Source organism: Dipteris shenzhenensis, chromosome 3, assembly GCF_047967505.1.
Source record: "Dipteris shenzhenensis isolate YYH24624 ecotype China chromosome 3, Dip_SZ_1.0, whole genome shotgun sequence".
Classification (NCBI taxonomy): Eukaryota; Viridiplantae; Streptophyta; class Polypodiopsida; order Gleicheniales; family Dipteridaceae; genus Dipteris; species Dipteris shenzhenensis.
In genome coordinates, this window is record NC_141598.1 from 35140138 (window position 1) to 35212226 (window position 72089).

The following is a 72089-nucleotide window of genomic DNA, read 5'->3' on the forward strand; positions in this document are numbered from 1 at the left end:
GCCAATGGGGTCAAGAGGTAAACTTTTGCATGAAAATCCATAGTGCAAGTTATAACATCATGGATCCTGTGGATCAAAAAATTGAAATTTTGAAGTTTCAATTCGTCAAAACACTAATTAGGGTTTTAAAGGATACAAACTTGGTTTTATCCCTTTTAATATATTTTTGGAGGAGTGGAGTCATGGAATAGGAACCACAAGATCCAAATTGGTACAAAAAATATGCCTCTAGATCCCTCATCCATTATGACGCATTTAGAGCCTACTTTTTGCAGAACGTAGCCTCTAGACATAGGGACTAAAGGCAATGTTTTGCATGAAAATTCATTGTGCATGTTATTGCATCATCATGGATCATGTGGATAAAAATTGTAAAAAAAATTGAGCAAAATTTTGAATGCATTCAAACCATTAGGCTTTAATGGATGCAGGCTTGGTTTTATCTTTTTTGATATATTTTGAGGAGTGGAGTTGTGGAAATGATGATCAAAGTTTGTGTAAAAAAGAGGCCTCTAGACACTTCATACCATTACGGTGTGTTCGGAGGCCACCTAGTTGTAAAAAAGTGGCCTGCAATGCATCGTAACAGGCGAGGAGCTTGGAGGCAAATTTCCTACATGAAATTTCACAATGTGTTATTGCATCATCATGAATCCTATGGATCAAAATAAACTAAAAACTTGAACAAAAGTTTGAATGCATCAAAACCCTTACTAGGCTTTTAATGGATGTAGACATGGTTTTACTTTTCTCTTTCTATTTTTAGCAATGAAGTTATGGAGGTGAGAGGAACCATATCATTGAAACACATGCAAAAAATAGTCCTCTAAACCACTCATCTAATTTATGGTATGTCTAGAGGTCATTTTGTAAAACATGGCCTCCAAAAGCACCTCAAATGAATTAGTGATCTAGAGGCTTTTTTTCTTCACAATTTTGACCATCATATTTTTGGTGAACCAAAAGTAGTTAAAATATTTTAAGTCATTTGAATGCCTAAAAGTCCTAATCAGGGTCTAATGCATTCAAACATAGATGACTTGGAAAAGCCCTAGTTAGAGTTTTTATCCATTTTAATATATCTAGTAAAATTGGCGATTCCAAAATATTCTTTAGATTTATGAAAATTTCTCACATCAAGTTGGAGGGAGACAATATTCTAAGACAAGCATGTCCTCACTTGAACATTACATTGGGAAGATTTCTTCTTATGTCATAGGATTCCATCTACATATATCTACAACTAGAAAATTGGATATAATGAAGTTGAGGGCATTAATCCAACTATTAAAGGTGAAGACATATGAACCTAGTGAAATGGAGATTTTCTTATGTCTTTTCTCATACACATGAGCTAGATTTCTCCATTCAATATTGCATGAAAGAAACAGTGCTTATTAAAACAAAGAATACTAACCCTTAGATTCTTAGGCTAGGAAAGGAAGATGGATGACATACTCACAAGAAGCATAGGCTAGGGTGGTGTGTACCAAAAGATGTTGCATCATTTGGGATATCTTCCTACAATTTGTACAATAAGCTTTTAAATAAATAAAATTCATTTTTATTACCTTCCTATGTTGAGATTAATTTGATATGAGATGGATGCCTTTGTATAGCAAGTTTACAATAACTAACTTCAATGCATACAAAGTTCAATAATAAAAATTGGAAGAAAATATAGATTTTCATAGAAAGTGCGAGAAAAAAAGAAAGCATATTTGAATTTCAAGACACAAAGTACTTGACATTGAGATTCCACAAGATAATGTTTACAACTAGGCACATGTACATGCCAAAACAAAAAACCTAAACATCTAATGTCTTTTTATCTATAACAGCATCCTTACCTCTTTTAAAGATAATCCTTATTTTCATGTCTTTTCTATCAATGGTCACTTGCTTTTGGTAGACGGCTGCAATGCATTTGCTTCCACACAAATAGGCTTACATCATTTATAATGTGAAATAGGTAGATGGCATGCTACAGGCTCACCCCTCATTTAGAGAGGATATCCACACTATGCCATTATGGCACAATAGATTCTAAGCAGCATTCATTTTTGGAATGAAATGCCTACTCAAGCATCAAAGAGAATTTCAAGAGATGTCATTTGTTGGATCACTAGACATGTGGCATGCTTTTCACCATATGTGATTAATCGGTCATATGACCTATTGTATTGGCTTTTGTTATAGCTCCCATAGGTAATATTAGGCCTTGATGGATGTTGAAACAATCATCATCATCATCATCATCATCTCTCTCTCTCTCTCTCTCTCTCTCTCTCTCTCTCTCTCTCTCTCTCTCTCTCTCACACACACACACACACACACACATGCACACACACAACTTTTGCTCCCTTGCCTTTTCTTGTAAATCAATCACTTCTTTGCTCAAATATACAACTTAAAGCTAGAATATACGAATTATAAACTCAAATACCAAAGAAAAATGTATATCTTCTTCTATAGGTGCATCAGTCCTTTGATGCTTGAAGTTTTTATCTACTCAGGCCCGTGATCAAGTGATGATCGGTCATACAAGCATAGAACATGTTGGCGGGGACATTTTCAAGAGCAACGTACCATCTGGAGATGCCATTTTCATGATGGTAAGCCATATATATTTGTTAATACACTGGATGCCTTGGACACAATATATTAGCCATCTGAAAGAAGTAAGAAATTTTGGTGGCATGACAGAGGGTTCTACATGGCTTTGACGATGAAGCATTATGCAATGTCCAAAAAACATTATGCAATTTGCAAAATACATGTCAATGCAAGATCTCAAGGAATGCACGTACATTATGCAATTTGCAAAATACATGATGCAAGATCCCAAGGAATGGCACATTCCTTGGTTTTATATTTTTTGGAGAGAGACTCTGCCAACTCTCCCCCCGCATGAACATGTAGTTACACGAACACGTGGTTATATATAATGTGAAATTTGTGCCCAAATGATCATGTTTTCACATGATTATATGGTTATATACAAGACATGAACAATGTCATCTAATTATACATAACAATAAAACAAATATTTGTCATGCGAATAAGAAAGCATTTTCAATTGTGCTTCGTTTCTTATATACCTTCATGACATATCTTTTTACATTTGCAATGTACTCGAACATCAACTCATCATTCACTTTCACAATCTAATAGCTGCCTACTCAGATCTACTTTGGAATTCTGATGCACAAATGATAGCGCATCTTTAGGACTCCGTTCACTATTGTGCTCCTTTGTGCTTTATATTTTGTCTTATCAATCAATCCATTTGTGCTAGAAACTTAGGAGGCCTGCAATAGAGAGCTTTGATGGGTTGAGCTCATTGATTTTTGCATTGTTGTAAGTGGCAACATATGCCATCGTTAGCGAGAGGAGGAGTTGAAGAAGAAGTAGGAAATAAAGACGTTGTTATCTTGTGTCTATTTGAGTTATTGAAGTTATGTTTTTTTCATGTATTGTAGCTTCTATTGCATTGAATCTTAGCCTTGAGTGCTATTTGCTTTTGGCACCAGCTACAATTGTTGTAGACATTGTTGTTGCGCTAAGATTGATGTAGCTTTTGCTTGTAGGCTACAACTATCTGTGTTGCTTTTGGGTGTCGGCATTGCGCTGGTCATCTGCTTTGTGTCTTCATCTGCTTGGAGTAGTTGCATTGTTGCTTTTGTGTTGTTAAAGTCTGGTTTGCCATTGACTAATGTTGCATAGGTGTCATATCTTGTGAATTACCTTGTTCTTGGTGTTCTACTATGCCAGTTTTATTGCACTATTGCTTGTTGCACATTGTAGTTTTTCAAAGACTCTTTTTCTCACAAAAATAAAGAGATATTCTGACTCTCTCAAAAATAACTCACGGAAACATAAAATCTCTCAAGAAGAAAGCTCTATGAGTCAGAAGATGAGATGTTCTTACTCACTCTCACAAGCTTAATGAATGAAGCACACAAAACTCTCAAAATAACTCATGAAAACATTAAATCTTCTTACTTTCTCTTTCAATAGCTTAATGAATGAAGCTCACAAAACTCTCAAAATAACTCATGGAAACATAAAATCTCTCAAGAAGACATTAAAAAGCTCTATGAGTCAGAATGGAGATCTCTTTGAACCAAATCGAAGAGGAGAAGCAGCTCTACAAGGTGAGCTAAACAAAGATGAAGATGCGTCAAACACGAGGGCTTGTGCCTTGATGGGAGCAAAGAGCTTGCACTCTCTCTATGAAGAATATAGAAATTGAGGCTCTAATATCATGCTAAAGGATCAGGGGTAAGTGCACAAGGGATGGCTAGCTTTACACTATATTGACTTGAACACGATGATGAATATGTACATCCTTATCCCTTAGTTAGGGTTAGGGCTTGTCCATATGTCCTATATCTATGGTACAATTCACACATCAAATGAGAAATAGAAAGGTTGTTTCTTCTTAGGAAAAGAGAGAATGTACCATACTATGAGTTTTTTTTTTTAATCCACTCTTGACAATGTTAAAAAGTAACTTCTCCTCCATTAGGTAGCCTTGCCACTAAGAGGCATGCAATAGAGGAAACTTATTATGCATGCACTTAGTCGTTGTGACACAATGAAGTAGAATAGCTTCTCCTCAAGTAGGCAGTCATGCTATAAAAAGACACATGATACGGAAACTTATCCTATGTGAACTTTGTCTTGACTATACACTGGTACAGAGAAATCCTTTTGGAGAAGTGAATTATGTTCTATGACATACTAAAGTGGGTTATGTGTCGCGATATACCATAGTGGAATGTATATTCACCCCTCCTTAAAGCAACTTCCTTGTAGTTGCACTGCTAAGAGCTACATGCTAAGGAAACCTATCATACATGGAGTTTTATCCATTGCTCACTCTGAGAAACATTTCAAAATGTTTCAAAGACAATTTAATTAATTTAATCAATGATTTTTTTAATTTATGGGTTGCATATGAACATTGGTTGTACGTGAGGAAAAACTATTGTAAAACCTTGAGGACATAAAACTATTATGACCAAAGAAATTTCCTTACTCAAAAATCCACCAAATGAAGGCACTTGAGCAACTAAGATTCCAATCTAGTTTAGGTTTGAAAGGGATTTCAAACTCAAATTCATGGATTCTGATTTCATTCTTTTATATATTTGCTAGAATAAGATTTTGAGTTCTATTAGCTTGGTATGTGGATTTCTCCAAGTTTGATGAGTTAGAGCTCCGATACTTTCCTCCTTGGGTTTTAACTTCATACGAGTCATTTTTATGCGAGTTTGTGAGTTCTTTTATGTCTAAGGTTTATAGCTAGTGGCTAGTTATCTTCTTGCATACAACAGAGTCAATGCAATCAATAATTAGCGCAGGGAAAAAAATTCTTTAGAGCTAGTTTTACTAGAAGGTAAATTGTAATTGAAATGACTAATTGCATCAATCAACAAGACCATAAATTTAAATTTTGCAAAATATGATGCCCACCAATGTACAAACTAGGACCTCCTTCTGCTCCATAAAGCTTAATGTTCATGAAGGCCACATGGAAGCGCCACGTGGTAGATAGGTTCAGAGATCATGCCACATCAATAGCTGACCACGTGTCAATTGTTGACCATGTGTCAATTGCCACATGATCATCTCAATACCTTAGGAGCCGAGTCACCACTCCCATGTGAGCATTTGGCTAAATAATCAACCACATCGTCTATTCACATCAACAACCATATCATTAGTGCCACATCATCAATGACACATGGCATACTACCACTTCATCATGTGCTACACATGCCCATTTTTTGTGCAGCAGATGCACATACAATGCCATATCATCATCTTGACTACTCTTTCTTGGAAACAATTTGGGAAAATTGCAAATGGCCATAGCTTTTGATCCATAAGGGACTTTGAGCTATTGTAAAAATTGCACATAAGAACATGTTTATAAAATGGTCACATCAAATTTGATTTTTTATTTAGAGAAATTTCGAATCATTAAACCTCATCATTGCAACCACTCCAAAGCCACTCCATCCTCTTCAACCCAACACATAAAATGAATGAAATTAAATATTTGCTACATTTCTCATATCGATGTATACTTTAGTTATAGTCTCATATCTATATGTTGTCTAGTTGTAGACTGACACAGCTTCAGAGAAAATCAAACTCCAGAAATACACGTGAGCCATTGCCTAAAACACCTTATCACCTCCTAATAGAGTTAGTCCTCTCGAAATTTTCATCCGTAATCATTCATGCATATAACATTGTGCAAACACGAGTACCTCAAGAGCTATGCAATGGCTAAACTAATCTAGGGTGGGTGGATCCTAAGTGCACACATGATGGTGAAGAGCTAGACTTATGAAGCGCAAACTTAAGTTCAATTAGGTTACAAAGCTCGACACTTATCACTTGAGAGCTTGCATATGTTTTTGCATGAAAATGCTCTCCCTTTTGTAGGAGTGGATACATACGTGCATTGAAATAATCCTTCCTTGCCATGTGACCATGTAGCAACATGCTATGTCCATCTCTTTACTCATACCTTGCCTCTTGTCCTCATGGCACCATAACTCCTCTCAACACCTCCCTTGGTGCCATGATGTATTGGTCACTACAACGTTGTAGATGTGAGTTAAGGTAGTAACGAAAAGTCCATCACCTCCCCTTAGTGCATACATTACTACTTAAGGTAGTAAAGTGTGATACTACAACATGTCAATAGTTCCCTTGAATGCTTACATAGCTACTGACAATTGGTTAGGTTTGATATAAAAATTAGGTCTACTCATATGGTGACCTTTTACAATCATGGGCTAAGGTGGCAAGGTTTGTCTTTATGGCTCTTCATACATTCTATTGCTACAAATTACCACTCATATGTTTGATGAAGATTTCGCGTGTTGCCCTTCTAGTTCTTCAATCTACAATCTTCTTCCTTGTGTCCTGGCTTTTTACAACAACAATAACACTTGGCTTGTTCTTCAATTTACATGCAGTCCAACAGTGACCCATCCTTCTATAATAGTATCACATCTTAATTTCTTTGTTATAGAGGACTTGTTCTTCATAGCTATTGCTTCTTGTTAATATAGTTGCCTCAGCGTCCTTCCTTTCTCAAGTAGAGATGACATGCATTCCTCAAGTGTTAGATCTGAAAAGATTCTTCAAAGTTGTTATCAATGCATTGTATTCATTATAGGCATACTTTTACGAGAGTTGCAGGTGCATCTTTTTCTCCTACCTTTGCATCTATGCCTTCCAATTAAGTCATGATACTTTTACAAGAGTTGCAGGTGCATCTTCAAATTTCATTCTTTAGTCCATGAAGTCAATCTTGACATGAATTTATTGATTGTTGCCTTAGCTCCAAACACAATGTTCGATTCATCCCATGCATCGCAGCCTATTCCTTGGAGTCTATGTGAAGGATTAGATTGGTACCCAAATATAGACCAATAAGTAAAAATGCTTCTTCATCATTTCCTTCCCAATTTTCACTCGGTATATTCAATTAGATGAGGCAACTACAGAAGTGTAATAAATCTCCATGTTGTTGCAAAATAAGAAAATTGCCTACATCACTGATATGTGGACAATTTTGGCCCAAATGTGGGAATTTCGCAACAAAGGATTAGGGTTTATGATCAAGAGATCCTCCTAGTCACAATGATGTAAAAATCACGCAATTCCAAGCAATTGATAAAATCGAGGTAATCAAGAGATGACACATGCCATCTAGAAATTAAACCATCGAGGTAATCAAGGGATGACACATGCCATCTGGAGATTAAACCACCTAGCTGTGACAATTTTTTGTAGAGATGAAAGCCCAAGGCTCCAGAACTAGTGCTTCCAATTTTAGAGTGAAATGACAAGATTGTGCCTACAAAGTCCCATGAAAAGTGCTCTCATACCAATATAGCTAAGCCAACTAGCAGCTTGGTAGTTAAGCCCTAATTCCACAATCGACACTATGAAAAGTGATAGAAACTAGAAGTAGAGCGATAGAACAACAAGTAATGATAAGAATCCATGTGCATAGTCATCAAAACGTACCTAGAAACCGTGAAGGGACCCATGGCTAGTGGGGCTACACAAGCAACATTCTAGGATGTAGATCCTAGTCTAGGAGAGGTGATCCTAGTTCAGCTTTGAGGAAAAAAAGCCTCAGTTGTACTTGGATGTTCATTAGATCGCATCAAAGTTATGACTAGGTATAGCAGGGCCCCCTTTTATGGGGTATAGGCCTAGGCGCAAATTACCACTATGCTCGTGGAATGGCTACCCTACGATGCCACGTGGCAACATTAGGCCATCCTAGTAAAAGTACTACTATTACAAAGCCATTTTAAGGCTAAAAACTATAAAATAAATTGGCCTTTGTTACGTGATGCACACTCCAAAAAAGTCTCAAACTCACCCTCTTATTCTTACCATTGTAGACACCTGGGATGTATGCATACTTGTATTGGTGTAATGTCCGCAAAAAGAAGAATGACGAATCAAACACCACTAGAAGAGATTGCATGGAGGCTACAGGAACTTGAGGCAGCCCTCTTGTCTTCCTTCATGACCAACTTGATGCACCTTTTCGAGCAGCTTGAGAAAAAAATTATTCTACAATCTTTCTTTTATTTTGCATATTCCTCTATTTTATTCATCACCGCTTGTATTTTGCAGACGCATGGATGAAAATACACAAGAATACCTTATTGCTAGCGTCTTTCTAAACTTCCTCACAGAACCTATATTTGTCTCGACACAAGGTATACGGCCCAACCTCTAAGTGGAGGCCATCCTCAATCTTCCTCCACCAACCATAAAAAGTTCGAGCTTTTGTGAATTTGGCAGGTTATTATTATTGCTTCATTGACCGATATGCAACAATGACAAGCCATCTTCAAAGGTGAGCTCTGCAAATGACACTGGAGCAGAACATCACATAGGTACAAGTGTTTGCAAAATGCCCCAAACATTACAATGGAAGGTAATAAAAATCTGCAAATGCCTAAATCTGCTTCAAAATGTGCAATGTCCTACGAATGTATGCCAATCTCATGAATCTACCTGCAATATATCAACCCAAACTGCCAAAATCTGCAAATGACTAAATTTGAGGCAAAAGCTCCAAATTACTTACTCCAACCTGAGTGAAAAATCAACAGAACCTGTAAAATCCTGCAAGAGCAGAAATTTCGCACTCCAAATGGAGGGGAAAGACAATGCAGGACTGTCACAAGCTCTTTAAACACCAATACTAGGTGTACGACTGCAAACGTGGCAGTTCTCAGAACTGTTCGAGCTGAAAATTGAGAATGCAAAAATTGGACAGGGTGAGCCAATACAAGGTCAAAAACAACATGGCAAGAGCTCCAAAATGCAACAACGGGTCCAAAACAGAACAAAGAACTCCAAAAGTTGGTCAACCTGTCAGAAAATAGCAGCAGCAACATCCCGTCTTCTTCATCACGCAGGCCACCTGGGCATACATGGACAGCTTCCCTTGGCATCTGACAGAGACAGATGCAGGAGCGATGACTCGGCACCCAGTTTGGGAGATCATAGGGAGCATTACAGGCTGGCATATCTGGACTTCCAGATGCGCGCAGACCGTAGGAGATCAGGCTTCTTCTGCTACCCAGACCCTAGCAGACATTTGGAGCACGATCATTCACACGCTCAAGGGTCAGTGGGATCAGATTCAGGGGGAGTCTCGGGCAAGGAAGGAAAAGAGACGGCGCTTCCTTCGCGACTGGGACCACCGGGAGTTGTTCTTCCAGCACTCTGCTCAGAGTCTTCAGTGACATTACGCCCCCCCACCGTGGCTGTTTGTCCACTCTGTGATGATTATGCCCTGAGAGGCTTGTAATTAGCATTTTGGCTCCTCGGGCTGTATCCATTTTGTGATTGCAGCCCGCTGGCCTTTAGGCCCTCTTGCACTCTCACTTTCAAGTAATATAACTAGCACTACTTTTTGCGCAAAAAAAAAATAGCAGCAGCAACTCCAAAATCACCTTCAAAGGTAATGACCTGTTTGCAGGAGATGCGAACAACCAACTAGTTTGGTCTAGACAGCTCGTAATCACTATAGAGGTGGCGGCTGACTGAAAATGGGTCGTACAGCTGCGTAGAGCTGTCATACAACAAGCAGCGAGCTAAAAATAGCTCGAAATCAGTGCCAACACCTCTAGAAAGGCTCGACAGGTATTGAACAATCTCCAAAATAGGACAGCTGCAGGCGGCTTATGCAGAATTGGAGCAAATGTGTCGTACAGCTGCTGTACGACTCTCATACAACAGGCAGCCCAGCAGGAATGTGCCAACCTGCAAGGATTCTCGTGCGATAGAAGTGCCCTCCGGAGGCTCGGAGAAATGTGAGCAGGTAAGGGAAAGGCTGGCGCAACCTGCTCTAATACCAAATGTCAGAAATGGGGTGAGGGTGGAGTGGAGTGGCAAAAAGTTGAGCGAAATGAGTTGTTGCTATTGAAAAGAGTCTTTGAAGTACAACTCACACTTAGGGTTATGTATCCTTAAGCCAACATAGCAACCCTAACTAACTAGTTACCAGCCCTAACACTCACCCAAGGGGGGAAAACCCCTAACTATGAACGAAATTGCCCCTTGGATGAGGTGTTCACACTAACCCAATACTAATATCACACAGAAGCAGGACATGGGGATTTCTGGCTACAGACTTTTAACCTTGTATGGGCAAACAGCTGCATGGGAGAGTAGGGAACATGACCATGCAGAGAAGGGAACATGCAAGGGCAGGAATGAAAAGGATGCAGGTAAATAGAGAGAGCAGGACTAGACTGTGCAAGCAAAGGAAAGGGAAGCAAGGGATCCCTCATAGAGCAGATGGGGGCGGTGGGGAAAGAGGAGATAGAAATGTGTGCACGGGAGGGTATGTGCGTGTGCGCGGGCACACTCATGCATGTGCGCAAACATACATTTTCTTGTGGTGTTGAGAAGCATTTGAGGAAAGTAGGCAATACAGGCAAGGGGAAGCAGCAAAGGAACAGGATAGTTTCAGAAGTAGGCAAACTTTTAGTGCATTGAAATGCTGACTTTAACTAACAAGACATGGACTGGGAGATGAGGGACAATTAGGGCCTGGAGCCAATGGGTCCATCGACAGGGAGGAAAGTCTCTTTCTTTTGGTTCAATAGTTCTTTTTTGGCACAGCATGGAGAGGGATCAAGGCAAGGGGAGACTAGGGAGGCAAACAGAACACGCAACGGATCGTTGAGATGCAGCAAGACCAGCAGGCAAACCTTTTACTACATTTAAATGTTAAATTTTGAATTAACAAATAGTTCATTCATGACAACTTTACCTATTAAAAAAGGCTTACCAAAAAGCGATGAACATCCGATTGCTCTCTTTGCAACTTCTAACATGTGAGCCGCATAGCCTTTCATGCTTTTGGAGTGACCATAAGCAAGGATCAGTCTACTGGAGAGAGAGAGAGAGAGAAAGAAAGAACGATATATTAACATCCGCGGGAGGCCTCACGAGCCTATGGGACAAATTATAGCAAATGGTAAGAAAACTCATGCAAGCCTCAAAGGGCTGAAGCAAAAGGGCGTGCTAGAGCCGTTGCTGAGTGCTATGCTAATCTAAGCTATAGCCATATAGCTCAAAATCTTAAAACAAAAATATTAGAGCTGAAAAGCTAAGAAGATGAGACTTAGTAGCCGAAACCCATCCGCATATCTTTTGACTTCAGTGTAAGGATGGCATGACCGGACTGCAAAGCAGTATCGCTTGAAGGTCTGCATAGACTTGCAGGATTTCCTCGAGCTGCAGCTCCCTGAGCTCCCGCTTCAGCCCCTCCCTCCTACCTCCTTCCGCCTCAGCCTCCACCTTCGCCTCGCCTCCCTCCCGCATCCTCTCCTCCCCGCCTCCTTCCACCTCTCCCTCGCCTCCTTCCGCCCGCAGGCTGCCGCTCCTTGCCTTCCCCTTCCGCCCTCCCTGCCTCCTCCCTCCGGCAACCTCTGCCTCTGTCCCGCTCCTTCACGCCTCCCTTCTGCGGCCTCGCCACCTCCCAGCCTCCCCCGCTCCTCCTCACCGTCGCCTCCTCCTTCCCTCTCTCCGCCCTCTCCTTTTGCCCCTGCTGCCGCCCCACCCTCTCCTTCCGCCCCTCCGCTCCTTCCGCCTACCTCCGTCTCTTGCATCTTCTCATCTCCCCGCTTCCATTCCTCCTACACTCCGCTCTCCCCCCCACCCTCTCCTCGCCTCCTTCCCTTCGCCTCAAACCCCTTATCTCCACCTCGCCGCCTCCTCGCCTCCCGTTCGTCCCCTCTTCGCCCCCCCCCTTTCGCCTTCTCCTCTTTGAGGGCTCTCCCTCTCCATTGGTAGCCAACTGCAGGGGTGTGTTCCCCCGCAGCTGGCCCTTGGTTTCTTCCCCAGCGGTGAGCTGTTTGTTTGTCTTTGGGGAAGATCTTCTTGGTGGTGACCCTTGGTCTGGCCAGAGGGGCTCTATGGCAGCACCCTCAAATCCCATAACCGTTAGATTCTTCTTTCCCCAACTGACAAGCAACAGATGAAGCATGCAGTTCGGTCACTTCAAGACAAGGCGATCGTGGGCTGAATTGTGGGCCTCACGCCTACAAGGAGAAGGTGCGAGAGTGGATCCACGCGAGCTTGGCACTAGAGGGAGACCACATTCAGGAGATCACCATCTATGGAAGAGGCGTATTCCTCATCCAGCTAAGCTCCCTTGACACTGCCTGGACACTCGTGGAGCAGAGCCCCATTCTCCTTGGCCCGCATCTCGTGTAACTCTTTCCTTGGTACCATGGCTTTACAGTGGAGGACATGGACACGACACACCATGTTCCCTGTTTTTCGGTTACTCTCCACTTCCGAGGGCTCCCAAAGGAGTATCGAGCCATCCTCACCTCCATTGGTCGGGCATTTAGCACCGTGCTTGAGTCTCTGCCAAATTCGACCGCTTCAGTGGAAGCAGATGACGAGAGTTGATCCTACTAGAGATCCTCGAAGGGGGCACACTTCGCCAGCTAGTGGAGATTTCTGGGTTACCAGGCTAGTGTCTTTGTTGCAAACAAAAGGGTCACTTGCCCCCGCGGGCAAGGCCGCGCCCCTCCCCCCCATCCCCGCAGAGCAGACCGAGTCAGCAGGCCAGAGCCCAGCACCCCCCCAGACAGGAGCAGCAAGAGTCTCAGACCCCCTGGGTGACCCCCTCAGAATCAGATTAAAAACAAAAAGAAACCAAGCAAACAGGCTCGCAAGCGTCGTAGGCAGAGGGCTAGATGCAGAGAGAGAGACAAGGTTTTTCGAGAGGCACCTGAGGAGGAGCAGCAGCAGAGCAGGAACCCTTACGTGGAGATCCACCTCCTCCAACGGAAGGGGCCACTGCCCAACTAGAGGATCCTCCCGTGACAGACGTTCAACTTGAGCACTCACCCTTGCATCAACAGCGAGCCCCAGAAGCTCCTGATGTTGCGATGGCGAAAGCTGCGGACGTTAGCCCGATAGCGGCTAAGGAGGAGCGTGTCTAGAGGCCAGACAAGCCTGATCAGCAGGGAGGACCTGTGGTTGCTCCTACTCCCCTTGGCCCCCCTCCCCCTCCAGATCCCCCCCTTCCTCTTGGATCCCCCGCCCCCCCCCCCTTTCTCCCCTCCTGCTATGGTCACCCTCACCATCTGCCCCCCTTCCTCTGCCTCCCTCCCTCCCCCTTCCCCCCCCCCCACCCCCCTCTCCACCTCCTTAGCAAGTTCTTCAGCCTCTCGATCCCCCCCCGCCTCAACACCCCTGCCAGTAGGCAAGGGTAAGAGGACGTCCCCTTCCGCCTCCTCACCACAGCATCCACTCCATTCGGGAAGGGAGCCAGAGTCCCGAGCTCTATCAGGCTGGGCTCTATCACGCTCCGGTCTGTGCTGATGGTCTCTGAGGTAGTCTTTTCGAAGCATAGTGGCCTCCCTGACATAAAGAGCTAGGATATGCTGATCCTCGTAGTCCATCACTCGTGAGAGAGGTCCAAAGCCATCCATGAAGAGACAGTGGAATCTACCTCTGAGCTCATAATATAGCGGGCATCTGCAAATGAAGTGCTCCTCTGACTCCACCTCTCCCATGGTGCAACAAGGGCAGATCCTGATCTCTCGGCATGGTCGCCGTCCATCCTCCATGCGTCGCATCCTACCAGCCTCTATCTCGAGCTGATGCGAAGAGACTCTAAGCTGGCCAAGGGCAATCCTCAGTGAGTGGGACATGTAGATACCTGTATAGCCTGGTGGAATGACAAATCCATCCTCTAAGATCCGAAGGAAGTGGTCACGATATGTGGCCATCTTCGTCGGAAGCTGCGTGGGATAAATCCAAGTGCAATACGTATGAAGCTGCAGCAAGTCTGCTCTCGTGACCTGGCTAAGCTCGTGGCGAGTCAACTCGAGATGAGGGGCATCTATGCTATATCGGAAGGGAGGCAGTCTATCCATGTCTAGTCCAAGAGATGTGAGCCACCTAGTGAGTCTGAAGTACCAGCAGTATCGGGCCCCAGATCGTGCCAACTCCATAGAAGATGCAAGTGCTAACCATGGCAACCGAGCTCTGCCTGCTGCTGAGTCTCCAAACTCCCTAACCCTATGCAAATACATGACCGACTGAAACGCTGCATCTAATGCAAGGGGAGTAGCTCCAAACTCTGCTAGCATGATCTCATGCGGAACTGTAGCCTTGGCCCTAATGAGCCGAGAGAACATGATGATCTGTAACCTCTCTACTCGTCTCCAATCTGCAGCGCCGAGGTCTCCTGCCCAGAAAGGAGCTGCATACATCGCAGCTGGTCTCACCAATGTATCAAAAAGCAAGGATTTCGTATCGGGATGCTGAAAGTGGGACTGAAAACACTGACGCTCAAGATGAGCCAACGAAGCATACCCTTTACTAATCCTATCTCGTGCTGCATATGTCATGGTGAAAACCGGTCCCCTGAAAACTGCCCCCAAATAAGTGTACTCTCTAACAAGCTCAATGGGCTGTCCGTCATAAGTGAAGCAAAACTCATCCGTGCTATAAATACGATCAGAGGTGTTGAAAACCATAACCTTGGTCTTGCCAAGGTTTACGGTCAACCCCCTGTCCTGGCAAAACCTGTGGAGTGCCTCAATATGTGCCTGGAGGCCCTGAGCAGTAGAGGAAATGAGAACCACATCGTCCGCATACAGGAGGATAGGAATGGAGGATCCTGAGAGAGTAGAGCCCACACCGCCTGTCATCTGTATAAACATCTCTAGCTCATCAACATATAATCCAAAGAGAGTAGGAGAGAGCGGGCAACCCTGCTTCACCCCAATCGTGCTGCATACCTCCTCTGAGAGCCCCTCACGTGTCCGAACCCGACCAGTGACCCTCTCATACAAAGCCATGATAGCCCACTGTATCTCTCCACTGAAGCCCATCTGGCGAATCCTCTAAAACAATCTGAATCACGGAACTGTGTCAAATGCCTTCCTGAAGTCCACGAAGCAACAATAAAGCCGTTGCCTTCGTGACTTCGCCTCCTCTACCAGTGCCCTGAGTGTGAGGATGTGGTCAAGTGTCGAATGATCCCTGCGAAATCCAGCCTGCCCTCTGGCTCTAAGTCCTGTCATCTCGACATGGTCATTTATACAGCTTTCCAAAACTGATGCATAGATCTTGGCCATAACGTGGCCAATCATGATGGTCCTGTGATTCGACGGCTCCATAGGGTCCCCCGACTTGTGGATAGGTACTATGGTATTGCCTAACCAGGACTGTGGTAGGCCTGTACAAACAGACTCATTGAAGAGACGGGAAAGAACAAAATCTAAGGCATCAATCCCATGGATTACATACTCCGCTTGCAATCCATCATGATCCTTAGCTCTCCCGTTCTTCAATCGGTGGACTACTGCGGACACTCTCTGGTGTGAAGAGACTAGATGAAGCTAGCCTAGGGGAATGGGATAAATCGATGGCTGGCTGATCTGGAACATCGTATAGAGCTGAAGTGTATGCAGACCAGACACGTGGATCTGTGAGGGGGCTCTGAGACTTCGAGCGGAGGAATTTTCTCCAGAATTCCTTGGAGTCACAGCTGAAAAGCAAGCTTCTCAGCTCCTCCTCATTCCGGGCTAGAAATTGGCGTTTCTTGCGCCTAACCAACCACTTGTAGTCTCTCTTGGTTTCGGCAAGGAGGGGAGACTTCTCCTTGGTCTCAAGGTGAAGTTTCCTGCGGAGATCCTTACACTCCTCGTCATACCAACCGTTGCAAGGAACAAGACCAACCAGTGGGGGACTAGACGAATGACGTGGCAGGGAACGACATGTGAGCGGTAGAAACGAGTGAAGTATGTACAAGTTCCCACCGGTCCTGCGTGGATGGTAGAGCATCTAATAGATGAGGACGGAGTAGGCGGCTGAGGTTCTGGCTATATACATCATCGAACTGGTGGTCGAAATGAACCTCGTAATAGGGTTGGCGGTCATGATAACGAGGGGGGGGGGGGGTCATGGGAGACATTAGTCAAAGTAAAGTGGATGAGTGCATGGTCGGCAGAGGGCATGAAGGGGCTAACAGTAAGGCTACGGATGGAAGGGACTAGAGTCGGGGGACCTATGATGTAGTCGATCACGCTAGTACCACGCCCAGAAGCAGAAGAGAATGTAGGCATGGAAGACTGTGGCCACCTGGACAAGCCGTTATAAATGACCATACTGTGCGAGGTGAGGAGCTCCAGTAACTGACGTCCCTGATCTGTGGGCTGTACTATGCAGTCTGATGAAGTCCGACAGAGGCTATCATCGTGAAATGCTGGGAGTATGACCGGATCCTCCATGAAGTCATAAGTGAGGGCCTGTCTGTCTGAGGTCCTCGCGTTGAAGTCTCCTAAAAGGATGACTTCTCCGCGATGTGAAAAATCTGCAATGTCCGCTGAGAGATCCTCAAATATGGACTGGCCTGGTCCAGTGGAAGAATAGATCGACTGCGCCGGGGGAAAGTAGCAAACTGCAATAAAAAGATCTCGCTGAGGGGCTCTGCGGCGGATGCGTACCCACAAGAATCGGGCATGTGAATCCGCTCTCTCCACTGTGATGATCCGATCGAGATGCTCTCTGTACAAAATGGCCACTCCTCCAGATCCTCTCACTCCAAATGTTCGAGTGTGCTGCCTGAAGGCAGATCTCCATGTATACCCTGTCACTCGTGGCAAAGGTCTCTCTGGACTCTCGTGTGTCTCCGTGAAAAAGATGATCTCTCTCCCAAAGAATGCCCCCCGTGGATTGCCTGGCTGTGCTGTAAAAGAACCATTGCAGTTCCATACAGCGATGCGTAGACACAGAGAGAGAGAGAGAGAGAGATCTACTAAATCTGCAGAAAACCTCACGAGAGAGAGAGAGAGAGAGAGAGAGGTGGTAGTAAAAGCAGAAAGACAGGTCGATGACCTTAACTGCATGTTGAAATCTGAACTAACAATGGCCCAACATAAATATTACTAGCTTGACAAACTACATGTCAATGCTTGGGCAGCAAAAAGGTATTAGTACAAGTATTCCTATTTAAAGAAAGTAATTTAAAACGCTTATCAAAAATGCGAGTACACAATAAATCTCTTTACAACCTCATATTCTGCCAAAAAGCTGTTACAACTGCCATTCTAACACATGAGCCTGCCAGCATTTGTATCATAACCCATGATAATCTAGATTCATCTGTCATTCACTTCATAAATGTTGATGTTCAGGAAGGTGAATCTTGATGTAGTTCTTTGAGAGCCTTTTCCTTCTCGAACTGCTCAATAGCTGCTGCCATTTCATCTGTTCCACCAACAGCCCTCATTGTGTATATATAAACTGATGCAACAAAGGCTGTAAGCCCAGCAGCAACAGCAAAATTTTTAAACTTCAAACCAGAAAACTTAGGATGCCCTGGCATTGCCTGCAAAATAGACATGAAAAAATGAGGCTCATAATGAGCTTTAAGTCTGGGCAGCTGAGCAAGCCTACATGAGAATTCTGCCTCAGACCTAACCCCGTCCCAAGTTGAGACTAGATATATAGAATAGCTGGAAATAATATTCATAATTATCTTGTTAGCTTAGTGGAGCAACTTCATGGGAACACAAATAAAACACATTCGTCTAACTTCAAGAGAATCCATTTCCAATTTTTTCCCCACAAACTTCAGCACTCGTGGTATTGGTCACATACATGGCACCACTAGTGCCCAAAAGCTACAAAGGTAAAGGTACATCAAATTCCTGGTCTTGTCAAATTCTAACCCCCCCAAAAAAAAAACTGTCTTGTTGATTGGCAATAAGTGTAACATACAAACGTGAGTTTTCCATTCAGTCTGGATGGTATACACCTTTCCATTAGATTAAAGAAATCACACAAGCATACCAAATAGCCTAAAATTGGAACTTAAACATGGTCTTATGGCAATACATGCCTATTTAAAACAGAATCATACGCTCCATTCCCCTTGCCATCGTAAAGGGATCTCCTTTAAAGGTGCACCCAATCCAATGCCAGTGATCTCAACCAAGTAGGTAAGATAAGGAGGGAAATACTCCAAGTTCGGCATCATACCTTGAGCTTCCATACCTGGGAATCAAAACGGGCAACAGATCTATAAAAACCAAAACCCACATAGGTTTAAGCATGCAATTTCTACATGGTCACCTAGAAGCACGTAGGAGGGGTCATCAACCATGTGCTGGCCCGTAAAGGCCTTTTGACAAGGTTGCAGTTTAATATCGATGACTTTGCATTGGAATCCATGAATATGTTCTAATTCGTTGCAAACGAGGAAGCTACATTTTTGTCCTTATTTTTGTTCACAAGAAGGGAAGAAGATTCTAACAAAGCACAATTACTCAGAATAGGAACGTTCAAAAAGTGGACTCCAAGGGAACGGGGACGCCATGTCTGTCACGAGGACGTGAATTTATGGGACCTTTGATTTGCAACTCCCATAACTTACGCATGACTGCCTTGAGCCTCTAGGGCACGAGAGTCTGGCCACGTGTGCAAGACTTGGGGAATTAAAATTCCTAGTGGACCCTTGGAAATTATGAATGTGCACCCAGTTACTAGGCAATTAATTCCTCAGACCAAAGTGTGCAACAGGGGGCCAAAAGAGTGGTGCAATTAAAAATTACTATTTTGGGCACGGGACTCTAAAATCAGCACAAGACACCTATTTGGCATGTAGGAGGCCAAAAAGCAAGCAGAATAGTCAAAATTTGCTTGGAGGGCTGTTTTATGGACCACAGAAGAACACGGAGAGGCAAGTCACAGGCGGGAAAAATGCTCCAGGGCTATTCTTTCACATCGCCTCGGCGCTCGCTGATTTTTGACTACCAAGGTAGTCTGTGGGCTGTTGGTGGGCTGTCAGAAGCTCAAAAACGACCTCTTGAAGAAGTTAGGTGGATCCCGGCCATGGAACCACTAAAACCAGCATTCACATACTAAAGGGTTGTGGGATCCACTTTAACTACAGCATACACAGTAATTAACCAAACAATCAATTACCACAAACTTAATCACAAGGAGCTAGAGCGCTCCTACTCAAAAACAAGGACACCGATTAGCCCCAAACGCTGGCACCCCTTGCGGTATTTCTTTAATATTCATATAAATCCAAGCGGCTGATTTCAAGGTCTCCTAAAAGCTACACCAGAGGCAAACCACAGCCCACAGACTTCCAATATCGTGCACACCCTGCAATCCCTGCTCAATCTTATATGGCGAATAGGCATCCAATTACTAGGCAATCCATCATCTATATTTTCTTTGGACTCCTTCATCCTCAACATCTCTAGTATTGGCGACATTGAAACCAGCCTTCACAGATAACAAGGTGGTGGGATCCACTTTAACTACAGCATACACATTAATTAACCAAACAATCAATCACCACAAACTTAATCACAGGGAGCTAGAGTGCTCCTACTCAAAAACAAGGACACCAGTTGGCCCCAAACGCTGGCACCCCTTGCGGTATTTCTTTAATATTCATATAAAGCTAAGCGGCTGATTACAAGGTCTCCTGAAAGCTGCACCAGAGGCAAAAACCACAGTCCACAGACTTCCAATATCGTGCACACCCTTTAATCCCTACTCAATCTTATATGGCGAATAGGCATCCAATTACTAGGCAATCCTGCAATCTCCCTACCAACCAAGTGTGCAATAGAACCCCAAAGGCATCCACTGACTATGCGCTTCCTGCACTTGCACAACCCAGTGCCCAACCAGCCAGACATAGTGACTATACTCATACCAGTGCCAAACTCTGGTGCAATCAATCCACCAAGCACTTCCAAACAAGTCGCCTTATCTGTAGCCCTCCTAACCACTGCCCAACAGCAAAAATCAACCCTTCTTGGCAAGGAATCAATCTCAAACGCAATAACCAACCAACAACCAGTCTGGAAACGGCAAAAGCAGGCAAAAGCTAGCCTTCCTCTGCCCAGAATCCACAGAATTCAGGTCACTTGGGCTGGAAAACCCTAGATCCTACAAAGAATAGTTGATTCTGCCCTGGCACAGATCAAAAGTAACTTAGAAGAGGTCTCCCAAGCCTGGAAAGCTCCAAAACCAGCAGCAACAGCCCAAAAGCAACCAAAAACAGGTCGAGATTCCAGTAGAAGCTCCTGCTCAGCCAGACAACATCCCGTAGTGCCTGCAGCAGCCACTAGACAGCCTAGAAGCAGCAAAAACGAACTGATCTGGAGGCTCTTGGCACAAAAACGAATTCATGCCTTGATTTTTGATGTTGGACAGTGGCTAGAAGGGCTACAGATAAGGGTGACTTGTTTGGAAGTGCTTGGTGGATTGATTGCAACAGAGTTTGGCGTTCAATCATGTCTAGCTGGTTGGGCACTGGGTTGTGCAAGGGCAGGAGCGCATAGTCAGTTGATATCTTGGGTTTCTGTTGCACACTTGGTTGGCAGGGGGATTGCAAGATCGCCTAGTAATTGGATGCCTATTCGCCATATAAGATTGAGTAGGGATTGCAGAGTGTGCACGATATTGAAAGTCTATGGGCTGTGGTTTGGCTCTAGTGCAGCTTTCAGGAGACCTTGTAATCAGCCACTTGGCTTTATATGAATATTAAAGAAATACCGCAAGGGGCGCCAATGTTTGGGGCCAATCGGTGTCCTTGTTTCTGAGTAGGAGCACTCTAGCTCCCTATGATTAAGTTTGTGATAATTGATTGTTTGGTTAATTATTGTGTATGTTGTAGTTAAAGTGGATCCCACCAGAGCAGGGATCAGAGTCAGAGTGGTTCCTTGACCCAGACCCTCAGCTTCTCTCCACTGGATCTTGGAGACTTTGGCTCTACGGGGGAGTTCCCATTAGATATTTGCAGTGGAACCCTCGACAGTGGGAGTGGATTGACGCAGGGCATCAAGAGAAGAGCATCCCCTTCTTTCGCTTCACGGTCAGTAATGCCAAGAGATTCCAACTCAATAGTAGAGGTTGGAGACCTTCTAGAGTTCCTCATTGGGAGGCATTTGATATCACTGCGGATTTGCAGAGGTGCTTCTGGAGGAGACTCTGGAAATCCCATAGAAATAGAAAGATCACTCTTTTCTTTTGGCTTTCTATCCATGGTGGGATTGCAGTGAACCTTTGGAGATCCAGCGACCCTACTTGCCCTCGTTGCCTCTCTGCTTTGGAGACGATTCAGCATTGCTTATGGGATTGCAGACATGCGAGGATGATTTGGATGGGGGTAGCCACGATTTTCAGTCACTTTGTGCAGTCCCCATTCTTTATGACATGGGGCTCAGTGGCTTGGCTTTCTCTTACTGAGCCTCAGGTCTTTTATGAGAGACATGACTCTTCTCGGGCCATTTCAATTCGACGTCATCAGGTTGAGTCTTGTTCTTTGGATGTGGTACCACACCTTCCTTTTGCAGCAGTACATGCCTCTGTGGATACCTCTTGGGAGATATTGGCGAGCATAGCAGCTTGGCATATCTGGAGAGCCAGATGCACAGAGGCATTGGAGGGAGCTCAGATTCATCCCTCGCACACATTGGCTAGTATTTGGACAAACGCCATGCATACTTTGATGGCCATATGGACAAGCATGCAGGGAGACTCCCGTGCAGCCTCAGCTAGGAGGGCTTCTTTCTTCAGGGAATGGAAGGATTTTCCTTTCTTCTCTGAGACTCTTACAGGGTTGAGGTGGCACTTTCAGCCTCAGCCTTGGTTGTTTTCCACCTCATTTTGAGGGGGTTTATTTATCCTCATGGTTACATGATGTATTTCGTTTTGAGCTTTCTCTCGCGGGTTTTTTCTCTTACTTAATAGAAGTCTCTTTCTTGAAAAAAAAAAAAAAAGTGGATCCCACCACTCTTTAATCTGTGAAGGCTGGTTTCAGTGGTTCCGTTGCCGAGATCCACCTAACTTCTTCAAGAGGTGAGCTTGAGGTTGGCTTGGTGCAAGTCCAACAGACTAGGCAATGGAAAACAGCATACTATTAAGTAAATATGTCTCATAGAGTACGATCGCAGACTCTTACAGAAGAGGAGATGTTGGCTGTACTTCATGCCTCGATTTTTGTTGTTCGACAGTGGCCAGGAGGGCTAGGCGACTTGTTTGGAAGTACTTGGTGGATCGATTGCACCAGAGAATGGATGTCTTTGGCTTTTCTGCAGTTGTTCAACCATGTCTGGCTGGTTGGGCACTGGGTTCTGCAAGTGCAGGGAGCGCATAGTCAGTTCATGCCTTTGGGGTTCTGTTGCACACTTGGTTGGCAGGGAGATTGCAGAATCGCCTAGTATTTGGATGCCTATTCACCATATAAGATTGAGCAGGGATTGCAAGGTGTGCAGGATATTGGAAGTCTGTGGGCTGTGGTTTGCCTCTGGTGCAGCTTTCAGGAGACCTTGTAATCAACTGCTTGGCTTTATATGAATATTAAAGAAATACCGCAAGGGGCGCCAACGTTTGGGGCCAACCAGTGTCCTTGTTTTTGAGTAGGAGCACTCTAGCTCCCTTTGATTAAGTTTGTGCTGATTGATTGTTTGGTTAATTACTATGTATGATGTAGTTAAAGTGGATCCCACCACCTTGTAATCTGTGAAGGCTGGTTTCAATGTCACCAATACTAGAGATGTTGAGGATGAAGGAGTCCAAAGAAAATATAGATGATGGATTGTCAAATGGCATAAAAATACAAGGCAACTAGGACGAGGCCCTCAAAAGGCAAGCAATTAGCACCAACTTGCCACAAGACAAGAGAAGTCCTTGGCTCCTACAAAGTCATTTTGTTGCTCGTCCCTATGGAACGGCCTAGGAGACATTCCCTAGATGTCCCTTGGCCATTCTGATGCTTGACATCCTAGGCATTCTCGATGGTCACCTTGAGTAGAACAGAGTTCCCATTGCCCAGGTTCCATATGAAGCGAATGGCATTCCTAGCAACTGTGCAAGAAAGTAGTCATACCCAACCGTACTCAAAACATTGTAAGGACAAAAGGCTACGAATAAGATGTGATGTTGTTCACAGATTCTTAGATTGTCCACAAGGAAGAATAGAAAGGATAGACTAGAAAGACAGAGATTGAACGGACGACAATGAAGCCAAGCCCACTGGAGTCTCAAGATGATGGTTTGGAATCACAACATATTCTACATCTTGAGGAATGGTTGGTGACAAACCAAATCTCTTTCTCTTTGATCCTGGCTCTACTCATGACGTCATCTCCAGTGAATTGGCATCATCTTTGCAAAAAAATTCGCTTCTGGACTCCATATCAATGTGAGATGAGCATTCAAGATACAAAAGCCACTACATTGGCAACCATGCTTATTTTATTGTGGGGCTATTGGATGGAGATGATGCACATCTACGGCATTTTGAACCGGAGCCACATATGACTTCACAAGAAAATCTGCTACCATCAAATCACAAGGTCAAAAGAGTGTTTTGCAAGTAAGAATCTCCCACAACCTATTACAAAGGTTAAGTCATATTTGAGCTTCAATATCTTATTTATATTTGAGAGATGAATAAAGGAAGCAATGAGGATCGGTAGCAATGAGGATCAACATGCAGAAGAAAGGGGAGAGCTCTAGGATGGTTTTTTATATTGTTGCCTAACCAAATTGAAGATCTCAATATTAATTTTATATAGAGTAGTTTTCCACCAAATAGATCACCTTATAACAAGATGAGATTCAAAAGAAATAACAAGAGGTTTTATAACATGGGCTCATAAAGCCAAGCAATTCTCCTTTTTGTTCACTTGTACTTCTATCTTTCAAGAAGGCCAGTTCAAGGCACATGTGTCTTCATTATTGTGCCTTAGATAAAATGGATATCAAGTATCACTGTCAATTCCAAGAACCAATTTTCGACCACTTTGTAGGAGTGTACATGTTCATTTTAAACAATCTCAAGGGCAAATATCTCCAAACGGCCATAGTAAATCACATGATGCGAATAACATGTCATAGTTTTCAACACAATGGGAGAAAAGCATAGAAAACACCTGAAATTTTATATTCAAATTTCTCAAGGAGAACAAGCTACATATATAAATGCCATAAAGAGTAAATTCTTCCTTCCCAAAATCAGCTTTTGGGACACATCATCTCTAAAAATGAAGTTAAAATGGATCCAAAGAAACTGAATGTGATTTCGGAGTGGCCACATCTAAAGTCCTCTCATGAGGTCAGTAGGTCATTTTTTGAGGATTAAGTTCCTATTACAAAAAACTTTTTCATCATTTTGCACATATAGGTTTGCCTTTGTATGGTCACATGGGCGAAGGAGTGGTCTTTTTTATGGACTGATTGTGAAAAATCTGAGGGAGTGATAAACGTTCAAATGCGTGAGAAAAGAGAGAGAAAAAGAGAGACGCAAATGTGGGCAATAGCAATTATATTATCCAAGTACAATCCACAGCCAAGGGCTGGACAATTGTGAGAGAATGGTCCAAGGAAGGCCCCAAGTGTGACACTGAGTGAAGAGTGGAGGAGGGGCTTTTATAGGCCTCCAACCAGCCTACTTGGCTGGCCATTGAACCAACCAGCCAGGTCGCCTGACCCAACCAGCTAGGTCAACTGACTCAACCCTAGTTGGGTCTGGTTAGGGTCGGGTTCAATTGACCATGCAGGGCTGTTGACCCGCCCTGGTTGGGGCCCAGTTTGGGCGCACAACCCAGCCCTAACACTTGCCTAACCTAGCCTATCCAGGCCTACCTTGTCATGTGCACGGATTGGTATCTGACGTGTACTAGGTACACAGAACTAGCTCAGGTTAGCCTGGGGAGGCTTAGAGCTAGGCAGGCTTGATTCTCGGGTTGAGTGGCAAGGGTACGAACTATTTATAGGTCTTCGCTATTTTTGGCGCCGGGGCCCGAGTCTATAAAAGAGGCCCAGGGGGTTCATTTCTCAGTGTGCAGTTGGGAGCAAGTCTCGTTCCCAGGTGCTAGGTCTGATCCTGGATTGTGTCGCGGACGCACGCCTGCATCTTAGCGTAGCCCAAGGCCCAGTGGCAGATCCAGGGCTTCACAGCGCCACCTGGTGGTATGGGACACCAGGCTGGTTTGGATCTGATTGGGAGTTCGTGCCAGTAGCTCAGCTCGTGGCTCGGAGGGGACATCTTCTGATTCGGGATCACATCCCGTAGATGTCACGGTTGGGTGGTGAGCAGCCTGCTCAGTTCTGACGTTGTGTGTGGTTATTTTGCAGATCAGGGGTTTCAGGAGTGCTGGGATGTGTCAGTTGGTATCAGAGCCAACTCCTGAGGTAGGAACTTCTGATGCGAGAATTTTTGACGGATTTCTCTTCCAGGTATGCCCTAAAATTCGAAATTTCCTGCTGCGTTTTTGCTGACTACCTGGGGTAGAAGGGGTGAAGAGATATCTGGAAAAGGAAGAAGAAGAGGAGTGAGATAGAAACGAAATTTCTGAAGGCTACGGAGGGAAGTTTAGAGGGAGGAGAAGGAGAGCAGAAAAGAAGGAGAGAAGCGCAGGAAATAGACAGCAAAGGACGAAAAGATGCGGAGCCTAGGAAGGGGCGCAGTAGATGAGGCTGTAGGGGCGGGACAGCCTGTGTAATAGGCTGTCCACAGCCAGCGCAAAGGGCTGTCCACAGCCTGCGCAACAGGCTGCGAACAGCCTACGCCTAGGAGTGCGTGCAGCCTGCGCTGGAGCAAAGGTGCTTTTTTCGTGCTTTTTTCGAAAAAAAGCACCTCTCCAAAGTTGGAGGGGCTTAGGTGCTTTTTTCGAAAAAGCACCCCTCCAAAGCTGGAGGGGCTTAGCCTTTTTTGGAAGCCCAGCTTCCAAATCAGGCAGCCCTGCACCCTATATAGGTGGGGGGCTGGGTGCTAGGTTACCCACAAGCAGCCCCAAGATTCGAGATCTTACCTCGAGTTTCGAGCCAGCCAGCCTCGCCCTTCAGCCTGCGCCCTGTTTCGATCAGCTCCCCTGCATCAGTCCTTGCCTGCGTCAGCTCGGCACAGCTCCCGCAGCTTCCGTACCAGCCCGTACAGCTCCAGCGACAGCCGTACAGCCTGTACGGACTGTTCCGCCTGCTTCTGTACCTGCTGCTGTACCGAACAGCAGCTGCGCCAGCACCTGCAGCTACAGTACGGCCTGCGTCAGCAGCCGTACAGGCCACGTCAGCAGTCCGCACAGCTTCTACTGCAGCCTGTGCATCCGGTTTGCGGGTTCGGGGAGGCTCCGTGACTCTGGGTCTTCCGATTCGCCAGATTTCAGCATCTCCTTCCGTCAGCTTCATTCGGGACGGTTTTCTTCTGCTCCATCTCCCTCCGTGCTTCGTTTCAGTCAGTTATTTCTCTCCGTTTGTAATCAATCAGATTTCAGCTATGTCTGATGCTCCAAATCCCGAGTTCGCTATGGGAGAGCAGGACTTAGATTACACTCCAGTGGGAGAGGATGATCAGGGTCTCTATGACGACCTGATAACTAAGAAAGCCTTTAGTGAGTTCACGACTGCTCTTGATGGTAAATTTGAGCGGGTCAATGCTAATCAATCGGGGTTGACACAGCAACTCCAAGGGATACAAGCCACTTTGACTCTTCTGGCTAGCACGATTCAGGCACTCACGCATGTGGATGCCATGGCTTCCGTGCTAGGCCCGAATATCACTCCGGATCCCTTTCCAGGTGACCAAAAATCAAGAACAAAGGAGGTGGTTGACACTTGGTTGCACAAGTGGCAAGTACACTTCCAATTTCACCCCTATCCAGACGAGAAAAAGATTCAGCTTGCAGCAGGGTTTATGTCAGGTAAAGCCTTGCTTTGGTGGAAAGAACTCCAGCCTAAGCCTGATACTTGGACAGAATTTGAGGGTATCTTCAGGAAGGAGTTCCTGAAGAAGGAAGATGACTACAATATCGTCGGCAAGCTCAAGGCCCTCGATATGTCAAAATTGAATTTAACTTTTGAAGTTTATCTTCAAAGATTTAGGGATCTGCAAACCAGGGCCACTAAAATGGATCCTGTAACCTTGTTAGGTTTTTTCGTGGATGGTTTGCCAGACTCCTATAAGTTACAGATTAAGAATAACAAGTGCACAACATTGCAGGAGGCCATGACATATGCGCGCATATATGATGATACCATGGCCGGTACCAAGGCAACCACAGTTACCGAGACGAGCGGAAAGAACAAACGCAAGTTCTTTCAGCATGCAACTGGTATTGGGGAGACGAAGTCTACGGACAACGCCTCCAGGAAAAGCTTAACTCCTGCGAAGAATGGTAAGGCCCGTTTCCTTCGCACTCTCAGGCTCAAGAAAGAAGACCGATGTTTTTATTGCGAGAAGCGGGGCCACACAAAGAATGAGTGTCCTAAGCGGAAGAACCAAAAATTGGTGCTAGGACCGAAGCTCCAGGCAGGTCCACGTACCGCAGCCAAGGGAGCCAACCAGGTTACGATGACAGGTATTTCAGTAAATGTCATTACCTGCCCCCTTTCTTGTAATTGTACCTTTAATACTTCGTTGTTTGGTTCCCATGATCTTTTCCGAGTTTATGGAGAAGTTAGGGACCAACAGGTTCACATTCTCTTTGATCCGGGCAGCTCTCACAATTTTGTTAATTACAAATTTGTGCAGAAGATGGGGCTGTCCACAGTACCTAGCGACCACACCTACGAGGTGCAGCTTCCAGCTGGGAAGCAGTTTTGGGATCGCAAGGTTGAAGCACTTCCCATCCGGATTCAAGCCTACACGGGAGCTCTCACATGTTATGTTATGCATCTAGAGCATGTAGACTTGCTGATCGGGATAGAGTGGTTTAAAACCCACAATATCCAGATCGGATGGACGGAGCATACGCTTTCTTTTGTAGACAAGGACACCCAATTTTGTATTCAGTGTGATAAGATTCCCCCTTCTCAGGGGCCTATTGTATCTGCGATGCAGCTTCGGAATATATTAAACAATTCTCATTATGATGTCTATCAGTGTGTTTTGATTCCACTTTCTTCATTTGTTGTTTCGGTAATTAACAAGAATGAATTAAGTGTGTTTGAACACCGTGAATTGAGAATGTTGTTAGATAATTTTCAAGACGTATTCCCAGCTCAACTGCCGGAAGGTTTACCTCCAGAACGGGCAGTAGATCATCGCATAGACTTAGTCCCAGGGGCTCAACCTATCAGTGTACCACCTTATAGGATAAGCCAGGTAGAGGAGGATGAGTTAGCTATCCAGCTTCAGGATTACCTGAATATGGGCTATATCCGCCCAAGTAAATCACCTTTGGGTGCACCTGTCCTCTTAAGAAAGAAGAAAGATTCTTCCTGGAGAATGTGTATAGATTATAAACGACTAAATAAAGTTACAATTAAGAACCGCTATCCTTTACCTCGTTCTGATGATTTGATAGACCGTTTGGCCGGAGCGAAGTATTTCACTAAGATTGATTTGCGTACGGGTTATCACCAAATCCGTATCTATGCTAAACACATAGATAGGACCGCATTCCGGACTAGGTATGGTCATTACGAGTTCCTCGTATTACCTTTTGGTTTGACCAATGCTCCTGCTACTTTTCAGCAGATGATGAACGATTTGTTCAGAGATTATCTGGGCAAATTTGTTGTAGTGTTCTTAGATGATATCTTGGTATATAGTAAAATGCTTGAGGATCATATAGGACACCTCCGGGTTGTCTTACTTGTTCTAAGACAGCATAAGCTTTATGCCAAGATGAGTAAATGTGACTTCTTTATGAAGGAGATCATTTACTTAGGACACAAGATTTCTTCTGAAGGTATTAGCATTGATCTGGATCGTATCCAGAAGATTTTAGAATGGCCTATCCCTCAGACTGTGAAACAACTTCGTTCTTTCCTAGGATTTACGGTATTTCTTCGGAAGTCAGTGCGTGATTATTCCCATATCACGGCACCCTTGACCAACATATTGAAAGGTCGTGGACGCAGGTCTACCCAGCTGATCTCTTGGAATGATGCAATGAACAAGGCTTTTGAAACCTTGAAGTTTTCTATCAAGGAAGCACCCGTTCTTGCATTACCCGATCCTACCCGGCCTTATGTTTTAGAGGCCGATGCGAGTGATTATGCGATTGGGGCAGCTCTATTCCAAGAGGGCAGACCTGTAGCTTTTGAGAGTAAGAAGCTAGACGACACCCAGTATCGTTGGCCCACACTTGAGAAGGAACTTTATGCAGTAGTGTATGCTCTCAAGGTTTGGAGACACTACGTGTCTGGTTCAAAGTTCCTTGTATTGACTGATCACCAGTCAATTAAGTATGTGTGTGATGGATCAGACTTGAGAGGAAGGAAAGCTAGATGGGCAGAGCTAATGCAGGATTTTGATTTCGAAATACGTTATCGTAAGGGTTCGTTGAATAGTGTGGCGGATGCCTTAAGTCGAGTTAAGTTTGTAAATGCTTTGTCATTTACGGAAATATCCTCAGACCTATTTCAATCCTTGAGAGGGCTATACGCAACTGATAGTCATTTCAGTTCTTATTGGCAGAGAGTCCAGGATGGGAGCTCCATGGTTGACCAGGACTCACGGATTGTGCCACCTAGGATACAGGCGGCAGGAGGTCAGTGGATGATTAGGAACGGCTTGCTGTTCCGGAATGAAAAGATTTGTGTGCCTGATGTTCTGGACCTAAAATCCAAGATTCTCTGGGAGTGTCATGATGCTCCTAGTGCGGGACATCCAAGTATACATAGGACTCTGTCTCTTGTGAAGCATACCTTTTATTGGCCTAAGATGCGTGCATTTATAGAAAACTATGTAGTAGGTTGCCGAGTTTGTCAGGTTACTAAGGCTGAACGCCTTAGAAGCGCGGGCTTATTACAGCCTTTACAGATTACAGGTAATAAATGGGAAAGTATTTCCATGGATTTTATTACTGGTTTGCCTCGAACGCGCAAGGGTCATGACTCTATTTGGGTCATAGTCGACCGTTTGACAAAAATGGCTAGATTCTTACCTACAAGAACAACTATTTCAGCTGTTCAGTTGGCTCACGAGTTTGTGGACCACTTGTTCAAGCTGTATGGTTTGCCATCTGACATAGTCAGTGACAGGGACTCAAAGTTTACAAGTAACTTTTGGACACTTGTATTTGAGAAGTTGGAAACTACTCTAAGTATGAGTTCCTCGGATCATGCACAATCTGATGGCAGTACAGAAAAGGTCAACCAGTTGGTTGAAGACATGCTTCGGGCATATGTATCTAAGAGACAGTCTTCATGGGAAGATTATCTACCCCTGATTGAATTTGCTTACAACAGTGCAAAGCATTCTAGTACAGGTTATAGTCCTTTTATGCTTATGTACGGGTTTCAACCTAAGTCACCAGTTATGGTTGGATTAAAAGGGATTCAAAATGATGCTGCTAAGAACTTCTTGCAAGACATGCAGGAAATGTTGCAGTTTGCCAAGGAGTCTATTAGAAGTGCCCAAGATCGGGACAGATTTTATGCTAATAGACATCGTTCACCCAGAGAGTTCTCTGAAGGAACGATGGTATATTTAAGAATTCCTAAGGAATCCAAGAGCCTAAGTACTGGTTTGGTTCCGAAATTATCCCCCAGATACTGTGGCCCATTCAAGGTCATTAAAAGAATTGGACCAGTTGCATATCGACTAGAATTGCCTCCTGATGTTAAAGTACATCCAGTCTTTCATGTCAGTAGAGTGAAAGAAGTATTGGGTGCAGATGATCAACTTTGTTCTCCTCATGAGATTATAGAAGTTACAGATTTGACTTTTATTCCTCACGAACCTGAATCTATTCTTGAATTTCGTAAAAGACAGATTCGAAATCGTACTATCACGGAATACAAGATTAAGTGGAAGGATCGTGTTGAGGAGGATGCAACATGGGAAACATTACAAAACCTCCAAAGAACATTTCCCGATTTCTTAGCGAACTCAGGAGTGAGTTCTTAGAAGAGGGGGAGTATGTCATGTGCACGGATTGGTATCTGACATGTACTAGGTACACAGAACTAGCTCAGGTTAGCCTGGGGAGGCTTAGAGCTAGGCAGGCTTGATTCTCGGGTTGAGTGGCAAGGGTACGAACTATTTATAGGTCTTCGCTATTTTTGGCGCCGGGGCCCGAGTCTATAAAAGAGGCCCAGGGGGTTCAGTTCTCAGTGTGCAGTTGGGAGCAAGTCTCGTTCCCAGGTGCTAGGTCTGATCCTGGATTGTGTCGCGGACGCGCGCCTACATCTTAGCGTAGCCCAAGGCCCAGTGGCAGATCCAGGGCTTCACAGCGCCACCTGGTGGTATGGGACACCAGGCTGGTTTGGATCTGATTGGGAGTTCGTGCCAGTAGCTCAGCTCGTGGCTCGGAGGGGACATCTTCTGATTCGGGATCACATCCCGTAGATGTCACGGTTGGGTGGTGAGCAGCCTGCTCAGTTCTGACGTTGTGTGTGGTTATTTTGCAGATCAGGGGTTTCAGGAGTGCTGGGATGTGTCATACCTGAACTATCCTCTTCGGGTGGGCATGCCGACATAGAAGCCCTCTCTCTCTATGAGATGCCATACTCTAACACCCTCTCTGCAGCTCACGGTAAGCACAATAATCGGAAGAAGCAAGCCGAGACGAAGATACAACCATGGAACCTCCAACAACCCGCCTACTGGATTCACCTCGGAGAGAGCACCAAATAGTCTGGATCCTCAAACAGCAAATGAGATGTCCCAAGCTGTGATTTTCCATGCCAATCTACGCTGAGTTCCCAGTGGGGTATAATTATCTATGGAACACACCACGACCTGCATCCTCCTGCGAACACATCACAATCAGAAACCTCGAACAACGAACTCCGACGGTGTCCATAGTCTTGGCAATGTTAAGCAATGAACTTTGAACTCATATGGTCCACAGCTTGCTTTGCCTGCCGTTATCAGCCCGCACTCCTGCACACATGCCCACAGCCAAAGGTGGGAGAAGATACTAGTACCATCCGATGATCCTTGGCAACCACTGCTACCTTGGAACTACTTGATCGGGAAGAGGAGTCTAACTTTGAGTCCTAGTCCTCAGCTTTGCCTTTTGGACCAACCATCTCTAGCCAGATGCCCTTTCTTCCCGCACTTGTAGCCCTTGCTCCTCTTATTCTTGTGCACTGTCAAAAGTGCTTCATCTCCTAGAGTGACCCTAAGCTTCCCGCACTTGTAGCCATTGCTCCTCTTTTTCTTGTGCACTATCGAAAGTGCTTCATCTCCTGAAGTTACCCTAGGAGACAAGAACTGATTCCTCCTCAAGTAGAAGGGAACATAGATCATCAAAGTCTCACTGACTCATGGTGACCTGGCACCTCAACACTCGAGCAACCATGTCATACTCTGGAAGAAGCTTGGTGAGAATGAGCGCCACCAGCTGACTTGGTGTTAGTGCATGGCCTGTAGCTAATCATGGAGAACCTTTTCCTGCATCAAGAACGGTTGCATGGTACTCCATTTGGGGAACTCGAGATTGTACAATTGTCCCAGCAAAATGACAGCACGCATCAACGAATCCCTCGCGTAGAGATCCTCTACTTTAGACCATACCTTGAATGCATTGTCTAAGGTCTAGACCACCGGAGAAACCTCCTTTGTGATTGTTCGGAGCAAGGTTGAATGTGCCTTTGAGTCCCGATCCTCCCAATCCTTGAGCTCCTCTTGAAAATCATCCTCCCTGGCCAGCATTCCAATAAATAGAGCTCTTAGAGCGTTCAAGCTTCTGTTCGTGGCACTGAACAAGCTTCCACAAGCCCTTATGGATGAACCATATCTTCATGTTGACTTCCAATGGGCATAGTTCGAGCTGTCGGCCTTATCCTCCTTACTACATGGGGTTCCCATGAAGCTATTCCAAAACTTCATACTTCTACTGCTGATCCTGGCCAAAAAAAATCCACAAAGCGGAGAGAAAGAGCAGCAAGACGGGATGGAGGTGTGAAGGAAACGGCCCTTCTGATGTCTTCGACACGAACTCCCTTTGCTGTCCATGACCCCAACAAGCTGATGGAGACAGCCGCCAATTTCCTCTGCCTCCAGAATAGTAAACCAACCTCGTGTGCTGTCCACTCCTCCATGAGCAGACCACCCCAAACTGCTGCTGCTGGTTGCCGTGGACAGCCAGCTCAGACCCAACTTGAACCTCTTCCTGGAATCGGACCAAACAGCCACGGATGACCGCCTTGAATCTCTGCTGCAGATTGCCCTCAAACAGGCCTGCTTTAGCCTTGCTGCCGACCTCTTTTGCTGTCCAAATCATGGGCAGACTGCACCTAAACAGCCACCTCAGATTGCTATCCATTCGCAGCAGCAAAGCAGCACATAAGCAAGGATTAACTGCCTCTGATCTATGTGGCAATGCCTAGGTGTGAGCTCCTGGGCATTACTATAAGTCTTCCGCTGTGCGTACCCTCTGTTGGGTCATTTCTAACACAAAGCTATAGATGAACCACTTGACGTAGCTCCTGCTGCTTTGAGCTTCTTGTAGTGTGCCCTGCACATGACAATGGAAACACCGGTTCTCTTTGGCATAGGTTGCTCGGGTCGCTGCATCCAAGAAACCACCATAACCATTGCTATCCTTCCTTGTGCAGATCTTCCTTTGATGCCAATTTCTAGACTCCATCACACCATCTCCCGGCGTGGAGTCCTCGGACTTCTTGCTGTTTCCTGACTCGGATCCTTGACCCTTGTGCATGAGCTCAAAATTCTAGGCAAGCTCGTATGCACTCTCATAATCCCGTGGCCTAATATTGTGAACATACCACTCGATGTCTGTATGCAACCCATGGAGAAACTTACCCAGATTCTGGTGTTCCTCTTGCTGCAACTGTATGGACACCTATGTGAACCGATTGGCACAGTGGTTCACACTCTCGTCCTTCACAAACTTTGTCCACCCCATAGTAAGGTGTCTTCTCATCTGCATCATAGAGGTCCTTCTCCACTTGTGCCACCAAGTGATCGCCTCGCTTGTGAGGTGCATTGATGCAAGAATACACCTATCGTTGTCTTTCGTAGGCATAACTAAGAAATAGCTCTCAAACTCGTTGAGCCTTACCATCATACTAAAGAAAATTGAGCTTCCTTCTTGGAAATGAAGCTTTGACAGGCTGCAGAGCTCTCCCCTGTTCCTCATCTCCCTATGGACGGAGTAGAGAAATGAGAAGATGTCGACCCAGTTCTTCCTTCTCCCGAGCAATGAGCTCTATGAGCTCGCACTCTCTGAGCTCCTTGGCTTCTTGAGCCCCACGCTTGCGCTCTTCTTTTGGCTCTCAAGCTGCTCTCTTGTGCTCTCGGACAGACTACTCATGATCATCTCGCATCTTCTGGAGCTAAAGCACGTGAGTAAAGAGACTCTCTAACTGTTGCTGCTGCATTTGCATCATGGCTACCATGACAGAAACTGTCATCAAGGCTTGTGTGGCTGGGGTGGGATTCTATGGTGGCAAGGCTTGGGATTCTGTGGTAGTGAGGCTTGTAAGCGGATCCACTCCCCACCAGTGTAGAACTTGTCACTGGTACTCATGGTATCCTTGCCAGATCTTGTCTGTACCATAAAACATTGGCGATTACTGAACTAAACCTCCCTGTCTCAGGAAAGAAAATCCGAAGCTCTGATACTAATGTAGCAGGGAGAAAGCCTCTCTCTCTCTCTCTCTCTCTCTCTCTCTCTCTCTCTCTCTTATAACTGAATTGAGAGAATAATGCGCCCCAAACACAAGTGGAGCTGTGGAGTGAGTGTGACAATCTGAGGGAGGAATATAAATTGCCTCCGAAGAGGGAAATATTTGTAAGAAAATAATACAACGTCTGTGCTCAACAGATAGCAGGATCTCGTACGCAAGAGAGAAAACAAGATAGTATGGAGAATCAAAAATTTGATTACTGTAGAACTGATACAATAGATGGCGCTGCCTCCCAACCGTGCGCTCCTGTGAAAGAAGCTTTGATGGCGTGCTGGAAACAATAGAAGACGGAGGCTCGATGCTAAGGAATCAGGGTTGCTATAGCCAGTGATAAAATGGGCTTCACAAGCTTGCTCTTATATAGCCACCAGTCGTAGTCGGCTAGGCTAGGTCCCAAAATAGGCCACCGACCATACGATAGAACCGGTGCGCAAAACAGAGCAACTATCCTACGGTCGCCGTTCGGCCCAGAGCCATCCGGGATCATCTGAGGCTCCAAACGGGCCCCGCAACCCGAGAGTGGGCTGCCCCGAGAAATGCTCCGTCTACCCTTAGTGCAGTCAGTCAAGGAATGCCTTCCCGCACTTGCATGTAGCCTAGTTGGCGGTGTGCCAACTCTATCTGAAGCTGTCCAGCCATCAGGCCACACATGGCCCCCATATGGTGTCCAAACCAGGACCTACCGGATAACCGAGCTACTCAAATGCCTTCTCCTCATATGGGGGGCTTACAAGTAGTTAGCTGGTTCCCGCGTAGTTACACGAGAGTGGAGCATTGATATCTAACAATATTAACTCAATATTTGTTTGTCCAATAGGGCTGAATACAACTTAAAGAATAGGTCCTGTATCGAGGGAATAAACGCTTACTGCAAAAGCAAAAGGAGAGAATACTGTGTAGAGGGGAATCCCTCACTGTAGAGCTGGAACTGTGGGCTGCGGGATGCACTCCTTTCTGCTATTGTGTCCGAAGTAAACCGGGACTGTGAAATCTTGTAGAAAGGCATCAAGAGTATTAGAACCCATGGTCAGAGGGAAGGAGAGACATGATGGGACACTCGATAGAGGCAAAGATGATGTGATAGATGGGTAATTAGCAAGTATGATAGGGGCCTCATTTATAGCTGGGCTAGGCCTTATGATTATCTTCACACCAAATGTTGGAGAAGTCACCTCCCCATTTGTAAGCCCCCAAATGAGAAGAGCATGGGAGAGGTGGACTTTGGGGTTGATGTGGCTGCCGCATGGAAGCATATTGGCTGCCATGTGGACAACACAAGTAAGAACAGTAGTTGGCTGCTTGGAAGACTTTGCTACAGATTCGAAGGAGTATCAATGCAAGGAGATCTGCCAAGAAGTGGTGCAATGCCACGTGGCACCTTGTGGACGATGCACACTAGTAGTATGGGCCTTGAAGAGCTCTAGAGCATAATAGATCTGTAGCAGGATCAGATGACGCAGATGTAGAGATAGCTTGCGTGGATATTGGTACAGGAAACAAGGTCTAGAAAGGCCCAGGATTACAGAAGCCTCTGCCTGAAACTGTACGGAAGTCTGCAGCAGCATGTACGGCGAGATGGCAGTAGATCTGGGGCTAAAAGAAGCCCTGGACAGAGGCGAGTTTAATGGTGCTTGCAGACGCCTGTTTGGCAGGGCACATGGGCTGATTTAGGGCTGGAAAGAGGCCCGACTATGGGTGGAGGGGCCCAATCCACTGGCTGCCTGCCACATGGACAGGTGGGGCCAGCAAGGCCATGCTATAGGCCAGGTAAAGGCAGCCAACCAGGTCGACTTGCAGGTCGGCTGGTTGGGGCCTGCTGGTCGGTGGATCTGAGGCCAGAAAGTCAGCCAAATAGGGCCCAACTAGGCTGTTCATATGGAGGCCCTTGTGGCTTATCAAAGGAGCCCTTTGGGAGCTCATTATGCATCCACTGCAGCAACATTTGAGGAGCATACTGGAGCAGTGGAACAGCAGGTTTTGGGCCTATATCTAGGAGGACCAAGACGGAGCTGGGTACTACCAACAAAACTCAAGGGCTGCACCCTTGACTGTCTTCCAGGGCAGCAAGGTGCAGGGATCAAGGCACGGTGTCAAGCTCTACGGGAGCACGCAGGCTTAGGGATCTAGAAGTGCCGCAGAGGTAGTAGGACAACATTTTGGGTAAGGACAGAAGACCATGCTTTGGTGAGACTCTTGACTCATTTTTATATTGTGTCCGTTGGATGAAAATATATCTTTTGTTGGTTCTATATCCCTCTTGGAGCATTGTCTATTTACTAGCTTGCACATGAATATTGAGTACACAAAGTAAAGAAGTTTAAATTCCGTAGTCAACACTTCTGTGTGAATTCTTTGCTGAAGGATGACCTTGATTCAGAGCTCGTGGGAATCAACTTCAACATCAAAAGAACGATACCCTTGCAAGGAAGGCTCAGGTTCAGACAAGTGTACAACTTCCTGCTCTATCTCTTACTAGTAGATTGGCATGGCCATGAGATATGATATTCCTAATTTTGGGAAAACAGGCAAGTTGGATGGGACCAATTACCAATTGTGGAAGATGAAAGTCCGGAGCCATTTAGTGTTGAGGGAGACATGGGAGATTGCGGCGGACAAAGACTTAATGCCTCAACCCACCATGACTCCAGCCACAGCAACTGCACCAGTAGTGACTGTATCAGGGATGTTGTGTTAGTGAAAGCCTGGCAAACTCATGATGCGAAGGACTTGGCCATTAATGTTGGCACCACGGCAGATGAAATACTTCCTCACATCGAGACGACAGACACTTCCTTCGAGGCATGGACCACACTAAGAGACATGTACAAGCTGGACAACGAATCGAGGATACTGTTAGAAACATGGTGAAGAGAAAGAGAGAGAAGGTTAGCGTGTGAGGAAATGATGCTCAAATGAAGACATGAAGAAAGGCTTTCATTCATTCATCAAGTGTATCATGACAAGTGAAGTACAAGCCTTATATAGGCTACTCACTCACACACTAGCACCTAGTGTATATGGGATAAGTCCCATGATGACACATGGCAGACTCGCTCACATAGACTAGTACTGGATCACCTAGTACTTCAACAATACTTGACCTCGAGACAGAGCTCTATGGCATGAGCACGGATAACGGATATTGAGTACAAGAACACATCACGAAGATGAAGGTGGTGAAGGATCAGATGACAACACTTAATCAAAGGACGGATTCGACTAGGATACTAGGCTATTGCTTGGCTTGCTTCCAAGGGGCTACAATAGCTTCATGACCACGATGATTGCAGGGCAAAGGGTGGCGCCAATTACATTTGAAGAGCTGGTACCATTGCTTCTGCAGCAGTAGGCTCAAGGAGAACAAATACGACCGTGGATCCAATAGTAGTGAGGACAAAGCCCAGAACGGGAGCAAAGGCAAGGGAAAGGGTAAGCCTGGCAAAGGCATCCCCCGGGAAATTTTACGATGGAGCGGACTCTTTAAATGAAGCAAACAAGAAGAAAAGGAAGCAGAAAAATAAGTGCTTCTATTGTAATTCACATTTTGTGAAGCATTGCATAAAGAAGAAGTCGGATCAAAAGAACAAGAAGGAGTCCAGCTCACACTCAAGGGAGACAGACACAACCAATGTGGTAGTCAATGAAGCATTAGTCTGTTGAGATTGACATCTCCAGGTGTTCTGTCCTGAGTGAGGGCCTTTGATGTGGGTGTGCCCGCCCAGTGAGAGAGGTCTCAGTTAGTCTGTATTCCGGCTCCTTTTCGACCTCCACAGGACTCGCTCCTGCACAACACCAGCACCCACGAGATAGGGCCGAAGCGGGGGACAGAGGGGGACAGACCAGGCCGACCAACCCTGGCCGACCAGCCCCTGGCCGACCAGCTCCTGGCCGACCAGCTCCTGGCCGACCAGCTGGTCGGCCCAGTTGGTTGACCGACCAGCTGGTCGGTCTAGGCCAACTAGACCGACCACCTACCCTGGCCTTCCCTATATAAGGGCCCTCCCCCTCCTCATTTTGCTTACCCACTCCAGCAGCTCCTCAGGTCCTCAGCTACTGCCTGCTCCTGGCCGTCCCTACCTGAGCCCCATAGCTGCCCTGTTGGCTGCCCACGCTCCCTCTGCAGATCCCTCATCCCTGCCTGCTGCTGCCCCTCAGTTCAGTCCTCTTTCCTCCTCCTTCTCAGCCCGGTTCTACACCCCATCTTCCAACTTCTCTCATTGCCTTGAAGTGCCCGCCTTGCTGAGATTCAGGACAGCAATACTCAGCCCTTCTACAGCCCCTCTTGTGCTCTTCCAGCAGGCTGTACCTCAGGTTTTATATTGCTGTTATTGAACAGTATTTTACTCCTTTATGAGAATTGTATCCATGTTTTACGGCTCCATTGAGGGCTGATATACAGCAGCTATTTCAGGCCTACTGGTGTCTCTCATGTTCTTGTTATATTCGCTTTCCGCTCTATATGTTTTCATGGTATCAGAGCACCAGAATACTCTCTGATCTTGGAGCTCCTGTAGTGATGAAGTAGAAGGAGCTCGTCCTCATTGGCAACTCTCTTTCCCGCTGACTACAAAGCTCACTTCTTCCCCTATATATATTTTTTTGCTGCCTTCCTCTCGTCGGCAGCCCCGTTCCAGATTTCGATCTGCTCACCAGCACCTATTCTCCTGGTCGGCTGTCCTCTTCAGCCCCTGGTTGCTGTCCACTCCCTGTTTCCAGTCATGGCTGCTGAAACAAAGGATTCTGCTCCGGATCTTCGCGTTCCCCCTATGTCCAGCTTCTTTCAAGAGTCTGACAAGCCTGTACGCATCCCCACCCTTCCTACGCTCGACAGTTGGATGGGACCAACTATTCCCTTTGGAAAATTCAGATGGCATCCGTATTGGAATCTTATGATCTTGCCGAGTTTGTTGATCCCGGGATCCCTCGTCCGACTCTTGAGGATGATCCACATGCTCCTCTTATCTGGGACAAATTGAATGCTCGTGTGCGCTCGTTCATCTTTCTCAATTGTCAACCAGGGGTTCTCAATCATATCAAGCACCTTACTTCTGCACGTGCTATTTGGGAATTCCTTGATGGCATGTATCTTCGCGTCACTCCCATGAAACTTATCTCCTTGGAAGTTCAGCTTCGTCGCCTCGATCCGGCTACTTTCTCTTCCATACGGGACCACATCAATAAAATGCAGAGCATGCATCACGACATCCTCCATGCAGGCAAGGCTATCTCCTCCGAAGATATGGCTATTACTCTCTTATCTCATGTTATTACTGACAGTCGATACGCCGCATTCTATTCTTCTCTTATTACCTCTGGCCGCCTCAGCACCATCACTTGGGAGGAACTTGTCCCCATGATGATGGATCAGGAGGAACAGTTCATCAAATCCTCTGATGGCCCTTCTGAGGCTCTTGTGGCCCACCGTCCTAAACCTCGATCCAAGAATGCTCCGTCCTCTGCCGCTAGCCCATCTTCTTCAGATCCCTCCAGTGACCGTCCTGCTCCCAAAGGCAATTGCAATCACTGTGGCACTCCCGGCCATTATTGGCGCAATTGTCCCTACCGCAAACACAAACGAGCCGATGCACCCATGGCCGCTGCGGCTGATGCTTCCCTTACCCCCACCCCTGCATTTGTTCACCTTGAGCTCTTGAATTCGGTACCCCTTTCTGCAGTAGAGTCATTGGCTCTCCATAGTTCCGATGCTCGTGAATGGATCGTTGATAGTGGGGCCTCTCGGCATATGACCCCCTCCTCCTCGCTGCTCCGGGATCTCACTCCTCATCCTGTTCGTGTCTGCATCGGCGACAAACACTCTATTCCTGTTCATTCAGAGGGCTCTCTTGATATTATTCCTGATGGCAAAGGGGGTAAACACTCCTCTCGTGTTCTTTATGTTCCGTCTCTCGGCTTTCATCTCCTTTCGGTTCATCAGATTTGTCAAAACAATATGAAGGTCGAGTTTGAAGCGACCTCTGTTACCATCCGCGATCGTGCTACAAGACAGCCGGTTTGGACCGGCCATTCTACCAATGGTATCTACAAGCTTGTCGCCCTTCCCTCCCTTACAGGCACCTCCCTTGGCGACCTTTGGCACTATCGGTTTGGTCATCTACATATTGATGCTCTCCATCGTGCATTCCGTGACCAGCTTGTCCTCGGCCTCCCTAACGTCGGCACTCGCCAAGGTCTCTGTCCCTCTTGTATATTGGGCAAACAACATCGCGAGCCGTTCGCCCGTCATGCCTCTCGCCGTGCCACCATTCCGCTTGGCCTTGTTCACCTCGACCTATGTGGCCCTATGCAGGTTATGTCACTGGGGAGAGCCTCGTACTACATGCTCCTTGTTGATGACTTCAGTCGCTATTCTTGGATCTATTTTCTTTCCCACAAGGATCTGGCTTTCAGTCGTTTCTAGACCTGGCTGGCCCTGGTCGAGAAAGAATCCAACCACTCGCTCAAAATTCTTCGTGCTGATAAGGGTGGTGAGTTCACCTCTCTCGAGTTTGATCGGTTCTTGAGTAGTCATGGTGTCAAATGGGAATTTGCCAACACAGGTGTACCCCTTCTGATAATGGCGTGGTTGAACGTAAACATCGTACCGGCGTTGAAATGGCTCGGACAATGCTGACTCACAGTCAGCTCCCACAGTCCCTCTGGGCTGAGGCCATGATGACAGCGATCCATACTCTTAACCGCTCTCCGACATCAACGGTTCCAGGCATGACCCCTTATCAGGCTTACTATGGTTCTAAGCCCGATGTTTCTCATTTTCGAGTGTTTGGCTGTGATGCTTACGTTCATATTCCTAAATCTGATCGTGGAAAGCTTGATCCTAAGTCCCACAAGCTCTTGTTTGTGGGCTACAACTCCGTCTCCACTGGATATCGCCTATATGATCCCTGCTGCCGCCTCATCTCCGTAAGCAGGGATGTCCTTTTCGACGAGCAGGTCCTTCCGCCATCCTCCGACTCTCCTCCTGTTCTTGGAGATCCGTCTGATGCCCCGGAGCCCTCTACCCCTCCACTTGCCTCGTCCCCCGTTACATCTCCTCCTATTCTCTCTCCTCCGCCTCCTTCTCCGGCTCCAACCTCGTCTGCTCCTCCCTTGGAACCCCGCTCGGTACGTGTTCCGCGATGGCTCATTGATACTCTCCGCTCCTCCGGTCTTGAGGATCCCTACTCCGAACCGCACCCTGATGATGGGCCTCGTCGCTCTCATCGCCACCCCCCACCGTCCTCTTCTGATCCCCTCCATGTCAATTACGCCCTTATGTCTCGCATCCTCGCCACTCGCGAGCCAACTACCGTTCCTCAAGCTCTGGCCCAGCCTCATTGGAAACAGGCTATGGAAGCGGAAATTCATGCTCTTCTTCGGAACCACACCTGGGACCTTGTTCCTCGTCCCTCTCACCGTTCCGTAATCGGTGTCCGGTGGATATTCAAAACAAAGTACGCCTCTGATGGCTCTGTCGACAAGTATAAAGCTCGGCTGGTGGCTAAAGGCTATGCTCAACGACCCGGCATCGACTATGGGGAGACCTTTGCACCTACCGCCCGGATGAGCACCATCCGAACGATCCTTGCTCTTGCGGCCCACCATCAGTGGCCCATTTTTCAAATGGACGTCAAATCTGCGTTTTTGAATGGCGATCTTCAAGAAGAGGTATATGTGGATCAGCCACCCGGCTTCATTGATTCTCGTTCTCCTTCCATGGTCTGTCGCCTTCGCAAGGCCCTCTACGGTCTCAAGCAAGCTCCTAGGGCCTGGAATCAGCGTATTGATACCTTCTTCTACCGCCAAGGGCTTCATCGCTCTCTGGCTGATCCAAATCTTTATCTCTTTCATGAAGGACAGCTTCATACCTTCATCATTCTTTATGTGGATGATCTGATTCTTACTGGGAGTCATACCAATCATATCCTTGCCATTAAAGTTGCTCTTCAAACTGAATTTGAGATGACGGATATGGGCCTCCTCCATTTTTTCTTGGGTCTCGAGATTTGGCAGACCAAGAGGGGGTATTTTGTCTCTCAGCAGCGCTATGTTCACGAGCTCCTCGAAACTTTCCACATGGCTGACTGTCGGCCCATCACTTCTCCCATGGATCCCAACTCTAAACTCTCTGCTTCTGGGTCCACTGCTTATCCTGATGCCTCCCTCTACCGCCAGCTTGTTGGTTCTCTTATCTGGCTACTTAACACTCGGCTGGATCTCGGCTTCTCTGTCGGCACCCTCAGTACCTTTATGCAAACCCCTTCGCTTTCTCATTGGCAGGCTGCTCGTCGTCTCCTCCGCTATCTTCAGGGAACCTCTACTTTCGGGCTCCTATATACTGCCGGTGGCTCCTCTCCTTCCCCGCTCACTCTCCGAGGTTGGAGTGACTCTGATTGGGCTGGCGACCCCAATTCTCGCCGCTCTACCACGGGCTATGTTTTCTCCTTTGGCTCTGCGGCTATCTCCTGGTCCAGTAAACGACAACCCACGGTCGCCTTATCCTCCACCGAGGCTGAGTATCGTGCCATGTACAGTGCCACCTGTGAGGCTGTGTGGCTTCGGCGCCTTCTTCTCGATTGTGGTTTTCAGCAACACGCTCCTACCACACTTTTTTGTGACAATCAAAGCTGTATCGCCCTTGCTCGCAATCCGGTCTTCCATGCTCGGACAAAGCACATCGAAATTCAGTACCACTACACTCGGGAGAAGGTTCTTGACGGTACCATTTTGCTCCTCTTCAGCACCACTACCGACAACGTCGCCGACATTTTCACCAAACCCGTTTCCTCTCCCCTTCTCCAGCGTCATGCCAGCTCTCTGGGTCTTGTGCCACACCCTGGAGCTGAGAGGGGGGGTTGAGATTGACATCTCCAGGTGTTCTGTCCTGAGTGAGGGCCTTTGATGTGGGTGTGCCCGCCTAGTGAGAGAGGTCTCAGTTAGTCTGTATTCCAGCTCCTTTTCGACCTCCACAGGACTCGCTCCTGCACAACACCAGCACCCACGAGACAGGGCCGAAGCGGGGGACAGAGGGGGACAGACCAGGCCGACCAACCCTGGCCGACCAGCCCCTGGCCGACCAGCTCCTGGCCGACCAGCTGGTTGGCCCAGTTGGCTGACTGACCAGCTGGTCGGTTGGCCTAGACCGACCACCTACCCTGGCCTTCCCTATATAAGGGCCCTCCCCCTCCTCATTTTGCTTACCCACTCCAGCAGCTCCTCAGGTCCGCAGCTACTGCCTGCTCCTGGCCGTCCCTACCTGAGCCCCATAGCTGCCCTGTTGGCTGCCCACGCTCCCTCTGCAGATCCCTCATCCCTGCCTGCTGCTGCCCCTCAGTTCAGTCCTCTTTCCTCCTACTTCTCAGCCCGGTTCTACACCCCATCTTCCAACTTCTCTCATTGCCTTGAAGTGCCCGCCTTGCTGAGATTCAGGACAGCAATACTCAGCCCTTCTACAGCCCCTCTTGTGCTCTTCCAGCAGGCTGTACCTCAGGTTTTATATTGCTGTTATTGAACAGTATTTTACTCCTTTATGAGAATTGTATCCATGTTTTACGGCTCCATTGAGGGCTGATATACAGCAGCTATTTCAGGCCTACTGGTGTCTCTCATGTTCTTGTTATATTCGCTTTCCGCTCTATATGTTTTCATAGTCTTGGTGACATCTCCATGTGTTATTGAGGTACGATGTGTAGATCCAGAGGTCACAATGAAAATGTCTAGCATTTAGATGTGGTCACATGAAGAGTCGTAAACTTTTGTGAAGGAGAAGGATGGTGATGACTGCTTGGATTCATCTAGGCACATGGCTGGTATTACTGACATGAAAGAGGATGCCTCGACAAGACCTATGGATTCAGGGTCAGATGAAGGCTGTGGCTTAGAGGAGGATATTACAGGACTGGTCCAGGTAATATGGATGTTTCTTGGGATTTGATTTCTCGATATTGTAATCTGGTTACAGACCTTCCCAAATGGAGGACGGGTTAAAACAGACCCTAGAAGCATGGTGCCTAGAAGACTCCAAGCTGTTCACTCATTATGAGGGGGACAACCGAAGATGGTGGCATCTAGATTGCTTGAGTTCGATTGCGGGAACGTGACTAAAGGAGGAGGTGCCATCTAGTTCTACCAAGGATGGACTTGTGTACCAAGATGGTTTACTTGTGCGAGGCCAGACCTGGAGGAGCAGGAGCCAGTGGTTGAGAAACCAAGAATCAACATCGACACCAAATTGTTCCAGAGGGCTTCAACATGGGAGCTAATGGAGCATCTTCATCGACTAGTTGGGACGGAGGCAAGATGTGTCGGTGAGAGGGGGTAGTGGAGAAGTCACCTTCCCATCTGTAAGCCCCCAAATGAGGAGAACATGGGGGAGGTAGACGTAGGGTTAATGTGGCTGCCACATGGGCAGCACATTGGCTGCCATGTGGACAGCACAAGTAAGAACAATACCTGGCTGCTTGGAGGCATCAGTGAAAGGATCTGACGGTGCAATGCCACGTGGCACCTTTTGGATGATGCACACTAGTAGTACGGGGCTGGAAGAGCTCTGAAGCAGATGGATCTGTAACAGGATCAGATGGCGCAGATGTAGAGATGACTTACGTGGAGGTTGGTCCAGGAAACAAGGTCTGGAGGACCCAGGATTGCAGACGCCTCTGCCTGAAACTGTACAGAGGTCTGCAGCAGCATGTACGGCGAGATGGCAGCATATCTGTGGCTAAAAGAATCTGGACAGAGGCGAGATTAATGGTGCTTGCGGGTGCTGTTAGGCCTGGTTTAGGGCTGGAAAGAGGCCTGACTATGGCTGGAGGATCCTGGTCCTCGTCTTCCTGCAACGTGGACAGGTGGGGCCAGCAAGGCCGTGCTATTGGCTGCCCTTGCAGGTCGGCTGTTTGGGGCCTGCTGGTCGGTAAACCTAATAATCTGGGCAGTTAATGTGGAGGCCCTTGTGGGTTATAATAGGAGTCCTTTGGGAACTCATTATGCATCCACTGCAGCAGCATTTGAGGAGCAGACTGAGCAGCAGACCAGCAGGTTTTGGCCCTACACTCTTGACTCATTATTGTATTGTGTCCATTGGACAAAAACATATCTTTTGTTGGTTTTAATATTTATCTCTCTTGAAGCATTGTCTATTTATTGGCTTGCACATGTATGTTGATCACACTTAGTTAAGAAGCTTTGGATTCCATGGTCAACACTTCTGTGTGCATTCCTGGGCTCTATTAGTCTTCTGCTGTGAGTACCCTCTATTGGGTAATCTAACACTGACACTTCCTAGGTGAGGTCACATAAGATCATAAAAAATCTAGACTAAGACTTAGTCTACTCGGATAAGGGTTCACTTGCACAAGTACTCTTCACACCCACAAAACTCTAGGACCCTCACACATAGGCTTCAATATCCAACACCCCGCTTCGAAGCTAGAGTGAGAAGGACTAGGAAGATATGGACCCAGAGCCAATACCTACTTGACCTTTACACCTATACACTGGTCCATCTTAAAGACACAATTGGGGGTGAAGACCACCATAACACCCCCATGTGGACAAACCCCCTTTGTTCTAGGGAGGGTATAGAAAATCTCGTGAAGCTTTTAAAGGACAAGACACACATACAATCATTTTTGGGGGACAACCCAAGGCAGACAGCCATTATTGACACATACAAAAAACATTCATTTTATGCTAATGCAAGGGCAGAAGACCCATTACTGACACGTCACAGTAAAACTAGAAAGCCCAAAAGTCAGAGCTATCTCCCCGATGGAAAGATCTACCATGGCACTGAGAGCATTGCATGGTGGGTTGTCAGCTTTTGGGTCGGACCCTACCTTCAAAGATTCACTTCTTCTTTTTCAAGTCGTCTGAAGCATCAATTGGCCATATGGCCAGGTTTCTTACAGTAGGTACAGTTGGCCACTTGTTAATTGTTGATTTTGTTAGAGTATGGCATCTCATTGTGAGAGAGGGCTTCTATGTGGGTGTGACTGCTCGGAGAGGATAGTTTAGGTAGGCCTGGATAGGCTAGGTTAAGCAAGTGTTAGGGCTAGGTTGGGTGCCCAAACTAAGCCCCAACCAAGGCAAGTCAACCGACTTGCATGGTGGGGGTGAACCCCACCCTAAACGGATGTAGCGGGAGATAGACTGACTCACCCTCTCTCCTGCTCAACACTAACTGAACTGCAAGAATGATGCCCTCAATACACAAGTGATGATGTGGATGTGAGTGAGAGAATCAAAGGGGGAGAATATAGCGGGCCTCCAAAAAGGAATATATAACTGAATGAATGAATGCCCAAAGGGATGAATACAACTGTATGAAGGGATAGAACCCTCACTACAAAACTATGAATGAATGGAACTATAGAGAGGAGGTGAATCCTCACTGGACGATCCTTTCCAAGGCTATCCTGCTGGTCTGCTGCTGCTGAACTGAGCCATTGAAAGCCCAAGTAGATGGATGAAGAATGAGGGCCAAGGGGCTGCCTTTTATAGGCCCCCTTGGGCCCTGAAAATGGCCGACTGCTGCTGCTACTGCACCGACTGGAGGACTACCCACCGACCCATGCATAGTCACCAACCTTCTGACGTGGCGGGCAGAGCTGATTACTGACGTCAGCGCGATGTCATCGTTGCCACGTGGGGGCCTGTGCCTGCTCTTGTGCTCCTACACCGGGCTGTACAGCAGCCCACATGGCTGCTGTGCTTAGCAGTCAACCAACATGGCCACGAGCTGTGGATGCCCGTGATATCGCCTTCTACTGAAACTCAAACTAGGGTAGGGATACCTTGTACACTGCAAGGAGGTCTGGATAATCTGTGAAAAATCCTCTTCCACCCATGGTGCTTCGTAGGAGCTGATTGGCCTCGTACACCTTCTCGGATGTCCTGGTGAGAAGGGACTTGAATTTCTTGCCGGAAGCTGCTTCATAGGGAGTCCGATCCACATTGAAAGAATTGGTGTCGTTCAAGATCCCTTGAATTTGGGCTAAATATTGCTCCCAGCGGGACTGAGCATCTGCAACATAGCACTTAGCTCTCCATCTGATTGCAGATGAAAACTTCTGGAGAAACTGAGTTTGGTACCAAAGCTGTCGAACAAGGCTCTCCAAAAATGACTGGTGAATTTGGAATCCCTATCAAATACAATGATACAGGGCATGCCACACTTGGGGATCCCACCATTTGAGAAGAAGATGAGTTGTGTCATGTGCGTCGATGGTACCCTTGACACTTGCATGGTATAAGCATGCCAAATTTGCTAAACATGTCCAGAATGGTCAAAGCGCATGGTGTTCCTGGTACCAATAGCTGGTGGAAGGTCCGGAAGAAAATCCATGCTAATCTGCTCAGAAGGCTGATTGAGAATCTCAAGGGACTAGAGTAATCCTGGTAGCTTCCTGCGGGATACCCTAGTGCCTACACTGCCCTGTGTCCGCCTACTAGAGAATCGTGCATATCATAGAGGATGGTAGCACGGTATGGGGGCAACACACAAAGGCGTCCTTTGACAACCACTTGTCATGTATAGCATAGTCGCTTGGTCGTGCGTCCAGCATGGCTTTGTACCAATGTGTCTAGAAATCTGGATCCATATGGTACTAGTTGTGCACCTCTGCTAGAGAGGACTCCTGTACTATGGATGTAGAGGTATCTACTAAGAGCGTCTGCTACAACATTCTCTGATCATGGCTGATACTCGAACATGCCGTCAAACTGCTGAAAAGTCTAGCTCCATCTAGTCTGGCGATCTAACCACTGAGCGGCCCACTGAGCGGCAGACATGGTCTGAAGCCACCGCAAGGCTTGATGATCTGTGCAGATTGTGAAATCCTAACAATATTTTAAAAAATCCATAATTACCAGGCATCTGCATGGAGGTAAAAAGGATAAGGACAGAGCAAGAGACAAGGCAGAGAGGCTTACAGAAAACACTTCCTTCAAGCTCCTTCAGACTGGCCTTCACACACACCACCTCTCATATCTAAAAACACCCTTTGTTGTACTCCCAAACAGCCTGTACCTTCTTATTCTCCTTTTCGAACAGCTCTAAATGCCACCCAAAATCCTTTGTAGCTTGTTGGTTCCAAGCCCACTCCACAGCACACGTCTTCTTAGCCAACCTTTGGCTCTGATATCATTGTGAGAAGTGCAGCAAAATGAACAGGCCCTTTTGCTGAACGCTATGCTAAGATACGAAGCTCAAAAGCTCAAACAAAAAAACTCAAATATAAGCTCAAATTTGCTGATTTCTAAGACTCAGAAACCGAAACCTGCCACTGTGGTAGCCCTCCGATGTGCTATAAAGATATCCCGGATCTGCATCTGTCGCATTGTGGAGGAGGACATGGTCTCCTCAATCACTGGATCCGATGTGCTATGTCAAGGGTGATGTCTCATCTTTGGCGATCTCCTCTGAGGAGAGCTGAGATAGTTTGTACCTCGATTGGGTGTGCTCTGGTTCCACTCCGTGTCAGTCTATGTGTCCCTTGCTCAATGGCACCGTGTCTGCTCTCTCCCCCGATCCATACTATCCTCATATCAGCTATCTCCTCCTCCACTCCACTATGCCCTGGAGCTGACTCAAATTCATAGAAGTCCGTGACTTGCCTCTGTGCTCGGTCTGCCTCAGTATCTTGTGGAGTGATCATATCCTGCTGCTCTCTGATTTGTCGTAGTAGGATCTCTCTGTGTCGTCACATCTCCATCAGGTATAGCCCAATACAGACCTGGTACTGGAACTGGATCAGTCGCGAGTGGACCAAAGCCATGTCCCTCCTGGAAGAGGCAGTGGTATTGTCCCTGGATCTCATAATAGGCTAGGCAGGTGCATAGAAAATGCTCCTCTATCTCGACCTCCCCCATCGTGCCAATCTGCAAGTCCGCTACTCTCTGGGTATACTTGTAGCTCTCCTCAGAAGAGATCGCCACAGAGAGAGAGAGAGAGAGAGAGAGAGAGAGAGAGAGAGTACTACTCACAAGACTGAATTGGAAAGCAGAGAAAATAAGAGAGACTTGAGAAAACTCCTCCACTGTTCGGGGAGAGCCTCTACTCCAAGGTGCATGGGTTGCTCAACTGTGAGATGACAAGAACGAGGGAGAGGGGCCCTATTTATATAGGGTCCCCCCTCCCCTAGAAACCAGTTGGAGAGGGGGGAACTGACCGACCAGGTGGCCAATCCACAGTTCTACCTGACCTGCTGATTGGAGCAAATGACCAGGGTCAGGGGCCTGGTTGACCCCCCAACCAAGGCGCCATCAAGGCGACCTAGTGGCAGCCATAGAAAGGGCCTGGGGGCGGGCAAACCAGCCCTGCACCCCTTTGGTATGATCCACGGCAGTCCTAGCAGTAACATGGCCTAGTACGGACATGGGGGCAGGTGAGAACAGCCATGCACCCCTCATACTCCCGTCCATACAGTCGTGGACTAAGCAGCTCCCACAACTATACACTCTACCTCTCCTAGGCAGGCAAACCCACAAGCAAGGCCCTCACTGAACCTCTCATGGGCGGGTAGACCCACAACCAAGGCCCGCACTCTATGATACTGGAGATGGCACCTCTAACAAAGTCATGAGCTGGGTATCCCGAAGATGACCTTTCGCATAGAGAAAGCCCAATAAGAGTTCGTGGAGATGCCCTTTGGACTCACGGGGGTGCTCACGACATTCAATTGCATGATGCTACAAGTTTTCAAACCTTTGATCGCTAAAATGTATTTGTCTTTTTCGATGGCATTCTCATTTTTTCCAAGGATCCAGCACAACATGTGAACCATGCTCAACAGTTCCTTCAGCACTTGAAGGACAACCAGCTGCACATCAATGCCAAGAAGAGCAGCTTTTTCTTGGACGAGGTACATTATTCAGGGTACATCATCACTTCGAAAGTGTTCGCTTGGATCCAACCATAGCGAAAGACACTGTGGAGTGGGAGGTGCATACAACAGCTCAGATGATCCGCGTGTTCAGGGGCATTTGCCAGGCTTACAACAGCTCAAGTGGTCAACATGTTCATGGGTATTTGCCAGGCTTACAAGAAGCACATCAAAGACTTGGCAAAGATTGCGGTACCCATCACCAATCTTTTACACAGAGTGAAGGTCAAGAAGCAGCCCATTACCTTTACTCCAGCAGCCTTCGCTCAGTTGAAGGAAGCAGTCACTACAACTCCATGCCTTGCATTGGCACAGTGGGATCAGCCCTTTGATGTTCAGACCAACGCCAGTGACTATGCCATAGGAGCAGTTCTGGAGGAGAATTGCTATCTAGTTGAATTTGAGTAAGCTGATTCCAGCCAAGACCAGGTACTCAGTTTATGGTAAAGATCTATGTGCAATGATCCATGCCTTAAAAACATGGAAACATTTTCTATATGGACAGGATTTCACTGTTCATACAAATCATCAAGAATCTAGGTGGCTTTGGACTATGCCAGCCGCTCAGTGATCCAAATGCCAAAATTGATAGAGGTGGACTTTTCAGTAGTCCAGTGGCGGAATGATTGAGTACAGCCCAAGTTAGAGAATGTCGTGGCTGATGCTCTTAGTAGAGGGAGAATGGTCACCTCCATCTCTGTAGTCTTCTCTTGCAAAGATCCGCAGTCAGTACCATACCAATAAAAAATTTCAAAGGGCACCTTTGTGTTCTACCCCAATTCCGTGCTACCATACTCCATGATATGCACAGTTGGCAGACACTGAGGGGTTGCATGCACTCTTGAGAAGGTCGAGCGCAAATTTTTTTGGCCACATTTACGCAGTTATGTCCACCAATATGTCTCATTGCTAGATATGCCAACAGGTATAAAGGTATCCCACGGAAAGTTAACAAGACTACTTCAGCCCCTTGAGCTTGCGGATAAGCCTTTTGAGCATATTAGCATGGATTTTCTACCACCCATCCATTTGTTCCAGGAACACCATGTGCCTGACCATTGTGGGCAGGTTTAGCAAATTTATCATGCTTATTCCATGCAAGGGTATCATTGATGCACAGGATACAGCTCGACTTTTCCTCAAATGGTGGTATCCGATGCATATTATTGTATCAGACAGGAATTCCAAATTCACAAGTCAGTTTTGGAGAGCCCTATTCGGCGACTTTGGTACAACGCTTCACTTCTCCAGCAGTTTCCATCCGCAGTCACAGTCAGAAGTCTATAACCAGCTTTCATCCGACATTCTGAAGTGCTATGTTGCAGATGCACAGTCACGATAGGAGCAATATCTACCATTGGTTCAGGGGATCTTGAATGACACCCATTCCTCCAATGTGGGTAGGACTTGCTATGAAGCAGCCTTCGGAAGAAGTTCAAGTCCCTTCTCACCAAGACATCCAAAAAGGTGTAGAAGGCTGATCACATCACAGAGACTAATGAGCAGATCATGGAGTCCGTGAGAGACTGCATTGCCAAAGCACAGGAGGCCTACCAGACGCAAGCCAACAAGCATCAGGTTACAAGGAAGGGCATTGGGTTTATCTCTAGATCATGAAGAAGCACCTTAAGGAGATTGGGAAGAAGTGCCCAAAGCTCTCACATCGAAGCTTTGGCCCCATCCCGATAATAAAAGTTATCAATGATGTGGCCATAAAGTTGCAATTAGCTTCAACATGGACCATGCGTCCAATTTTTAATGTGTCGTGGCTCAAGCCACATGTGGGTCCAGCACTAACAGCCGTTCTGGATGTGGAACAGCCTGAGATTCTTGATGAGGCAGAGGTGGTTGAACCCGAGCAAATTTTGCTTCATCAGTTCAAGAAAGGGATAGGCTCAGCGCTTGTATGCAGTTAAGTTCAAGGACACAGGCTCCCACGAAGCACCATGGGTTGAAGAGGATTTTTTTGCAGATTATTCCAACCTCGCTAGGTGTACAAGGAGGCCTTTCTTATACCTGGTTTGAGTTTCAGCAAAAGGGGATGTCACAGACATCCACAGCCCGTGGCAATGCTGGATTGCCATGTCAGCAGGCCATGCAGGCAGCCACATCAGCAACCCCAATAGGCAGCCACATCAGCAAGCCCTGTAGAGCAGCCACGTTCATAGCATCAGCAGCCCTGCAGCGCAAAGCCACGTCAGAACAGGCACCGTAGACGGCCACATCAGTCACCACATGGCAAACTGCCAAGTGGCAGTCAGTGGTTGGCCAGACCCGACCAGCCTGGTCAGGCAGATCTGGCCCTGGGTCGGTCAGAAAGCTGCCTTGGGTCCATCAGTTTAAGGCCCAAGGGGCTGACAATTATCACACTACAATGTGGCACCACAAAAAATTGCCATGTGTCATCACATTCTACCACATGGCACTTTTTGCATAGTTACCCCCTGTTTCGCCATCCTGCATCCGCCGTCAACCCTTTCTGAGTCACCGTGAACCAAAAGGGGAGGATGGAGTGTAAGAAGAGTATAGCAGAGCGGGACCGTGGGTGCAGGTGACCTGTGCAGGAGGGGGAGAGGCAAGATAAGTGGAGGGGATGGTGAATGTCCAGATGGAGAGAGATCGAAGATGATAACATCATTTTCAAGCTCAAGGAGTATGATTACTCCCTCCAGCTTCCATCAAGATGAATGGAGAAGGCACTGCACTGCTTTCAGCTGAGGAAGAGCAGCAGTTTAACAAGCTAATCACTCATTGGACAAACTTAGCCACTCTACTAATGCTTCATCAACCTCCTGGTCACCCACCGTGCTTTGCAAGCTGAACAACAAGCATCAATGGAATGCAGCCAGTAGGAAGAACTAGGAGCACTCGACAGGGCCCTGCAATCTGACTGCCCACCATATGTACGAGGAACAACACTAAAGATACAGCAGGCAAAGGACTGGAGAGCCTGTTCACTCTCAGCAATGTGTGAACAACGCAAGGCTTTGATTAGTCAAGGGCTTGTATCTCAAGGTGCAAAAGAGAGCAGGAGAGATTTAGCGATCAGAGCCCCGATTAGACTACCGAACAGCCCCGCCCACCGAATTTCTACTCCCAGCAGTCGCCTTAAAATAGCCATTGCCTAACCTAGCGATTGCCAAAAACAGTTAGATATATATATACCTTTGTAAGACTAGAATATACCAATCGTATGAATTCAGATTTTTGTCCAGAATACAAAACCAGTTTCCTTCTCACGTGAACATTCGCCAAACACCTAACTTACTTTTGCATGCCCACAAGTACCACGCTAAATAATTGAAAGCTAATGCTGCATGGAAAAGGACACATGCACGTCTCATGCAAAAGAAAGGTTACAAACGAACTGAAAATTACATGCACACTCACTTTCTTGTATGCATAACTTTCTAACCATGCAGACACTAGACACTAGTGCATGTCACAAAAAGTAACTTGAGCTTTTGCATGCACAGCCAAAAGCATGCACGCAAGATCCAGAAAAACTGCTGCATTGGCGAACTTCACCCACAGGCTTCTGCATAGAAGCATATCACCTGTCTAGAGTCTAAACAGGCTTAAATGCAACAAAGGTTGCTATGCCTTCTACCCAGGCTGTCATACAATCACCTTGGACCGCCACACAAGCCTCAGAGTGCAATCCAGCCTGCAAAGCAGGTCATACATCCAGTATCCAAATCAGCTGTCAAACGCTGGTTGATTGCTCACCATACAGTCGCTTGCTAACATGCACACACATGTATTAAATGGTACCGAAAGATTTGAACATAGGCATTCAATCCAGAAGCCTACCACTGCTGCATCTAACGAGAATCTCAGCCCATTTGTGCTGGCAAACACTACATGTACCATCGTTGCAACCTATTCATTTAGAAGATGGTCAAGGCTGCCACAGACAGTAACTTCCTGTTTGCAAATGTCCCAGTCCAATCAGGCTGACTAATATGTCTATGTCAACCCCGTCAGGGCCATCACTCTTCCTGTAGTAGAGTTCTCTACCAAGATGGCACTGAAGTCCCTCACAGAACAGATTTTCAATACCACTATTCTTAGCTCATTCACTCCATAGCTGGATCAAACAGCACACAGCAGCAATCTGTTGAATCACCACCTGTTACAGCCAATCCAGGCTGAGAAATCAGCCAATACGGCTCCAAATCGAACTGCTCAGGCTGACAAATCAGCCCAGACAGCCTTCAGTGCAAATGACCGCTTGCTCTAGATAATGAATCAGCCACAAGCAGCATCGACGTACAAAAACTGCAGAACCCTCAGTTCTGAGCTGCTTCACATGCATATGATTGTCCACAGACAGCGTAGTCATTGTCTTGACCGTGTCCAATTCACTATATGTGAACTTGTTCACGAATTACTTCGCAAATAGGCTTCTTTCCAAAGAAGGCCAAACCAAAATTATCTATGGAGAGGCAAGCTGAATCCAAGAGTTCTTTGTAAGAGGAAGATTTGTGCATGCATGCATCAACCCCACATCCTCTACCAAGCCTCAAGATTTTGCTTCCCCTGGGAGAAGAATTCTCAACAAGGTGAGCACCAAAACATGTAGTCGGGTCCTAATGCAAACGAAGGTAAGCGCCCAAATTCTGGCGATAGAGTGGCTCTAATACCCATTGAAACAAGCACCCAAGGGGAGGGTTAGGTAGGCCCAAGCCAAGTATAGTCTAGGCCCCTAGGCGTAGTCTAGGTTCTACTTTGATGCCTACAAAGTATAAAGGATCACCCTCCAAGCCTAAGGTTAGCCAAGAGGTGCCGCATCATGGCCACAATCCCCATGTCTCAGCCACAAGAGTCCACCAGTCCAAATGTTAGGCTAGACCAAGGGTGTCCTTACCCTAAGGGCACTTGTACACTAGCCATACTAACTAATCTTCTTAAAGGGTCCATTGCTTGGACCTTGAAATGATGACGAGGTCCAACGACTTGTACATACATGCTTGACAATGAGATAGTTGCTTTTTCTTTTGTGTCTAAGGTGGCAATATAAAGACCCCACAAGGTTGATGGAAGGTGCAGGTATAAGGAGGGAAGAGGTCGAAGCTAGTGTGGGCTTGGGCGCCTGCACGTGAACCGGTTTGCCCATTGGAACACATTAAAGTGCTTGGAATGCTAGATTTGTCTCCTTTATGCACTTCTGCATAATTCTAAAGCGAACCTAGCTGAATGCCCAGCATCTCACAACCACGGCTCTCCATTTGAGCTCATTATCTCCGCTTGAGCTCATCGATTTGCACGTTTTCCTTTTTGTCAAGAAAATATGTTGTGGGTCCCTATCGCAATCGATTACCCTACAATTTCATAACAACCATCTATTCCACAATAGACTCGGCGTAAGCATGTCCAATCTTGCTTTGGGGCTTCCCCTTACACTCAGCAAGCTTGCACTATTTACAAATTTCGTAAAACTAGAGAAGGCTGTCTACTTACCTCCACACTTCCGTGGAATTTTCTCCCCTTTCGTGAGAGTACAAATCCTCCACCCTATGAGTTGGTTCTCTACGGTTCTTGTTGGCAAAGTTGAAGTAGGAAGGGGAAGGTAAGATTGGCTCACTTTAAACCCAGTGGTTTAGTATAATCGAGACGAGTAGGGGTTTATAACTAGATCCAGCTAGGCAGCTTAATTGAGAAAGAAGATTGCATTATGTTCTTTGAGAATGTGATTTTGAAATTGAATATTGAAAATGAGAGTAGATGCTGTACTATATAATTGGAAAGCATTTTGCACTCCGCACTTACTAGCCACACATTTGTGTGAGGACCCTCTCCAAAAAGAATCAGACCCCTTCCTTGGGTTTATAGCACACATATGTTCTTTGCGAAAGTAAGTTTGAGACTGAATATTGCAAATGAGAGTAGATATTGTGTTAGATAATTTTGCACTTTGCACATAGCACGTTGCACTTAGCACATAACCACACATTTGTGTGGAGGGAGAGTTGGCACACTTCCTACCCAAAAATTAGGAGACCAAGGAACGTGCCCTTCCTTGGGTTCATAGCACATTGCATTCAACAAATAGTAATTTGCATTCAGAGTATATGCATAGCACATAGGAATTTGCATTTGCATTTAGGAATGTGCCCTTCCTTTAGTTTATAGCACTTTGCATGCTATTTAAAAAGACACATTGTTGTTTGAAGGTTTCCTGCCATTCCACAAGTGTGTACTAAAGCTAAGCATACTTCAGGACAGGGCAAGACTCCATGCTGATAAATAACTTGATAGATGTATCATGCTGTCTGGCCCTTTTGCTGCATGTAATTATTCAAATCCTCCATGATATTGTCTGGCCTTTTACTGCATGTAATTCTTCAATCCTCATAATATTTGATAGGTCTTCGTTTATCCAAATGGAGACGAGTCTTAGAACCTGACTTTTTCATAGGCATCCCTGAAGGATATTAAGAATATCACCTTTTTTCTCAAAATTCACGAGTTTTCAAGCGAATCTATCTCGTAGTGTTTTTTGAAAGAAGGAGCATCTCTGATTGCAGTAGGCATATGATATTACCCAACTATTAAACGGAGATACATGGAAAGCCTAAACACTATGCATCTTGATCTATCGGCCTTGCTACGAGGCTGCAATGTCGTTGCCATTGCTAAAGTTCAATGAATTCAGGGGTAAGGTGCAGCATGAAAACTCTTCGTTTCACGTAGATAAAATGAATGTAAACATGCACACCAAGTCTGAGCCAAGATCTTGTTACTGTAACATGGGGGACAAAGAAGGTTGCCGCCAAATTTGTAGTAAGTGAACTCTATAGCAACAAACGACAATGAGACCAAGTCGTAGACAAACATAAAGCCTAGCTTCTCCCTGATGATGACCAGGGCTCTCAACTGCAGACGCAAGAAAGGGAAGAGATGACTACAATGTGGCAAGCTTGGAAAGGATACATTTCGGCAATGCACTCCTCAAAAAGCCAGCATCAAATAGGGGATGAAGTTCTGAATTTGAGTACAATTTGTAAATTTGTCTGACAAGCCGTAACACGCATTTAGTAACTTAAAAAGACGATCATTGTGGGAGGTTGGAGTGGAGTCGTGGATATCTAGGCAGCAAGAATGTGTCCATAGGAAACAGATCCAAAAGCAAAGCTAGTTAGAGTTGCATTTTTGCGTACCAAAGGAGATTGGTGGACGAATTTGGGAGCGAGAAATCTGCAGACTTGCCAGTACTTGTGCTCACGAGCGCATGCGACTAACCTTCTCGTGGCACTTTTGTCAATCGATGCCCGAAAGATGGAGAGACAAGTCCTACAGTTTGCAAAGAGAAACCACACGACGTGTATTTTTTTGTGGACTATAAAACCTGGCTCGATTCACAAAAAACACAAGAAAGATTATGGCGAAAATAAAGTTTTGTTCGCTAATATTAAATTGTATGTATAAGGCTTTGCTTGCCGATCCCAGGATTCGAGCCCGCGATCTGGTTTGTCCCTTCGGATAGAAGAATAACTAGGAATTTAAATTATATTATGTGCTGCGGAGCCCCTCTCAATCTGATAGTCTACCCTTTTGACTCATGCTCCATGGATTGGGTGCTTCACATAAAACTATCCTACAAAGCTAATCTCATTAATCACTAAGGGCAGAGCCACAAAGAACTCACAACAGGGCCGGAAAACGTCTAACAAAGACTCCCCCTCCCAACTCGAGAAAGTGGAATTAAAAACAACCTCTGTGTTATTGGTTAAATATCTATAAGAGAACCACTTCCCAAAAAAGCTTTGTATGAAGGATTCATGACCTCCTAGAAGAGAACTTCTTTACCAGAAGCGTTGTGATCTCCCAAAGGCTGAGATTGATCCTTTAAAAGGCCACTTTGAAATTGAATCCATAGAAAATACAAGCATGGTGGTTGACATGGATGCACATTATCATTTTTGAATTCTCTTACTAGAGGTGCCAATTTAAAGATCAAGGGACACTTCCATCTCATTGCTATTTCAATTCCTCCCTCACAAAGGTATCGTCCATCGAGAAGAACATATACTAACTCTTATGACCATGTCATACCACTATCATCTATAATATATTAAGAAGACTAAACGGTTATGACCATGGAATGAATATTGATCGTCAAAATTAGATCAAAGTGTTTGGTACCCTTTGATGCATTTATTGTGTGCGCGGAGTTACCATTTGGCTTCTTCTAAGACCAAATCCTCAACTTTGCCCACTGTGTGACATTTCTTAACTCCTCGCCAGTGTGATCTGCGATCTTAGCTAGATTCATTGCTAGCTTAGATAGATTCATTGTTGCTAGCAGGGCCTTATCATCAACAAATGATGACCAAAGATGGTTTCAAGGAGTGGAACAAGGATGGATCACTAAGTCTGATTTTACTTTGTCCATTCTCATCCAATAAGATCTCAAGAGCTTGCTTGCTTTGATCATAAGTGCATTCCGATGGCCATGGACCATTCATATTTCAACCATTTGATTGTGCGAAAATTGAGAAGAGGGTGGGAGTAACTTGTGATGCTCATCACATGAAAGACCTAAGATCAAATGGGCTGAGCGTATCCTCATTCCTTATTCAGTGAACGAACTTTGGAAGATGCAAAAGTACCAGAAGCTAAAGAGGTAAGAAATACTCATGTGATGATGGTCATTGCCAAAATCTAATTAAAATGTGTCTGTTCGATCGACTCAAGCTCATCATCAATTATGCGGCTGACAACTCAATTTCCAAGTAAACTATATCAATTGTCATGCCACTTCTAGTATCCCCGGATATCTTGCTGAGCTGAATGAACTTTGATCTTCCAATAGCTTGTTTGCTTGCACGATAGCAATGGAAAAGTCCCCAGTAGCTTATCGTTTAAGATATTTGTGCAAAGGAGGGTGCCCTGCTGATGATCGATGACATCAGCGCTAGAGTGCAAGTAGCGCTCCACAAGGCTCCGACACATTGATAGTAACTTTGTCATTCAAAGACTTGGAATACAATTGAATTCAACTCACATTCTGGTGTTGCCTGGACATTTCAAGGAGTCTCTTATATCAGTCTTAAGGAATATGCTAGAATGGATTCAGTGGCCTTCCTCGATACAAAATCGAATTCTGATCAGCCCCAACAATCCGTGTATACTAGAAGTCACCTCGCCTTTTCTCTCCTTAGACAGGAAAACCCTCATAAAATCATCTGACCTCTTGGAAGGTCAAGAATGGAACTGCTTGTAGCCAATGCAAGAAAAGGGTAAATAGAAATTTCTCATTATGTGGGATGGACTGTTTGAGATTCTCAATTGTACAAGATTTTGAAGATGTAAAATATTACAGTCCATGATTGGCATTACTTGGCACTGCTGTCATAATTGAGGCTATCGCAACAATCAAGGCGATAACATTGGGTGGATACACTTTACAAATCCCCATAGCTATCTTGGAGCAATTTGGTGCCAAAGTATACTCGCATTGAGTGCAAGTGGTTGTGAATGGATCAAGATATTGTTTGTGTGGATGGCTTCCTTGTTCTTGAACTAGCTATTGTATGGATGAGAGAGAGAGAGAGAGGGGGGGAGAGAGAGAGAGAGAGAGAGAGACACACACACACACACACACACACAGAGAGAACTTCCTGTGGCTTTGCCATGGGTAAACGGCTATAGTCAAACTTTGGCTTCCAAATCTCAAAAGTGGGTGCTTCTCCATGCATACAGCACGCAGGCGAATGTTTGGCTCACAATGTAGTACAAGTGAATTCCTAGAGAATGGATTGGAGGATGCATTTGCATTGGCTTGTGCAGCAGGTGCAAATGATCTTCCCACAAAGGTGTGTGCTCCTATGACTCTTTCCTCTTCTTTAATCCATGCATCTTCTCCTATAATTAATTGAATCTTCTCATGATTAAGCAAAGACAATTACGGAGATGGACTTTTTAATCATGGGTACCCTCGCAGCACAAATTGTGACATTGGTGGCACAGAAACCTTGACCATGCTACAAGCTCTAATATAATGATTGCAAGTGTGATGGAGTTTAACCTCACAGTGTTCGTGGGGATCCTACCTGTAGATGTCCGATATCTAAATGTATGTGCTGCAAATTGGAATTTCTAATTGTAAATGTCTCCAGAATTTGCATTTGTAAATGAAATGCCAAACACAATGAGCTTTTAAACCATCGACGTTCAATGCGATAAATTCCTATGTGTTGCAAAGCCAATGAGATTACCGATTAGGAATTCTAATCTATAGTTTGTCGGGTCTAAAAGCTCACTTCAAACTCTGCCAGACCTTGTACTTTAGCTTTGGAGAGACACACCTTCGTGTCGAGGATCGCTAATGTGGGAATTCTTCATCGTGATTATTGTTGCAAGTACATGAAGGTCATTTTTGCAAACGAGTAACATCCTACAACCTAACAAGGAATAGGATTGATATTGACACCGATCTTTGCATAGCAATCTGGCCTGTGTTCTCTTCTTTGTGAGATGTCCGTTTCTAAGATCAACTACTTATGCTATTATGACTAAGGGTGCCCCACAAACGAGTTTGCATGAATGAGCATTCAAAGTAGCAATCATAACAATCTTATCGAGTGTTGCACTTCCTAGATTTGTAATCCTCCAGATTGATAGATATGCACATGATGATATCCCAACTAACCACCTTTTCATGATGCGAACTATTGTTGCTCCTCTGGTTCAGTAGCAATCGGGCTACTTTTGGAATAGTGGAGTGAAGGTACATGGAGAGAGTACAATTAGGGTTAGCTGGGACATCATCATTTGCGGATTGATAGAGGTAAATGTCTCTAGATTCATAGATCTGCACATGAGACAAGTACTAGACTTCTTGGGAGGGAGAAGAAAGGGGAAGAGCACTCTCTACAAGGTTAATCCATGATTATAGTAAACAATTTTCTCAATTAATTTATAGAGCTCCGGATTTTGAATAATGTTTATGAGGATAATGAGGAGTTAAGAGATCAATTGCCCAATATTTGACAATAAATTGTAGTGAGGGTGATGAGGAATGCCTTTTGGGCAGCTTGATGGGCACACCCAACAGATTTGTTCTAGATTATAAGTAGCTGCATCGAGGTCCTCCACCTTGAAGTTGATCAGGAGGCAAAAGAGTAGGAGTATGCATTCCAATGAAACTATCAATTAGAATGCTCAATAATATTCTTTCTTCTATCATGATAGTCCTACTCTGTGGTTGAGATTTGACAGAAATGCCACTCATGGCTAGCTACGGGTTGCACACTAGTATCCATGATAAACAAACCAAGTTTCCATCATTTCTTCAAATCGCAAAAGAGATATAGCTAGAAGATTGTGAGTCAATCATAGCCTTCTGTAAAAATCTTGGTACTTGGTAATAGCTTACATTAATGAAAAGCAGCTTGCAATGCTGCACCAACTCATACATTTGAGAGTGGTCAACCACATCTATCTCACATCTTGTTGCAAGTATATAAATGGCTTGACAAAGCATAGGTTTCATGATCGGATAACTAGCTAGTTGAGATCCTTGTCACCCTCCTTGAAGTTACCTTCATAAACATGGCATTTAGGTCAAGTCAACCCAAAGCTAGTAAGCTATTGCAAAATATTCTAGCAAAAAAGAAAGTTGCCTCAAAAATCTATCTTGTATCAAGAACAAATCCCATGGATTTTGTAAGGCTGGATTTAGGATTTTCATATCCACCTCATGGTAATATCTTGGAAGATATATATTTCTCAATGGAGGAATAATATGGCTTAGGAAATCTCCACAAAGGATTGCAAAACAAGACATAGGCTTCCACAACCCTCCATTTTCTTTATAGCAATGGCTTGTTGAGATGAGGTGTGAGAGGTGTGCCAATGTGTGTGTAATTCCTCCATTGTAGGCAAAATATGGGAGTAGCTGCTCTTGAGGTGGCTTCTGCATCTCAGCTTGTACATCCTCTCAATAACAAATTTCTAGCTCTCTTTTGGTATTTGGTGTCGCTTTGTGCCTTCGGTTGGAAGCTCTTGCATGCACATGAAAGTGGGAGAACTAGGGCTAGGAGCACGTACAAGAGGGGGTTGGGTTGAGCTCGGAGGTCATTTGGGAGGGGGGTCGCTCTGCGCACTTTTTGCACGTGCATGAGGGCTCGTGTGAGAATGTTTGAGAGAGCATATAGTATTCACACACTTCTTGAACCATTGTGACGGGCTCAATGAGCTCTACGAGGTTGGATTTTTCATTGACACCTATTGATTTGTATTTGAAAGCTATTTGGGAAAATCTCAAGGAACCGTTGTGGGCTAGAAGTGGGATATTTCTCTAAGTGCGGAACATTCACGTAAAACCTGGTATCAGAGCTAATCTAGGAGCTACTCGCTGTGGGTAGATGGGAGTATCTAGATGCTAGGGAAGTTCTAGGTGTTGGAAGGTCCCAAGAAAGCAGATTAGGATGCCAATGCACCAGATTGATAAGTCGGGTCATCAAAATTTGCCTGAAGGGTAGGTGGAAATGGATAAACAAGCTCGTGAATGCAAAAGAAATGGAATGAAGCCCAAGGCCAAAGGGTCCCTGAATGAATAAAGGAGGAAAGAGGGAGTTCTACCTGAGCTAGAGCTAGAGGTTAATGATGAGAGGGACATGAATCCGAGACAGGGATTTGTGACCACGCATGATTTTGAATATGAACATCAGAGAATGAAAAATGGAAATCAAGAATATGAACTCCATGGTCACATCTATGCATTATATGATGATGACACAAGACCCATACAAGAAAAGGGATGAACCTAATGACGAGAGGTTTGAGGATGCTGACAAGGATGAGGATGGCGACGTTGAAACTTAGAAGAGTGAGTTTGGAAAGTACAAGCTGCAACTCTATAAGAAGTACTCCGTGAGAGAGAGTCTTTGATTTTGAACAAATGGACCCGAAAAATTGATGATTATCTAGAGATGGAAAATGTGCCAGCCACACATCGGGAGTATGCCAATTGAGTGGTGATGTCTACAATGCGTTTCTCTCCATAGAGGAGGATGGAGAGGTAAACTCATAGTGCTAATTGAAGGCAAAAATGAAGTCATACTTTGTGCCACACAATGAGAAGTTCCATATTCGATAGGAATGAAAAAATCTCAAAATGGATGATGGTAAACTAAAAGAGTATTTTAATATGAGCCAACACCTCATTGTCCATATCAAAGCCATGCACCCTCATAGACTACATGGTTTTCTATTCGGTTTGCACTATTGGGCTTGATGAGAAGTCGAGAGACAAGATCCCAAAGACTTCTTGGATGCCATGCGAATAGTTGAAAACATGGTTGACATTGACGAAAGACGGGTTCAGGCACAAGAAGGAAAGTTTGGAGCTGCTAGTGGGGGTAATTGGCAAAATAAACCTCCACCTTGAGTTGATACAGGGGAAGCAAGCACCAGAACAGAAAGTGGGGCATTGAATTCGATTGGGACTAAGGTGTTCGAGAGGCTTCAAGCACATAAGCTTTATGCCAAGCGAGAGAAGTGCGAGTTTGCCATCCAAGAGTTGGAATTTCTGGGTTAAATGCATTTTGTTCCCACAAAAGAACCAATAATCGCCAAGGAGACAACACAGTTATACTTTCATCATGTGTTCAAGTACCATGGCTTATCCTTGTCTATTGTGTTGGATCATGATCCTTAGTGATATGTGGCATGTACTTTTCATGATAGTAGAAACCCAGCTTTGATTTTCTTCTTCGTACCACCCCAAGACCGATGGGAAAATGGTAAACATGAATTAGACCATAGAGGATTATCTATGCAACTATATTCAAGTGGACCATAGAGGATTATCTATGCAACTATATTCTAGCTACCCCTGCCCGGAACAAGGAGGTGCATACCAGGAACAAGGAGATGCACACTTCTGGGCCACGAAGAGTGCATGTGCCTTGCACTTTTCAGCTCCACATCCATAGGAAATAGCAATGCAAACGACCACCACAAAAGGAATACAGCTCAAACTCAAGGAGATTGTTCCCCAAATAATTCGAAGAAAAGGCTTCTCGGCAACATTCAAGGTTGTCGTGGGGTGTCTTGTGGAAGCCTAGCATCATCACTCCAGGTTTTGAGCCTAGTCTACGAGGCTCAAACCCTAAATAGGTGAAGGTGTGAGGGTGCTCGGGGAGTTTGAGCCCCAAATCACTCGAGCCTAAGAGTGGCAAGGCGTCAACTCACTCGTCACTCCAGGTTTTAAGCCTAGTCTACGAGGCTCGAACCCTAAATAGGTGAAGGTGTGAGGGTGGACGATGTAACTACGTATGAAAGCAGAGAAATCTTGTTGTTCTTTCAAGGGGAGAGGGAGGTGGGTGGAGGAAACAATGAAGGTCGAGGTGAGGAGGGAGGGAGGGAGGGAGGGAGGAGATGTCCATGGCAGGGCAGGAAGGAGAAGGAGGAGATGGAGATGGAGAATGTGTCTATGGTGGAAGCTATCTCCCTTGAGATTTTGCAAGAAATGAAATGATGGAAGTTAGGAAATGTGGCATCAGTTGAACTTCACAAAAGAAATAAAAAGTATTAAAGTTTATTTAAATCATTTAACACGTGGCTCAATGAGAGGCCAGATTTTCATTTCATTCCACAATGCTACCTGCCTAAAAATGTAGTGGGTCTCAGCAATGACTCACGTGTCATGGGGTAGTTGAAGATATGCCAATGAAGTCTCCACTCCCGGCTACTCCTTGTGGGAGCAAGGCATAGCACGAGTCGTCCGCAAGTGTCACTCAAGCAGCCTCCGGATTGTTGCAATGTGGTTTCACGCCAGGAAGAGGGAAGGGGAACAGGGGAGGGGAGAGGGAGAAGGAGCAGAGAGGGAGAAGGAGGGGAGAAGGAGGGAGGAGGAAGGGAAGAATACTCTCTTGGAAGAGAAGAAGGAGCTTGTATTCAAACTTGTGCAAACAACAATGAAGACCAAAGTCAAACATTTGATCTTTTATACATGTCACCTTTTGAAGGGAGGCCTAGGGTGCCAAGGCATATTGCTATTCTTACCGACTCTCCCTACTAGCAGAAATAGCGCTTGTGTTAACCATATTAAAGTGCTTGGGACAAGCCTGGCATTAGGAGGTGATCCTAACCGGTTCCCAAATAGCGCTTGTGTTAGCCTTGCCACTCCTAGGCTCAAGTGATTTGGGGCTCAAACTCCCTGAGCACAGCATAAGCATCACCACCACCAGTTGAGGAACTCCACGAGAACCGAATTCCACCCCATGAAGAGTTACACAAGAACCTCCTATTAGGGATGGACACTCGAAGGTAATGGCACTGCTCTAATCACACAAGCAGTGGCTAGCCCCATAGATAGATTCACGAAAGATCGTCTCTCCAAGGAAGTCAGATCTCGCAACAACCAAGTGTAACACGAAGGTGCCTCTAGCCTCCAAGGTAAGGAACAAGCTAGACGCATACTCTACATGGCTCCTCACTTGCCATGCTACAGTATTGCGCCCACCTCCACCACATTCATCATAATCATCATGTCTAAGTCTAGGTGAGTCAGTATGGTAGGCATCTCACTCGACGCACCCGCAGTCCACGAGTCTCTACCAAACACACCACACACACACACACGATTAGCACCAGGTGATTAGAGTTCGTTCTTGCATTTTTACAAGTGTTCATGTTCTTGCATGCTGACCTCACTATCACGTTGTACAACACAAGTGCACTCCGTTTAGTCCACATTTCCCCCCACCCCACTCTTCCTTTCTTCTCTTTTCCCAATTTTTACACAGTCACTACCCATTGACCATCGCTAAACGTTCACCATTGACCATCAAAACATTCACCACCGACCGTTGCCAAAGCGTTCACCACTAACCCTTGCCGAAATGTTTGCCGCCGACCGTCGCCAAGCCATTACACCATCGACAATCGCCGAAAGGTTTGTCGTCGACCGTCGCAATCATGATATCCTGCTGGGTCATCGCCATCCAAAACAGCACCGCCCCATTGCCATTTGAGTACCACGTCGACCGTGGCCCAAGACACTCCACACCGACCATCGCCACCATCGAGGTTCGCCACCGACTGTTGCCATTAAATTCAGCACCGGCCATCACCATACCAGTATTCCACTGATCGGGGGGATAGAAATCTATAAAAGCAGGCATACCCCACCAGGTCATGGCCATAGTTGTTACAGTCATCACCATAGCTGTTATAGTAAAACTCTGTCAAAATTTATCCAAAAGTCTGACAGTTTCCTGCCCACTTCCTCTACATCCCCACCAGCAAATTGATGTCCTCTTGTTCTTCCTCATCCACGGATTTCTTTGTCAGTCAACTTCCCCTCCTGTTTGCCATGGAATATGAAGATGACTTCTATGAGTTCAAAGTTGACCTGGGTCTCCACCCTCGCCCTAGAGGCCACTGGCCCATCAGATTCTTAGAGTACTCCTTTGACCACGATTCGAATGCCAACCAAAATACCCATGGAGGACTTACAGGATGAAGACACCTCCACCAGACAAGCTATTCAAGAAGAGCTAGCTGTAGCAGGCACGCTCCCCACAAGAATACGAAAGCGCACCTCGACGCCAACCACAGGCGAGTACAAGATCATGCATTCACAAGCGCACTCACCATTGGGAGAAGCATGGCTCCAAGAGCTAGATGCTTGTGTGATCCACTCACACTTTGCTTACGAGGGTCAGGACTATATCCTCCACTACCACACAACAGTAGTATATGCCACTCTCTAGGACTCGACAGTTGTGGAGGCACTTAACTTTGCAGGCTTGGGAAGAGTAGTAGCCCATTTCCCATGCCACCTTGACACGACACTGCTAGCAGAATTCCTCAAGACATAAGATAGCAACACCAACATTGGTGTCCTACGTGACACAACCAGCAATCCCCACCACTAGCAAATCAATCAAGACACGGTGCGGGCAGTATTCAACCTACCAGTGGTGGCAGAGAAATACTCCAAGCAAAAAAAGAAGCTCGACTCCTTAAAGACGGTCTGTCACTATGACCACCACAAGTGCAGAGATTGCATCTAGTTCACCACCATCCACAAGCCCAAGGTAGAGTGCCTAGCAAGAGCCCTACAATGGCTCACTCAAGTGAAGCACATGGACCATAATCAATCCGTTGTGCCCATTATCTTGCTGAAAATGGTGAACTTCCAGGAGATGAATTGGGCTGACTACTATTGCAGCCAGATGAGAGATGATCTCAGCACCCATGGGGATGTCATCAGCAATCCCATGTTGTACATGCCAGTCCTCTATTACCTAAAAAGTTAGCATCTGCCAGTCGGCTTCGCCTTGCCAAGAAATCTGCCACTAGTCCCATACAGACCGAGAATGAAGAGATAGAAACATGGCCCAAGAGAGTGAGGACAACGCCAAGTGCCACTCTGGTCACTCAAGTGCAGCCAGAAACAAGTCAGCCACTCAACCAATATAAGGAAAGCTAGTTGCATGAATTCATGCAATGACAACTATGCCTGCAGTGCTCAGGTCCTAAAGATTAGGGCAAACAGGTGCAAGGAGCACCTATTCTCATTAGAGACCTCCAAGGCGATGACACCATTGATATTGGCCTTCATACAGGAGCGGAAACTGTGTCGACCACCCCCATAGCTCCTTTCATCTTAGTCTCCACCACCCCTCAGGAGACAGCATCCTTCGCCACACTGGCACCTCTTCCACACCATGGGTAGGAGGCCATACAATTTTGTAGTGCATCCCAGTATAGGGCAACAGGATGCTATAGCCACATGATGGCAGAACAGTTGTCACATGCAGACGTTTGGGATATGAATCTCTTTGAAGCCATGGCACAACTACCACAAGTTGCCCGCATGATCTCACAGAGGAGGCAGGAGCAAGCCTCACAACTCTGTTGAGATATCAAGCTCTACCCCCGATATATCTCCTGGATGACTATCATTTATGTCACCGCCTATGTTAGTTGTATTCGTGGTGTAGTTAGACTACCACGTATGTTTTTGGTTTGGGTTCACATATGAACCACGTATTCTAGGGTTTGACATATAGGGTATTTCCCTCTTCTATTGTATGTTTGTTGTAGTGTGCAAAAGTGAAGAAAGGCTTCACCCTCCAACCTTGTGTCCTCTCTCTTTTAAGCTGCACTTGAGTCTCCTATCTCTCTCCCTCATTCTTTACATGGTATCAGAGCCTTGTTCGTGGTAAGGAGCTCAAGAAAGCAAGCCAAGTTTGTGGTGTCCTGGTAAGAGGACCAGTGTTGCTTTCCTATTTCGAGTTTGGAAGCAAATCTCTGCAGGTAGCATAGCCAGAAGTGCAGGAGTGCACTGTTTTAGATTGAGAAGCCCTTCGCGGTGTGGCGAGAGCGCAGTATATGCTGCGGGAGAAGGCAAAGCCCTTGGTGACTTTATTTTTTTGATTTGAGGCCGTTTCGGGGCCCGTTTTGAAGGCGGAAGTTCTTCGCAGGCACTCAGAAAAAGGCCCTGTTTTTCGCTGTGCGACCACTGTGTGCGACCACTGCACGGCTAGTCGGTGGAAAGGTGCCACAGAAATTGCATCGTATGCCTGTGTGCAGAGATATTGGGAGTTGCAGATTCATGCCTGTTGCCTGTTGATGCAAAATCGTCACTAGGAAGTGACTGTGTGGTAAAATACCACTTTCGTCAGTGTTGCGGATCTGCCCCTGTGAGGCTGTTTGCAGAAGTTTTGCTATTTGCCCTTGTGAGGCATTTGCTGTGTTTACAGGTTGCTATTGCAATTCGTGATTTGTAAAATGTCTGAGAATCTGTCTACCATTGTCAGTGAGAAGCTTGACAAGAACAACTTCCAAGCATGGAAGTTCAGGATGACAAACTTCCTTATGGGAAAGGGAGTTTGTGAGTACATCAGTGGTGAAACTGCAGAACCAGTGTTGGGTGCTGCTCCCACTCCTGCTGAATTGAAGGCCTTTAAAGAATGGCATGAAAAAGCCAGAAAATGCTTGTATTGGCTATCTGTTAGCATTTCAGATTCTATGATTGTGCATATACAGGATGTAGAGACACCTAAGGAGGCATGGGATACATTGGTGAAGCTGTATAGCACAAATACCAAAGCACGAAAGATGCAGCTAAAGCAGGAGTTGCACAATGTGCAAAGGAAAAATCTGAATATAAATGAGTATTCCTTGAAGGTGAAAGGCCTTGCAGATTCTCTTGCCTCCATTGGAGCACCTGTTGATGATGAGGACTTAGTGTCCGTGACCTTGAATGGTCTTGGGAAGGATTATGCACAGTTTCGGACATCCATTGGAGTCCGTGAAACATTTCCTGATTTTCAGGAACTTATCGCTCTCTTGCTAAGTGAAGAGCAAAGGAATGGTGGTTCAGCCACCTCAACTTCTCAAGAGACTGCTTTCTACTCGAATACAGGTAGAGGCAGGAATAGAGGAAGAGGCCGTTTTGGTGGCCGTGCAGGAAATCAGAACCAGCAGCAGCAACAGGAAAACCAGTCCTATGGAGGAGGACGTGGTAGTTCTAGAGGCAGGGGGAGCCAAAGAGGCCATGGTTCATGGCAAAGGAACCAGCAAGTAAATAGCAGCACAGAATGCTATTATTGTGGAAAGCCTGGACACAAGGAGAATACATGCTATAAAAAGCAGAATGACATCAAAAGTGGGAAGTTGCAGCAAAGCAACTATGCATCATCAAGTGGGCATGGTGACGACAGAAATGAGCACCTTTTTGTGATGCAGCATATGGTTAACTCCATGTCAGGAGATGCTGCAGCTTGCAATGATGTTTGGTATGTTGATTCAGGTGCCTCTAACCACATCACCAGTCATGGTGAGTGGTTTCATGATGTTAGAAATTTGGATAAGCCAGGTTATGTTGAAACAGGTGATGATACTGCGCACCCAATTACACAGGTTGGTAAAGTGCCATTGGCTATGAAGGATGGCAAAACGAAGTACTTGGCAGATGTACTTCATGTTCCAAAAATCACTAAGAACCTGGTTTTAGTTGGCCAGATGGTTGAGCAAGGTCTGCAAGTTAGATTTAATCCTGATGGATGCTTTGTTGAGGACTTGAAAAATAAGTGCCGCTTGGTTGCAAAAGGCAATAAAAATGGCAAAATGTTCACCTTGGATGTTGATATGCCTGAGGTGAAAGCTGCTATGTTTACGCATGGGAGAGGTGTCATTGCAGATATTGAGATATGGCACAAGCGCATTGGGCACGTGAATATACAAAGGCTGAAATCTATGCAAACGAAAAACATTGTTGTAGGCTTGCCTAAATTCAGAGTTGAGGGAATGCAAAAGGTATGTGAAGCATGCCAAATGGGTAAGCAGGCCAGACATGCATTTCCCAAAAATGCTAAGGTGAGCAGAAGACCTTTGGAAGTGATCCATTCAGATGTTTGGACAACCAAAGCTGCTTCTATTGGTGGATGCCATTATTATGTGACGTTTATTGATGACTACACTAGGAAGGTGTGGATTTATTTTATGAAGCACAAAAGTGAAGTGTTCAGCCATTTCAAGGCTTTTAAGGCCATGGTTGAAAAAGAGAAAGGTGTGCATATTAAAGTGCTAAGATCTGATGGAGGGGGAGAGTACTTTTCAGAAGAATTTTGTGAATATCTGAAAGAACAGGGAATTCAAAGGAAGTACTCATGCAGGTCTACCCCTCAGCAGAATGGGGTTGCAGAAAGGAAGAACAGGCATATTGCAGAAGTAGGACGGGCGATCCTAAATGAGAAAAACATGCCTGATTATTTTTGGGCTGAAGCAGTAGCAACTGCTGTTTATATTATGAACAGAACCCCCACTGCAGCTGTCCATGGCATGACGCCTGAAGAAATGTATACAGGCCAAAAACCAGATATTTCTCACTTGAAGGTATTTGGTTGCATAGCTTATGTTCATGTTCTTGATGAGAAGAGAACAAAGCTGGATCCAAAGGCAGAAAAATGCATCTTTATTGGATATGCTCTGCACCAGAAATGGTATCGCTGTTATAACCCTTCCACCTGCAAAATGCAAGTGAGCAGAGAT

General features: G+C 45.9%; 1 protein-coding gene across 1 annotated transcript; it reads right to left on the reverse strand.

Annotated features, from left to right (window-relative positions):
- Positions 1 to 17595: 17595 nt before the first annotated feature.
- LOC147903710 (cytochrome oxidase assembly protein) lies at positions 17596 to 58514 on the reverse strand. Its single transcript, XM_087372923.1, has 2 exons — positions 58232 to 58514; positions 17596 to 17935 (listed from the first exon to the last, which is right to left on the reverse strand). Exon 2 carries the CDS (start codon positions 17930 to 17932, stop codon positions 17738 to 17740), a length of 195 nt encoding a protein of 64 aa, XP_087229049.1. The 5' UTR covers positions 17933 to 17935; positions 58232 to 58514; the 3' UTR covers positions 17596 to 17737.
- Between the last annotated feature and the right edge of the window lie 13575 nt (positions 58515 to 72089).

Excerpts from the sequence above, each read along its gene's own strand:
- LOC147903710 (XM_087372923.1), bottom strand. The coding sequence starts at position 17,932 with ATGCCAGGGCATCCTAAGTTTTCTGGTTTGAAGTTTAAAAATTTTGCT.